The sequence below is a fragment of the Barbus barbus genome (assembly GCF_936440315.1).
Source record: "Barbus barbus genome assembly, chromosome: 44".
Classification (NCBI taxonomy): Eukaryota; Metazoa; Chordata; class Actinopteri; order Cypriniformes; family Cyprinidae; genus Barbus; species Barbus barbus.
In genome coordinates this window covers 12965342-13037430 of record NC_136722.1, presented here as the reverse complement: position 1 = coordinate 13037430, position 72089 = coordinate 12965342, and the positions used below count along the sequence as shown (strand labels likewise).

Sequence of the window (72089 nt, the reverse complement as noted above, 5' to 3'; positions counted from 1 at the left end):
TTCTGACAAACATTTGCATTCACTCTGCCATGAAGGTGTATTAGAGGCCCAACTCCTGCTGCACAAAACATCCCCCAAACCATGACACTTCCTCCTCCACTTTTCACTGACTTCTTTACACACTCTGGGTTCAGTCTTTCTCCAGTTTGACACCGAACATAATGTTTCCCATCTGACCCAAATTAAACTTACTTTCATTATTAAAGTGAACTTTGGACCAAACATGATCCTCAGCAAAGGTGAACTTAGCCTTTTAATTATTTTTGTTGATGAGAGGTTTGATCACTGCAGAGTGCAATTCCAATTTCCCCATTGAGAGTCTCCACATTATCCTGTCTTCCCGTGCATTTGTCTTATGTGGACGACCAGCCATTTTGGGGGACTTGAATGAAAAGTGTCATTGTAAAGCTGCAATATTCTAGAAATCACAGATTTTAAACGACCATCTTCTCGTGCATGTCATGATCTGCTGGAGCAGAGAACGAGGAGACGAGGAATACTTCAACAAATAGTCTTTTAAGGAGACAATAGCTGGAACACAGGGAACGTTGGAGACACGGATCACACAAAAAGACATATAACAGCTGACACCAGACTAGGGGAAAAACAGGGCTTATAAACAGAGGAGTAATAGGATAATTAGTAACACACACCTGGAACTAATGATGACACTAAACGAGGACAGGAACAGGAAGACCAAATAAGGGCATGAGGAAACATGAGGGAGAAAAAACCCATGGACACATGGACACAAGTCTGTCATCACACCCCCCTCCGGAAGGCGCATCCTCACCATATAACATCCAATGGGGGGGGGGGGGAGACAGACACAGGACAGGGACACAGGCTGTGTCCAAATTCAGGGTCTGCATCCTCCTTAGGATCCTTCCTACCCGGTTGAAGGAGGAGGGATCCTCCGACGTCCGCAAAACCCGGAAGTCGGTGTTTGTGAATTTGGACAGCCTACCCTTCTTTCAGTTCCCTCCCTTACCCGTTGCTCATATCCTGTCGCCTAGCAACCGTGACAGCGCCAAGCAAGAAAATGGACAAACAAAGAGTTATTCTCCTCATTTTAATTATTTTGGAAGAAATAAAGCAATTAAATAAATTAAATACTTTCTTTGCTCGTTGTCGGAGAGTTTTTTATATCAGACTACAAGACAGTCACATCCAGGTAAGCCATTATAGCCTATTTTTATTTGTTTTTAAGTATTCTACTAATTTCTCCTACAAATTCATTGAGCCGAAGCATAAACTTTAGCTTGTTTTGTCAGAGAAACTCCTCTCCCACTCCGCTACCGCTCGCTTCGTCCGCCATTACGCTCTGCCGAAAAGAATTATGGGATAGGTAGGACGGGAAAGGATCCACCACACCCATCCTTCCAATTCGGGGAAAAGGAGGACGTATTTGTGGGCCGCATTTGAAGGATCCTACGAATTTGGACAGCCTTCGTCGCGGCGCTGTGACGTAACATCCTTCAAATGAGAACTCCGAAGGATGCAGACCCTGAATTTGGACACAGCCACAGACACAGGACAGGGACACAGAGACAGGACAGACGGCCTCCAGGGCGGCGCCCGTTCCGGGACCCACGGTGGAGCAGGGCCATGGCTGATCAGGGAGCTTGGGCGGCCATGGTTAGTTTATGAAGGTCCAATATTTGTGAGGACAAAATTACCAATTTAGGTTACATGTATGAAATTCTCAAACTGAAAAAAAAAAGACTCTTCTTTTGGGGTCCGGTTATGTTGATAGTCTCAATAATTGTTTGAGACATGTGAGTCTCGATGCGTCAAAAAAATTGATTCCTTTTATATTTACAGATATGTCTCACTAAAGTTAGATTCAACAAAGAATATTCAGAGGAAAAGAAAGAAGGCATTTTTAGAGGGAATGTAGGACGCCTTTGAAGTCTATTCCACAGTGTTGACAGGCTCCCACTGCAGGATAATGAAGGGAAAAGGGTTGAAGGAGAAAAGAGAAACTCTACAGGGAGAAAATGGCTCAAATATGATACATTCAATTTGGCAAGTTTGCATGTTTTGAATCTCACTCATTCCATCCCGTCTTACTCCCCATGGAGATAAATTACCTATTTACTATAATTAGCTGTTGTACATAGATTAGTTAAAATCCCTGATAATCCCAATGGTTTCTGAAGCAGTCACCTCGTGTTAAATGATTTTGCAGTGATTCAGCAGGTTTGTGCAGGTTGTTTTCAAAGTGAGCATAGCAGGTGGAAGGTAGAGGCCTGCTTATCTTTATCAAAGAAACCAAACATCTCTGAAATCCTTTTGTCAAGCATCACTGAAGGTTGTGTGCTTTCATGCCTGGCTGTCTCCTTAATGCAAGAGAATGAGATTCTGTCATTTTTATGTTGTTTTTCTCCTGGCAGTTTTTCAGCGCTTTCTGTGCAAATCTGCAGGCACCTCAAAGGAATGCAAATACTTCAAAAGATTTGATCTCTAACAGTTGATTTATTGTTTTAGAGCATTGTTTGTGAAGACGATTTGTATTATTGCAATTCCCAACAACATATACACACTGAATTTCTTTAGGCCTCTTCAGATGAGATTAGTTTTTCCTAAGAAGGGTACGTTTCTTTTGCAGATGTACTTTGTGATTCTAATAATGTCCAAATTCAACTTAACTGTTTTTTCTCAGATTCTATTAATATAATTCAGACCCTCCGGAAAACCTAATGCTTTAGAATGTCTGTCATTGTAGGTTTTTATATATTTTTTTATTTTTATTTTTTTTACAGTGCATCTCCATCTATCTTTGCATTTGTAGAATTTGTACAATATCATTATCAAATTATATATACAAAAGATTATATAATTTTCATTTTATTTTATAAGAAATATATTATATATTTTATCACACACACATATATACTGTATGTATATACAGTGCTGTGAAAAGGGGTTTGCCCCCTTGTTTTTTTGTTTGTTTTTTTTGCATATTTGTCACACTTAAAAGATTCAGATCATCAAACTAATTTTAATATTACACAAAGATAATGCAAGTAAATACAAAATGCAGTTTTTAAATGATGATTTCATTTATTAAGGGAAAAAAGCTGTCCAAACCTACCTGGCCCTACGTGAAAAATGAATTGCCCTCTCCTGTTAAATCATGAAAGAACTGTGATTAACCACATTATTTTAGAAAGTTGAGTTAAGTTTCTCTAGCCACACACAGGCCTGATTACTGCCAGACCTGTTGAATCAAGAAGTCACTTAAATAGTGCCTGTCTTACAAAGTGAAGCATGCATAAAGAGCAAAGAACAGATGAGAAACAAAATAGTTGACATGTATCAGTCTGGAAAGGAATATAAAGCCATTTCTAAAGCTTTGGGACTCCAGCGAACCACGGTCAGATCTATTATCCACAAATGGAGAAAACATTTAACAGTGGTGAACCTTCCCAGGAGTGGCTGGCCTACCTAAATTACTCCATAAGCGCAACGATGACTTATCCACGAGGTCATAAAAGAACCCAGAACAACATCTAAAGAACTGCAGGCCTCACTTGTCTCAATTAAGGTCATTGTTCTTGATTCAACAATAAGAAAGAGACTGGGCAAAAACGGCATCCATGGTAGATTTCCAAGGCAAAAGCCATTGCTGACCAAAAGAACACAAAGGCTCATCTCACATTTGCAAAAAAATATCTTGATTATCCCCAAGACTTCTGGGCAAATATTCTGTGGACTGATGCGACAAAAGTTTAACTTTTTGGAAGGTGTGAGTCCCGTTACATCTGGTGTAAAACCAACACAGCATTTCATAAAAAGAACATCACATCAACAGTCAAACATGGTGGTGGTATTGTGATGGTCTGGGGCTGCTTTACAGCTTCAGGACCTGGACGACTTGCCATAATTTATGGAACCATGAATTCTGGACTCTATCATAAAATCCTGAAGGAGATTGTACGGCCGTCAGTTTGTGACCTCAAGCTCAAGCGCACTTGGGTTATGCAGCAGGACAATCATACCAAACACACCAGCAAGTCCACCTCTGAATAGCTCAAGAAAAACTAAATCAAGGTTTTTGAGTGGCCAAATCAAAGTCCGGACTTCAATACGATTGAAATGCTGTGGCATGACCTTAAACAGTCCACTCATGCTCGAAAACCCTCCAATGTGGCTGAATAAACCAATTCTACAAACAAGAGTGAGCCAAAATTCCTCCACAGAGATGTGAAGGACTCATTGCAAGTTATCATAAACGCTTGATTGCAGTTGTTACTGCAAAGAGTGGCACAACCAGTTATTAGATTTAGGGGGCAATTACTTTTTTCCTTAAATAAATGAAATTATTATTTCAAAACTGCAAATAGCTGGTTGTGCCACCCTTTCCAGCCACTCCTGGGAAGGTTCAACGCTGTTACAAGTTTTCTCCATTTGTGGAATATGGCTCTGACCGTGGTTCGCTGGAGTCCCAAAGCCTTAGAAATGACTTTATAACCCTTTCCAGACTGATACATGTCAACTATTTTGTTTCTCATCTGTTCTTGAATTTATTTTGATCTTTATGCATGCTTCACTTTGTCAGACAGGTTCTATTTAAGTGACTTCTTGATTCAACAGGTCTGGCAGTAATCAGGCCTGTGTGTGGCTAGAGAAACTTAACTCAGCTTTCTAAAATAATGTGGTTAATAATAGTTCTTTCATGATTTAACAGGAGGGTGCAATTAATTTTTTTTCACGCAGGGCCAGGTAGTTTTGGACAGCTTTTTTCCCTTAATAGATTAAATAATCATTTAAAAACTGCATTTTGTATTTACTTGCTGTATATCTTTATGTAATATAAAAATTTGTTTGATAATCTGAATCTTTTAAGTGTGGCAAATATGCAAAAAGTAAAAAAATAAAAATAAAAAAAAACATGAAGGGGGCAAAAACCTTTTCACAGCACTGTATATGTGAGTGTGTGTGTGTGTGTGTGTGTGTATAGTTTATACCTTGCCATTCTCTTTTTTAATCTGAATTTTAAATTAAAAAAAATGTGATTTAAGTTACATAAAAAAAATTCTAAATTGTTGAATTGCAAAAAAATTCACAAGTCCTTTTTTTTATCCCGTGGCAGAAACAAGATTCTATAGTAATTATCGGTACATAGTCGTAAATGTCCTTTATTAAACAAGTGTGACTTTGACATTGTTTACAGAACAAATTCCGTTCAATAAGAGCTTTCGTTTCATTTTCTTTTTTTGTTCTTTTTCTTTTTTTGCTCTTCTCATCTCTTGCTGTCTCTTCAGTTGATTAAAACCACCGAAAGCAGAATCACCTCTGCAGTGCTCTGCCCTAAAGCCTTCATAGCATTAAACAGGCTCAGTCAGGAAATTTCATTCCTAATTAAATTACTCCAACGGACTATTCATCAGTCCAGGTGTGTGTGAAGAGATTTATGAAATCCTTGCGTCAGTCTGAATGGCCTCATCACCCATGATTCATATAGGGAGATGATTCATCATCCTGCACATATGTGCTTCGGTTGGGGTGTAACTGGATGTAACAGTGGCTTTTGAATTCAAGCTCTCCCACCTCAAAATAAAGATTCAGACTACAAAAATAACATGCAAAGCAGCTTGAATTACATTTTTAACATAAGAATTCATGTGGCTGCATTAACAAAAACAAAAGCTTCTCATTTCTGCTTTAAAGTGTGAACCAGATTATAAATCTAATATTACTGCAATGAAAAAATTATTCCCTTTAGTATATTTTGACACAGTCATTAAGTACCAATTATGAGGAGCACCCTCAAACACTGACGATTTAAGATGAGAATTATGTACAGATTTATAGCCGGCTACACCCTCGAGGGGCCGATTTACATTAGAAAGGAGCACAAAAGATTTCATTTAGATGAGTGATAGCCTCATAATGTTCCCTGAGGACTAAACACTATTCACTCAGTCTCTCTCTTGTGTTTACTATGTATCACATACAGCTGAGTGTGTAGTTTGCAGACACAAGCAATATTTAGTGCATTTTTCTACTTTGTGTTTATGGAGCAAATCTGTCACAAACTGTCAATTACCACAGACAATATAGTTTAAACTTGTTCTTTAATAAAAAAAAATGCAATTAGAGACTCTTACAGTGGAAATTTACCAGCCCGGTTTGGCGTAAGTTTTAATAATAAAATACATTTTAATTAAGTATATTATGCTTAAATTTACATAATACTTAAAATATTAATATAATATCTTGAAAATATTATTTAAATAATATAGAATACAAACAGACACAAGTTAAATATTAATATGTTGAAAATATATTTTTTAAATATTCATTTAGAAAATTAGGGAAAATTCATTTAGAGATATTATGTGTTTAAAGTGCCCCTATTATGGGTTATGAAAGGTTCATATTTTGGTTTTGGGAATCCCCAACAACATGTTGACATGCATGCAAGGTCAAGAAACACTTTCATTTTGTGATAATATGCATTTATTTTTACCTTATTTGCTCAAGACTCCCAAACAATTCACTTAACAATTCAAGATCTGCTCATGATCCCAAACATACAAGCTCATCTGAAACACAGTGTACACAGGTGTACATTATAGTACACATCACACAAGTAATGTAATGGCTTTGGCTTTCATCGCTTCTTCTGGGACAGGCTCATTAATCTTCATTAATGATGTAACACATGATGGCAGCAGCAAAATTAACACAGAAGTCTACAGAAATATTTTGTCTGACAATTTACAGAAAGATGCAACCAAACTGATTGGGAGATCTTTCATCATGCAGCAAGATAATGACCCAAAACATAGTGCCAAAACAACAAAGGAGTTCATCAGGGGCAAGAAGTGGAAGGTTTTAGACTGGCCAAGTCAATCTCCACACTTAAACCCTGTAGAGTATGCATTGTACCTGCTAAAGAAGAGACTGAAGGGAGTAACCCCCCAAAACTGAAAGAGGCTGCGGTGAAAGCCTGGAAAAGCATCACAAAAGAAAAATGCAAAAGTTTGGTGATGTCACTGGGTCACAGGCTTGATGCAGTTATTGAAAGTAAAGGATTTGCAACTAAATATGAAGTATTTTTCACATTAATCTGTGTTAATTCTATCTGTTCCAATAGTTTTGGTAACATGAAAAATGTGTGGGTTCAAACAAAAGGTGCTATCTTCTAAGTTGAGTATCAGATCCAGATGAAAATGCCTGTAAATAAAAGCTGAAATGTTAATCTCTCATCTCATATTCATCTTTTGATGTCAAACCCAAATGTTTTCAGTCTACAGCAAAAATAAAGGAATTGGCCTTACTGTTCCAATACTTTTGGAGGGCACTGTATATATTACACTTTAAAAATACACACCAGTTAAATATTAATATAATGTTTAAAATATTGTTTAAATAATATTTAGCATTAGGACAAAATGCATTTAGAGATTCCTAAAATGGAAATCAGCCCATGGAACAAAATATATAATTATGTAAATATTAATATAATGTTATATATTACACTAAAAATATTATATTAATTTTTATATAAAAATGCATAATAATAATATATAAAACTATATAATAATAAATATTATACAATGTTCAACATATTATTTAATTATTTATTTATTTATTTATTTTTTCATTAAAAAAAACTGTCAAAAGTACATTTGAGAGCCAGAGATGACAGAGCAAGAATTTACTTCCACCATTTCCCACACAAAGTCTATAGCAGAATAGTCATTTGGACTACAACACATGTCAAGGAAACAAAATTATATTCTATTACACTGAACAGACTTGCTTAGCTTCTCTGAAAGACATCCTGATGCAATCCGCCTGGTCTCCATCAAAGCCTTGCTCTGTGCTCATTGCACGGCTCTGGGTGCAGTTATCGTCCAGTGTGAGGGGGGCTCCAGATCCAGACGACAGTGGAATCCAGTTTCCAGGTGTTGTTGAAGCAGGATATCCATGAGTGCGGAACAGGAGAGGGGCTGCAGTCTGTGATCACCCAGCCCCAGCTGCAGACATACACACACTCACGCACGCACACAGGCATCCGCAGCGTGGAGAGGAGCATACATTGACAGAGAAGAAGGCTGGCATTTTGGAAGAAGAAAGTGAGATATAGCTGATAACAAACACTTGTCAGGCAGGTAATGTTTGCTTTCTGTACTGCAGCACTGAGGGGTTTGAATGAGGATGACATGTGTTTAGTGTGTTTGGATGTTCCTCTGATCACCCACAGTAGTCTTTTATGTATTTCTGTTCCTAATATTGAATTAAAATCAGAATATATTGTAGCATGTTTGGTTATTGTTTTGTTGGGCAGATTGTCTGCGTTGCTGGAATATGTGTGTGTGCAGGTGTTTGCACCTTCCAAGGGTGGCTGATGGAAGAATAAGTAGAAACACTGAATTCATAAAATGTATTTGTATTTTTTGCGCTATATATTTCAGTACAAAAACCTGCAACTTTTTGATTTTTTTTCTCCTATTTATGTATTTTTATTTTATATATATATATATATAACTCACACTATATATATAACTCACACAAGGCCATCCTTTTCTATTTCAATTATGGTTTGCACCTTGTACACCTGATGCAGATAACATCATCATTATTGGCTGATAAAAGTGACAGTTTAAATTTTTTCAGGAATCTGGTCTGAAGTGGGTGGAACAATGCTGTACAGTCCCAGTAAAGTACGGCAGATTGCAATAGTCTGCTGCATTCTAGAGGGAATTTCTTTGTGCAAATTGAGATCAGCTCTAATTGTTGTGGGCATGTTTGCATTATTACTTGATTTGCATAATTCATTTAGTGAATGTTTCCTTTGCTGCGGGTGTTTCTGAGGTTGCTCTCTGATCCTGTTGTCACGTGATGTTGGACAGGTGTTGTTCTGTATCAGTCTGTTAGCACATGGTGCATCATGCAGCAAGATCTGAAAACTGACCTCTTCCATTCTGAGCAGTATAGCAAGATGACATAAAATGAGGAGAATTTCATAAAATGAGGTGAAATTAAATGTTAGGCCATCATGTGTTGACAGTGTCATTGTAATTCACATTATCACTTTTCTTTTGATCCAGCATCTCCCACCTCCTTTTCTCTCACACTCCTGCTACACCGGCTTCCATTTGTTACCATGGCAACCCTTTCATCCCACCCCTTCTCTCCATCTCCCAACCCATCCATCAAAAGACAGTCTTCAATTCCTCATTTGCCCCCTCTTTCCCTGTCTCTCCCCCGCAATAATGGCCCCTACCAGGATAGCAGTGTTTACTTTAATGTCTCTGAATAATTCATAGCGTTTCTCAGCAGCTCATAGACAAAAGAGCTGTTAAAATAATTTTATGGGTATTCAAATAGTAGTTTTACTTGCACTGCATATTCTACATATCTCTTCTCAGCGTGAAATGTTTTTAAAGTGATACAGTGTATTGTGTTGACTGCAGTAAGGAACATGGCTTGTGGAATGCAGTATCAGTTGCATCTGGTAAGTTTTACAGTATGATCATCATGTGACTATCTTGTGTCTGTTTTCTACACTGAACTACATATAACACAGGAAGAAGCGTTTACAGCAGGTGGCTACAGGTGTGGGTGCATTGCAGTACAAGTTGGTGCTATCAATGAAATTATATTATCATGTTTTTATGATTTAGCAAGTTTTATGCTATAAATGCATCTATCTATCTATCTATCTATCTATCTATCTATCTATCTATCTACACGTGTGTGTGTGTGTGTGTGTGTATAGATAGATTTTTACCAAAAAAATGGCCCACCACAATATTTTTGACCATTTTAATTTAATGTATATATATTTACATGTATACATGTCAAATTTGAAGGAAAACGTAAGCTTGAAACTAAATAAATTTTCTATATCAAAAAAATGTTTTTCACTAAGCTTCACTGTTTATATATATTTCTAAAACATATATTTACCATATATTTGGAATGTATTTTGACCACAAATATATAACATAAAAAATGCAACTCTGGATGCCTTTGTTTACCAGTCTTATTTTATGAAACACTGCACACAAGCACACTGAAATAATGCGGTGTGGTGATGCTGGGTGGGGGGAGACGCCACCGCTACTTTCAGGTCACACCATCCACCCTTTCTTCTTATCAGCCAGACCTTGACCTTGAATCTAATTAACCTGAATCTTATTGCTCTGCACCACACTAAAAGCACCATATGCCCTCCAAGATCAACAGGACACAGACAGCCAGCTGTAATCGTCTGCTTTTATGTATCAGTCAATCACAGGGAGATAAACAACAGGATTTGTGTGTTTATAGAAGCAGGCCATGATTAACTTTTAGTGGGAATTGTGAAAATCAATGTTTGTTTGTTCCCATAACTATGGCTCAAGGTAAAGTTTGCAGCGTTGAGGAACAAAGAAACTGCAGTGCTCCCTCCTCCCTCTTAATGTCGGAGGAAAGCAGAACTGTGGCTGATTTGAGTCCATCTGCTTGCAGTATAAAACATTTCATCCATGTAATGAAAGTCCAGTTTGCACAAAACAAGGGGTAATGTTAGTGCAAATACTGCAGCGTGTCTCTAATAATCAAAGCATCATGAAGCGCGAGAGGGAAATCTCCAGAGCTTTCCACCTGAATTTGCAGCAGCAACAATCAGTCAATTCTCATAAATATTCCAGCCACGTTTCACGCCTCTGAGGAACCAATACACAGCAGAACGGGTTATATTTCATACAACAAGCATAAACCAGAATAGCTTTAATGCGTTTTCAAGTCAGGTGTTCTGCAGCTATGTTCTTTTAAATCATTGAAAATATTTGCATTTTAAAGTAGATTTTGGATCTGCATGTGACAAGATTGATAATCGTTTGATTTGTTATGCTTTGATGTAATTTTTCGAACTCCAATTACTCTGTAATTTCATATTCTAGTAATTTAAAGCAAAGGCAATAACAGAATTTAATGAGGTCATTCACATCAGAGACGTAACATCTCTACAGCTCTGTTGTTTCTTATTACCCCGGTCGTTTCATATTGAGAAACAGATCACTGAAACTGAAATTCAAGCAGATCAGATTTTGTGTATTTGTATTCATAGGCGTCTTGCTGAAAATGAACAAGTGTTCTGTCTGTCTGCCAGCAAGAATCTGAGACGGAGACTAGTATTCATGAGGATGTTGTCACATGTCTTCACTTTCTGCTGAGCATTCAGCTGTGAGGTTGACTTTAGTTGTGTGGGGAGGCCATTTATTTGTGCTTAATCGGGGATGAAATCCCATTTTAGCCCCATGAGACCTAGCATTTGGAATATTTTTGTGTTTTGGCCTATTATTTCTGTATGTAGCGAACGTTTATTGACTTTCATTAGTGCAACATATGAGCTTAGAACTTTTTTTAATGTCTTGTACCCTGCAACATGTTACAATAAAAATTATGTTGTTTTGAATTATCAGTTATCAGTTTATGGAACCATTTGTTTTATTTAACAACGATGCATTTAATCAAACGTAACAGTAAAGAAATTTATAATGTTACAAAAAATATCTGTTTAAATGCTGTTACTTATATTTTTCTCTTCATCAAAGAATCCTGAAAAAACAAATGTACGATGGTTTCCACAAAGACGTTAAGCAGCACAATTAATTAAAGAGTTAGAAATTGATTTTTTTGAGCACCAAATCAATGATTTCTGAAGGATCATGTGACACTAAAAACTGGAGTAATGACGCTGAAAATTTTACTTTCTCATCATAGGACAAAACATTACAATTTAAACATATTTAAAAGAAAACAGTTATTTAAAATTGTAATATTATTTTTATCAATTAAAAAATCTATTTTTTTGCAGTGTATTTGACCAAATAAATGCAGACTTGGTGAACATAAAAGTCTTTTTAAAAAGTCTTACCAACCCCAAACTTTTAAATAATAGTATAAAAAATACACTTCATTGTGCATCTTGTTTATTGGTGCAAATAAGTTTCAGGAGTTGAATTGCAATTCAAAAGGCATTCTTAATCCACATCTGAATGTCGCACAGCCTTGAATCTCTGATATACTGTCATCTCTCGCGCACCCCCACTGCCAAAGGTATAAAAACTGTTTTACTGTGATACTCTGAATAATATGAGGTGTTCTTGATGCACAACACAGACAACTTGCTTTGTTTTTTTATCCATTGTTCTCATCCTGTGTTTTTCATTTGCGGTCTTTTACCGTAGAGACAGTGTGTACTTTACCCTTGGCTGTGGTGAGAGAATGCTGAATTTAGCTGCGCACCGCAGCTGCTTTGAAGAGGCTTCACAAACACACGTTTGAAGAGGTTTCGTCTGTAATGTGCAGCAGTTAGACGGACTCTTTTGTCTGTGTTTGGTGGAGGGGGTTCGATAGGCAAAGCTCTGCTGCACTTTGAAGGCACCAGGAAATGTAAGTGTGCCTGAAGACAAGAAAGAGGGGGGAGAAAAAAAAGAGTAGACTTGTAATAGAAAGTGTTTTATGAAAATGCCAGAGGACTAGGTTTTAATCTTATGTCAGGATTACTCTGCTGTTTGGATTTAAATATCATAGAATATAAAGATTGGTTTGGACTTTTGAGCAGCAATGGTTTAAAGGGATAGTTCTCCCGAAAAATGAAATTCTGTCGTCATTTACTCACTTTCATGTCATTCCAAACCTGTATGACTTACTTTCTTCTGTAGAGCATAAAAGATGATGTTTTGAAGAATGTTCTGGTCGCTCTTGTCAAAAAGGGCACAAAGTATAATTCAAGAGAGCCTTGTGTGGGAAACAAATCAGTGGTGTTTTAGAATTATTTGTATGCTATTATAACATAACAAAAAAATTAACTATCTTGTATTTTGTATATTTTCAGTTTTCATTTTAATTGTAGTTCACATTTAAGTAATTTTGTTCTGTGCATTTGTTATTTTTTAATAATTCTAATTAGCTTTCATTTATATCCATTTCAGATTTTTAGAAATCATTTCAGTACTTATTTTAATAAATTATTTTATTTAAAATAACAGCTTATAGTATTTCAGCTAGTTGTCAATGCAGTAAGATTTCTCATTTTCATTTAAGCTTTTCATCCGATATTTATTTTGTTGCTTTATTTCAGATTTTTTTCAGTTAAGTAAACTATTTTTAATAGTTTTAGTTTTAGTTAAGAAACAAACCACTGGATCAAAACAAAATGCAAGTCATTGATCACTAATGATCTTCAGTGAGCAATGAATTTTTACAAGTTTACAATTTAAGAACAAATCGTTCTGACATTTATTGTGAACTAGATCAAATGATGTATTAAAAAGATCCGGAAGAAACAGTTATACAGGTATTGAAAAAATGATAGTGAGTATAGAGATAGCGTGTAGACGATTCCTTTTAATATTCAGCATAGCAACAAACAAATTGCTTGCATTTAAAATCTGTAAACCATTGAATGGGAATGGCACACATGCAGACAGCAATTTATTATAAACATGTTTGTAATTCAAGTGAAAATGATACATTCTTTAGATATAGTGGTTCCCTCAAGGTTTTATTTTAGGATGCCACTGTAATGCATATCTGTGTACATTATACATGAGCATGCATTGATCTTATCCTTTTATTGCAGTGAAATGGAACACATTTCCCGGAACAAGTCTAGGATCAGTTTTCTGCAGTTATCTTGTATTTCAGGCTGTCTGACATTTCAAACATCTAGATGCTGATTATTCTCTTGCTCTTAGTCTAACTTTAGATGCCTGTCTGTATCTCTTCTTCTTGCAGAAACCGGGTACATTGATCCAGTGATTATTGAAAAATACAACACCCCTGGATTTGTGGGTTGCCTGTCCAGAGTGCAGTTCAACAGCATTGCTCCTCTGAAAGCCGCTCTCAGGTCCCACGGTTCTGTGCCCGTCTCTCACCAGGGTAAACTGGTGGAATCCAACTGCGGAGCTTCACCCCTCACCATCCCACCCATGTCTGCTGCAACCGACCCGTGGCACCTAGACGCAGGTCAGCACATTTAAACAACCAAGAGGTCTTGAAATGCACTGAAATCTCTCAGTCCTGCATTATTTCTCAGGAGAAGTGTAAAAGACATTTCATTTCCAATGCTAGTTATTGATTGCAGCACATGCAAAGTGAAGCATTGACCTGACCGACAAGATCTGTCCTCTATAGACCTCTTTATAGAAACCCACCTAAATGTGTCTTAACTGCCACACTTATTGTATTGCTTTCAGAGTGATTTAAACATGAAATTTAAATACTGAACGAAAGTTCAATACAGTAGTAGCACATTTTAGAATTGACTTTTTAGACCAGTCACCACAATCATAACTTAATAAATAGGCCTTGAGCCCTGCTATTCTGTTAAAAGGTCAGTGGCCAGTTAGTGAACAAAATGGTTTCTTTGAAGACCAATATGCTTCACTCAGCTGTAAGTACCTTTGTGCATCATATTAAACCATTATATGTTTGTGTATCTGACAAACATGTTGAGAAGAATCGTTTAGTCACATCAGCTCCTTAAAAAATTAATCTGCTTGTAAATGTAATTAATTTTGGCATAGAGAACTTGATTAATTTTCTTCTCAGAATTGGACACGTTAGACTGTTCAGTGTTTTTACATTTATTCATTTTCAGTCTTAGGGTTATTATAGTTAACTGAAACAAAAACTACAAAGAAAAAAATTCTGAAAAAGTTAAAAACTGAAATAGTATTTTCTTGTAAAACATACTTCAATAACTTGATATGAATATTGACAAGAGCATACTACAAAATTATTGCAACTAAACTTGAAATGAAAACAATAATACCTGATAATTATTATGATTATTATGATCATCTAAAGGTGCTGATTTCCCCTTCAATGAGGAAAGAGTGATACCGGATGGAGTTAATAGGAATTCAGCTATAATAGGAGGTGAGATGGAAATATACTCTTATTTAATTCAGATGAATTATTTCTTACTTCTTTTAAAGGAATATTTCATCCAAAAAGGAACATTTGCAGAAAATTAATTCACCCTTAGGCCTTCCAAGATGAAGTTTGTTTCAGAACATATTTGGATAAATTTAGCATTACATCACTTGCTCACCAATGTATCCTCTGCAGTGAATGGGTGCCGTCAGAATGAACATCACATAAGTCCACGTGTAATCCACATGACTCCAGTCCATCAATTAGGATTTCTTTATTGCAAACACACAGCTTTTCACAAGATTTTATTGATGGACTGGAGTAGTGTGGATTACTTGTGCATTTTTGTGTTGTTTTTATCAGCTGTTTAAACTCTTGACGGCACCCATTCACTGCAAAGGATCCATTGGTGAGCAAGTCATGCATGCTTAATTTTCCCAAATCTGAAGAAACAAACTCATCTACATCTTGAATACATTTTCAGCAAATTTTCTTTTCAAACTATTCCTTTAACTGTCGGTGGCAAATGTATTTTCCTTGCAGGTATCATTGCAGTGGTGATCTTCACTATTCTGTGCACGCTGGTGTTTCTGATCCGGTACATGTTCCGCCATAAAGGCACCTACCACACCAACGAGGCCAAGGGGGGAGAGTCATCAGAGTCAGCAGACACAGCCATTATCGGCACCGACGCCAATTTCACAGAGACCATCGACGAAAGCAAGAAAGAATGGTTCATCTAATGGGGGTGTACAGACTCTTTCAGAATCTTTTTTTGAGTATCAGAACTAATGTTTTGGGATCAAGCTCATCACCAGTTTGAGAAACTGTCCTGTACATAGTGACTGGCTTGTCTCTTTCTATTGTGTTTTGCCAGAAGTCTTTTAAGTGTGTAATCTCTGGATCACATTATTAAATCATTTCACCATGTGTTCTTTATTTTTAACAGAAACATGATTATTTGCCAAAATCCTCTTTTATGTAAGTTTAATCATTTTCTTCACGTGCTTAATCTTACAAAAAGTCCTTGTGTGGAAAATGTTTTAGACAGACTGTAAATGTTAAATGCTCTATATGAATATTTTTATTTAATTCATTGCACAAACAACAAAGATATACGTTTAAGATGACATCAGATTGTATATCATCAGCGAGGGGAAGAAAAACAAGGCATGCACCAAGAATTATGTCAAATCGACACTGTTTGTAGCCTTCTGCACCGCTATGCTCATTTATTTCTTGTGGAAGCCTTCAGTTTATTGTTGCTTGCCAAACACCTCTCAGTCTTAAGCATTTGTTTTACTGAAGGCATGTATCATGGCATAAAGATGTTATTTTGAGAGATCATTTTGTCTGTGATTCATTTATGCAGGCTGTGGTAAACCGTTGGCATAGTGGCATCTATTTGGCAAATGAAAACCCAAACATGTATCATCAGCGTTTGTCATTGCAGATGAAGAAGGTGGGACCACTGACACCCAATTTAATGACTTAATTCAAGGTGCCTTTAGGATTCAGCCTGCCGTCTGTGGAGAATTTACGTTGGTTAAATAGATAAAAGGAGAATCCCAACAAGTCAAATGGCTGTTTGTATGTATTTGATATATTTGACTGAGAAGTAGACCCAATGTTTATGTGAGTTTAGAAGTGTTCGGAACAGCAGTGTCATATAAATTCTTGGCACTGTGCATTTTGTCAAATTACTTTAGATATTTTTTAAGTATTATTTAGTTTTTTGAATAAAATGTCAAATAAAATGTAATTTACACACAGATTATCCATTCTCTCAGAGGCTGGTTCACAGAAGGATTTTAGACAACTGATGTTGGTCAATGTAATGTATTTATTTGTTATAAATATCTAGGTTTAGAATTATGACATCCATCATGTATTGGAGTAATTCTGAGTCTCTGATCTGAATAGTTTATAATTCTCTCATAGAGAAATCAAGCTCAATTTGATCATTGTTTCATCAGCTCTCTTATTTATGTGGTTTTGCAAAAAGTAGATATGCATCTTCTTATAATTTTATTTTTGAAAGGTGTATGGATAATGATATGCTTGGAAGAGTTTGTGTTCACAATCACATCTCAGACTATAACCATGTTAATTTAGTTCAATATTTCTCAAATTGACATTTTGGACAGTATAATGATGGATTCATGAGAATGTATTCTAATATCAATTTCTTCACCCCTCATTTACATTGAAAATATAAACATTGTTTTGTATTATTGTAAGGTTAATCAGTTAGGATTCACAATGAAATATATGAATATATTTTTATGAGGATATTTTGTAGATGACCTAGCCTTTCATTGTGTCCCATCTATCTGTGTATTAGAGGAAGGATTTTCAAAGTGTTCTCAAGATCTGTGAAGAAAAAAAGATGTACTTGAACGTTCCTTGTATGGAGACAGAAAGCTTTGATCATTTTAATTGTCATAATATGACCCCTTTTCATTTACCTTTTACAGTATTATTCTTTAGACATGTTGAATTTATGTTTTGTGAAGGTGATTTTTGTTTCTTTTTATGACAAGAGGTTACAAAATAATAAAAAGTTTTTTATTATTTATTGAACACAGCTCAGTTCTGCTGCCTCCCATATGGCAAATATATAGGCCTTTTTATTAAATGTAAATATAGATTTTTTTTATCACAGCAATTCAAGGCTTTGACATTTTTTATTGTTTATGAGTAAATATACCAGTGAAAGTGTAAACAATATATTTACTCATCTGTATCTCATATTATGATTGCAATCTGCTCGTGTATTCAACTTGTTTAACGGCAGCATGACCACTGTATGTGAAATTGTACATACTGTACTTTAAACTATTGTGCAATATCACAATTGTATTTACTCCTGTGGGCATATTTTTTACCTTTTGTTATGATGTTGACAAGTCAGGAATGAATAGTACAATACTTTTTATATTTAGAGCAACTCAGTTCTCGACTGGCTGTTTAACGTAAAATATTTGTACTGACCTCTTTTCATCCATCTCATTACTGTGTGAGGCCTGATTGCAAAATAAGAGAATTCCTCATTAATGTGGCTATTCTTATGGGAAAGGAATAAAAAGAAGTACCTAACAATTGTTTGTTGTGTAGTTTGTTTTTTTCAGTGTCAACAACATCCACATTAGATGGGACTTCAGGTGTTACTGTATATCAAATTATATGAATATATTATTGAGTTGAGTATATGATTATTGAGTTGTCTTTCAGTCCCTGTAAAGTTAGATTATTAGACATCTCTGTATCTGCAGACAACTAAAATGTTTCATACAATGTATAGCCTACTTCGTAACACAAGGATACTACTCATGTGCTATGACACTAAAGACAGATGTTGGATGTGGATACTGCATGGCATACAAATAAAACTGAAGTCCATAATCTGTAAACTAGAGGTCTCTTATGTTGACACGTTGTGATGACTCGTATGAAGAGGAATTTAGTCAGCTGCTGTGCAAGCATCTCAAAAGCTGGAAGTGGGAGACCGGAGTTTGGGGGCCCGCTCGGTAGTGACTCAGGTGGACAGAGAAGATACGTTAAGTTGGATTGTTTGTCAACTCAGAAGTCAGCCCATGTCAGGTGGGAGTGAGGGGGGTGGGAAGGACGAAAGGGAATGGGAACAGATAAAGAGTAAGAAGGGGAAGAGAAATCGTAAAATAAATTGATAGTGATATGGATAGAAGCGTTAAGAGTAGAAAAGTGGATAAACGGCAAAATGAGGAAGAGTTTAAAATGCTCTTTAAAGTGAGGGATGATAGTGGGGGTTTTGGAACTATTAACCCACTGAAGATCTCAAGTGCTATAAAACGTGAGGTTGGAGATGTTAGTTTGTTAACAACAAACTAAAGCCTGTAAAGTGAAGCATTTGAGCGGTAAGAGTGTAGAGGGTTTCATCCCTGGATCTAAAGGAGCAAAAGGAGTTTTATATATAATGCGCATTACGAAATTTCAGAGGAAGAATTAAAAACCAATCTGAAAGGAGGGAAGGTTGTTAAAGCTACTCGCATGGGAAAGAATCAAAGAGGAGAAGGTAGAGAAAGCTCTGCGGTATTGTTGACATTCATGGAAGAAGATTTGCCAGAGAAAGTCATGCTAGGCTATCTGTGTTTCAGAGTCAGGAAGTATGAAAGACCTCCTCTGAGATGTTATAAGTGTCAGAGGTTTGGGCATATAGCAGCAGTATGTAGAGGTAAACGCAGATGTGGAAATTGTAGTGAAGATCATGACATTAAAGAGTGTAAAAGCCAGATTAAATGCTGTAATTGTGGGGGAAACCATGTGGCTGCATATAAACGGTGTTCCTTTCATGAAAAGGCTAAATTAGTGCAGAAAGTAAGAGATGAGAACAGGGTTTCATATGCAGAAGCAGTGAGAAGGATTGAGGGAGTAAGTGGGAGTGATCAAGCTACAGGACCGCCCGGTGAAGCATCAACAGGTGATCAAAAGTCCCAGATGATTATATAATGATCAAAAAGAAGGCATTTCTGGCCTTCTTTTCAGAAGCAGTGTGGAGAATTAAAGAGTTGGCAAAGAATAAATCAGATGTTGCAAGGGAGGTGATTGCAGTAGCAGATGTTGTATAAATTCATGCATGAAGGATTGTCAGGGAGTCAGCAGGTTTTTATCAGGCAGGGGACAGAAGAGGTAGCTGAGGAATATGAGTCAACTGAGGATGAGATGGATTGTTAAATATATATGTTTTATGTTCTGCAATGGAATGCTAGAAGTCTAGTAGCCAATGGGCAGGAATTTAAGAGATTTATTGATGCATTTGTTGAAAAACCTGACGTGATTTGTGTCCAGGAGTCATGGCTTAAACCTTGTTTAGATTTTGTTATACCAGGATATGAAAGTCTTAGAGCAGACCGAGTAAATAGGGTTGGAGGTGGATGTGTCACTTTTATTAAAAATGGTTTACAATATATAGAGATCAGCATAGAGCTTGAATGTGTGGTTGTTATAATATGATCAGAGCAGGGAAGGATTTTTATAGTTAATTATTATAATCCAGGGTTGACAGACTATAACGCCAGATTGTGCCCTGGTGGAACGAGGTGTGTACTAGCTGTTCGAGCTAGAAATAAAGCATATCGAAGATTGAGGAAAAATCCAATTGAAGAACAAGTAATTGTATATAAGAAATTAAGGGCAAAAGCTACAAGAGTTATAAAAGAGACAAAGAGAGAGAGTTGGCGCACATTTTTGTAGTTCTTTAGGAATGGAAACAAATGTTAGGAAACTCTGGTCATTAATTCATAAAATGTCAGGAGTGTATAAATCAATTCAAGTACCAGTTTTACAGATTGAGGGGCAAGAAGCAGTTAATAGTAAGGATAAAGGAGAGATGTTGGTTAAAATATTTAAGGAAGTACATAGTTCGAAGAATTTAAGTTCGGCTAGTAAAAAGAAACGAGAGGAGAAATTGAAGAATGAGAAATTTAAATTAGAGTATAATAAAGATAATACAAGTGCAGTGAATGCTTTTTTTTTCTGTGGGAGAATTTAGGCAAGCTATCCAAAAGGGAAAAGATACGGCACCTGGTATAGAGATGGGATAGGTTTTCAGATACTTCGCAACTTAGATGATCCAGTATTAGACAAATTGTTGAAGCTAATATTATATGGGAGTGTGGTATATTGCCAAGGGAATGGAAACATGCAATAATTATGCCGATATTGAAGCCTGGTAAAAATGCAGGAGAACCTAGCTCCTACCGCCCAATTGCTCTTACGCCAGTGTTATGTAAAACGATGGAACGAATGGTTACTGATAGATTAGTTTATATTTTGGAGAAGCAGGAGTACTTTACTACTTATCAAAGCGGTTTTAGAATTGGTAGATCCACAATGGATTCTGTTTTAGTATTGGATTTAGATATTAAAAGAGCTTTAGCTAATAAAGAAGCAGTTGTGGGAGTCTTTCTAGATATTGAAAAAGCTTATGACATGGTATGGAAGGAGGGGCTAGTGATTAAGCTGTATGATGCAGGGATTAGAGGTAGGATGTTACATTGGATAAATAATTTTATGATGGACCGTACTATCCAAGTAAAAGTAGACGGATTTCTTTCCAGTGAGGAAAAGGTGGTAAATGGAACCCCCCTGGGTAGTGTAATCAGTCCAGTACTGTTTAATGTGATGATAAATTATATATTTGGTAAACTGGAAGGGAGTTTTGGTTTGTCATTATTTGCTGATGATGGGACAATATAGAAAAGAGGGCGAAATTTGAGATATATCTATAAACAGCTTTAGAAGGCAATTAACACAGTAGATAATTGGGCAGAGAAATGGGGTTTTAAAGTATCAGTCTCAAAATCTAAATATGTAGTATTTGGTTTTAAAAGGGAAAAACCAGAACAGGGAATAAAGATATATAATACACCCATTGAAAGGGTTAAATCAGTTAAATTCTTGGGAGTTTGGTTTGAAGAGAGAATGTCATGAAGGGTATACAGATCAATTAGTTAATAGATGTGAGAACGTTATTAATATTTTAAGATGCCTAGTTGGAAGAGACTGGGGTGGGGATAGAAAAGCATTAATGATGATTTACAGGGGAATCATCAGATCCAACATTGACTATGGATGTATGGCATATGGGTCGGCAGCGCCATCTGTTTGAAAGAAATTGGAGGTTATTCAAGCTAAGGCTTTAAGAATTTGGAGTGGGGCAATGAGAACAACACCTATCAATGCACTTTTAGTTGAAATGGAGGAGGCTACTTTAGCGTTAAGGAGGACTAAGCTGTCCCTGAACTATTGGTCTAAGCTCCGAAGTCTTAATTGCAAAAATCCGTCCAGAAGTTTATTAGAGGAACACTGGGAGTTTCAGAGAATCAGAATCAGAATCAGAATCAGAATGAGCTTTATTGGCCAAGTATGTTTGCACATACAAGGAATTTGTTGTAGTGACAGAAGCTCCACAGCGCAACAGAAAGACAGCAACAGGACAGGACACAGACAATAAAAGAATAATATACAAATATTCACATGTATGTACAAAGCAGCAAAAACACAATATATAATATAGACAATAATGTGTGTACAGGTCAAGTATGTGCAAATTAGAAATGAGAAAATAAAAATAAAATTAGTGAGTGTGGTGAATGGATAATGTATTATAGTTGTGTGTTCCACGTGTAGTGTCAAGTGTTCATGAGATGGATTGCCTGAGGGATGAAACTGTTTCTGTGTCTGGTCGTTCTGGTGCTCAGAGCTCTGTAGCGTCGACCAGACGGTAACAGTTCAAAGAGGGAGTGTGCTGGATGTGAGGGGTCCAGAGTGATTTTACCAGCCCTTTTGCTCTGGATGAGTACAGTTCTTGGAGAGTGGGGAGGGTTGTACCAATGATTCGCTCAGCAGTCCGGACTACCCTCCGTAGTCTTCTGAGGTCAGATTTGGTAGCTGAGCTGAACCAGACAGTTACTGAAGTGCAGAGTAGGGATGGAAGGGATAGAAAGGGGAGCATGAAAGACTACATAATAGGACCAGCAGTGTGTTGGTCTCCAGTCCCATGGTTTCTGCCAGAGACTATACAGTTGATTTTTCAGTGCTATATCAAGTTAAGGAAGATAATGGCGATCCTGTAGCCATGGTTTGAAGTTAAAAGGAAATTGGTCAGACAGTGTGCAGATATATACTGATGGCTCTATGAATCCACTCGATGGAAAAGCAGCAATAAGGATAAATATCCCTCAGTTATGTATCAAACAAGTTTTTCGATTGCCGGATAATATGTCAGTGTTTTCTACGGAATTAGTAGCAATTTTGTGGGCCCTTGGGTGGGTGGAGGGTTCAAGGACCTGGAAGAAATGTTTTATGTTCAGATTCCACTGCAGCACTAATGGCAATTAAGGGCAGGAAGAGTGAGACCAGACCAGATTTAATAGTTGAAATTTTGATTGCACTAAATCGGTGATAAAGTTGGGAGCATGACGCTAGCAACGCCAAGGTCATGGGTTCGATTCCCAGGGAAAAGCAAGAGCTGATCAAATGTAAAAACTGTAACTTGAATGCAATGTAAGTCGCTTTGGATAAAGGCGTCTGCTAAATGAATAAATGTAAATGTAAATGTAAATATAGTGGGATTTTTGTGGGTTCCAGCACATGTAGGGATTCAGGGGAACGAGGAGGCTGATGAGATGGTAAAAAAAGCTACACACAAGAGTGAAGTTGATTTGAAAGTAATATGGAAGAGTTGAGTGCAGGAGTATTATACAGCAAAAAATAAAGCAAATATGGCAGAAAGAATGGGAAAAAGGAAATAAAGGCAGACATTAGATTCTCAATTCAGCCTACATTAATGCACACATCATTTACAAGATTAGAGAGGAGGGATAGTATGGTAATCACTAGATTAAGACTGGGGCATTGTGCACTGAATTATTATCATCCAGACGGCAGATGTTTGTGTGGAGAAACCGTGAAGCATGTAGTAATGGATTGTGAAATTCTTCGTTCTGCAAGAAACCGCATGTTTTCTGATCTGATGGAAGCTGGAGTCTCATCTTTATCTTTACAATCGATTCTTGAAAATAAGAAATATGACGCAACAAATTTTGTTATAAATTTTTTACTCCACACTGGATTTAATCTATAAAATGGAGTTATTCAGATGAACTGAGGAGGGCAGCAATACGCATTTGTAGCGTCTAAGCTGCCGCAAATCACACAAGAAGAAGAAGAAGCATCTCAAACATAATAGACATAATAAAGCTGCGTTCACACTTTGGCGTTAAAATATGCGATCTGTATCCGGATGTTGTCCACTTATGGGACACAAACCTGCCTGGTAAGATTAGTCTAAATGTTTTTGGAAGGATATGTCAGTTAGAACATGTAATTACAGAAAGAAGAAGCGATTTATGTGAATAGGTTACCGTTTTACTTCAAACTGCATTGGCTACGACGATGTCAGTTATTGTTTAGCTTATTATTTTTCCTTATCGTGTCGGTTTATTAGGTCACAGTCGTTCCGTTTGGTGTCAGTTACAGTGGAGATCAGTTAAGTGCAGTTGCTGAAAACAATAGCTAGACGTGTTCATATTTCATATTTCAGAGCCTCAGTTGATGATTGAGGTAGAATTTTTATGAAGGTTTTGTTAGTGTTTTGCTGAACTGTTCAAAAGATTGTGTTCAATGTTTATGGGGTGTTTTTCCGCAAGGAGGCGTTACATTGATTAGAAATGACATTTAAAATGTTACCAAAAATGTATTTCAAATAAATATTATTCTTTTGAACATTCATCAAAGAATGCTGTAAAAAGTGTCACGGTCTACTAAAAAATATTAAGGAGCACAATTCCTTACTAATAATGTTTATTGATCAACAAATCAGCATATTAGAATGATTTCTGAAGGATGTGACACTGCAGATAGTAGTCGGCTATGGATGCCATCACAGAAATATATTTAGCTAAAGTAAGTTATACTAAAAACATATTTCGAATTGAAATATTTCACAATCTTAGTTTTTTTTTTTTTACTTTTTTCTCTCAGCCTTGGTGAACAAATCAACCTTCAAACATAAAATCTAATGACATCAATCAAACTTTTGGTAGCGTAAATGTTTTATTATTTAATAATTCTTTAAATATATTGAATTCAATTAGTATTAGTTTAATTAGTGTCCAGGTGTGTTTGATTAGGGTTGAAGCAAAACTCTGCAGGGCTGCGGCTCTCCAGGGCTGACATTCGCCAGCCCTGGTCTAAATAGTTCACAGATGTAGCAGAGAGATCAAATTTAAAGATAATTATTTTTTTCTCTTGCAGATTCCTTGCTGAAGTGGCTGGACTGACTCTACAGCAGTCCTCAAAATCAACCTGAAGGTTCAACCAAAGATTCAGCAAGTGCATAATGCCACGATCAAAGGAAATTCCAGAAGATGTAAAAGAAAACATAATTTTTTACCATAAGTCTGGTAAGGGTTACAAAGCTATTTCTAAAATTATGGGACTGCATCGATCCACTGTCAGAGCTATAATTTCCAAATGGAAAACACTTGGAACAGTAATGAATCTTCCCAGGAGTGGTCGACCCACAAAAATTTCACCACGGACACAGCGGAAAATCATCCAGGAAGTCACAAAGAAACCCGAAATAACGTCCAAAGAACTGCAGGCTTCTCTTGCTTCAGCTAAAATCAAAGTTCATGACTCTACAATCAGACGGAGACTGGGCCAAATTAGGAAACGCGAGGTTGTGTCAAAGCGAAAAACACTGCAGAAAAAGAAAATAAATGCTTGTGCCTTTTTTGAAAATAATCTACAGGAAGATTCCCAAGTTTATGAGGAAAATCTTTTAAAAACAGAAGTGGCAGAAGTGGAGGTTTTTATTTAATAAGAGTCCCATCATGTCCGGTGTATAACAAACAGGCCTGCAACAGTCTACAGACAAAAAATAATAATTGTATCTGTATTTACTTCTGGTGACTTTTTTTACATTTTGTTGTGTCATGTATGAGCACAGTACCTTAATCCAGGCCTGACTAAAAAATAAGAAGAATACTCCTATTTTACTGTTTCTATGCAAAGGCAATAAAAACATTCCTGCAAATAATTGTCGTGTAATTTGTTTGAAATTCAGCTACATTAGTGTTTTGACTTCAAATGGATTATTACTAGGTGGGAATTTGAGTTTTTATTTAGCCTTTTCTGTGAGCCATTTGTCTAGCTCAGGGCTCCTCAAATCTTACCCTGGAGGTCCAATCTGCTGCAGAGTTTAGCTCCAACCCTGATCAAACTCCCCTACCTGTGATTTTCTAATGATCTTGAAGACTCTGATTAGCATGCTCAGGTGTGTTTGATTAGGGTTAGAGCTAAACTCTGCAGGAATGGTCCAGATTTGAGGATCCTTGGTCTAGTTTGACAATGAGAGACCCTGGAGTCAAAAAGGGTTGAGAATCACTGCACTAGAGTCCTGGCGTTAGTGAACCCCGGGTGTCGCTGTATCTCTGTGAACACTAGAGGTCGCTGTGTCTCTCTGCGCTGGGGCGTATGACGCTTCACTCGCTCTACGGAATCCATATCCCAATAATCTCCAGCTGCTGCAGAGAGCAAACACCTCTTACAGGGCAACATTAAAAACAGGTAAGATTAAATACGTGTCAACCACTGGGGTTTCAAGATGGTGTATGCCTAGCAGGGGATATTTGACCGAACAAGTGGCCATTTTACACAATACATCAAAAGCTTCGCCACGCTAGAGGAGTTTGTGAATAATATGTTGTTTGTTGTATGTCAGTCGTTTACTTCGCATTAATATCCCTTAGCGTCACTTAACGAAGACCTGAGGCTAACCAGCGTCTTAAAAACATTAATTGTTTTATTTATTTATATATATATATATATATATATAGTGGTTTAAGGCAAATGTAGAGAAATGTGGCTCACTTTTACCTTAAATTTACCCCTCTGGAAACATGAGAAAAGCCTACGAAATGCCTAAAGCGTTAACTTTTTTTTTTTTTAACCTTATTTTTTCTTTGGTTGAAATTTTCACTTTAGTAGATAAAATGGTGAACAGACAATTGTATTTTAGTTTGCTGTGAATGTGCCACAGTTATCCCACATTAATGAATGTGGGCTATTAGGTCAGAAAGTCTAGCCTTGAACTAAAGGTCAAAGGTGACTAGGTACAAGCAGTTTAACGTCTGTTTTCAGTATAATACCCATAGTTTTTAAGTAAAAGTAAGTGTCCTCTTCAGCTGCTTGTATCTACGCGAACCAGGTGGTTTGAAACCTGCTTTATTATTTGCTTTCTTGCAGATACTTTGTGTTTGAGCTCTGCTGTAACCCTGGATCATCCTGTGAAGATTCAGCAAATGCATAATGCCACGATCAAATGAACTTCCTGAAGAGTTCAAAGAGAAGGTCATTTTCTACCATAAGGCAGGTAAAGGATACAAATCCATTTCGAAGATTATGGGACTTCACCAATCCACAATCAGATCCATAATCCGCAAGTGGAAAACGCTCGGAACAGTGATGAATCTTCCTAGGAGTGGTCGACCACCTAAAATCTCTCCACGGGCGCAACGTAAAATCATCCAGGAAGTCGCAAAAAATCCTGAAATAACATCTAAAGAGCTGCAGGCTATTCTTGCTCTATCTAAAGTCAAAGTTCATGAATCCACGATCAAGAAGAGACTGGACTTAATCAGGCATCGTGAGAGAGTTACAAGGCGAAAATCACTGCAGAAAAAGAAAATAAATGCTCATCTCTTGTTAGAGAAGAAGCTACAGGAAGACACTGAAGTTTTTGAGGAAAATCTTGTAAAGACAGAAGTGGCAGAAGTGGAAGTTTTTGTTTAAAAAGGATCCCATTGCGTCAGAAACAGGCTTGCGACACTCCACAGTAAAAACAAGTTGCCAACAGTGTGACTCCTCTTATACGCTTTATTTTGTACTTGTATTTAATTCTGGCACTATATATAACATTTTTATGTATATATAATATATAATTTTGTTCACTCACTAAAGTTTTTTGTGCAATAAGATATTTATGCAGTAATATTTCATAATATTCATCTCATTGTATGAGGCCTGACAGCAAAATAAAAGTTCATCAATGTATTGCTATTATAAACAAGTAATAAAGAAAACATGCATATATATTCATCAAATCAATTACTTGGGTTATGACTGGATTGGGGCATAAAATGGAACATCTGTAGAAAAGTGTAAATGCATTTATTTGTTTTTTGTTTATTTTCTATACTACAAGTCATGCTTCAAGTTGAAGTGGAAACATTATTGGAGTGCAAAATGTACCAGTGTTGTGAAAATGTATTTGCCTTGCCTCTGAATTCTACTGTATCAGTATTTCATACAATATAAAACAAAAGCAGCCTGAGTAAACACACATTATATATTTTAATTATTTTTTTTTTTACTGAAGTAAACATCTATTACCCATGTGGAAAAATGAATTTAAATGTAAAATTTAGTTGTGCTATGTTTAGCAGCAATAACAACTGCTTTAGTTCAGACAGAACTTTAATTTGCTTTCTTTGAGCCATTCCAGAGGTGGATTTTCTTATACCCATTGGAACATTGTCTTGCTAAATAACCTAGTTGCACTTGAGCTTCAACTTACAGACTGAAGACCGGACATTCTCCTTTAGGATTTTCTGAGAGAGAACAAAAATCATGTTTTACTCCCAATTATTGCACGTTGCCAAGGCTAAAGTATCACAACAGCAGCGCACTGCCACCACCATGCTTATCTGAGAGTGGGAGTTCAGTATTTGGTTTACACCAGATCTAACAGGACCCCTATCTTCCAAACAGTTTCACGTTCGACTCATCCGTCCACAAAAAAATTCTCCCAAAAGGTTTGAGGATCATGAAGGCAAAATTCAGACAAGCACTGATGTTTTTGGGGGAGGTAGCAGTGATTTTCACCTTGCGATGCCATGGATTTTACGTGGATGCCATTTTTTGCATCGTGAAGTCATGATCTTTAGTGATGCAAGGAGAGGCCTGCAGTTCCTTCAGTGTTATCCTTGCGTTTTTGTGGCGGATGAGTCATCGCTGTGGTGCTGGAGGAATTTGCCCGAGTTTTTCCATTTGGAGATAAATGCTCTGACTGTACTGTACATACATGCATGTTTTGGCTAGTATTGCTACCATTTATTACACTAAGAAATATTTCCCTGCGTTTATAAATGGTATTTGAGGCCAGAATACTCTTCTATCTTTCTGGTGTTCAATTGGATATTTTTCTCCTTGCAACATAAGACAAAGTACTCTACCAGTTCCATATAATCAAATTCAAAATTTTGATCTCTCTTGAGATGGATTTTACATTGCAGCTGCCTAAATGTCTTTAAATTATTGCACTGACTGGACCGCTGTAAAATACTGTCTTTTCTAATCCGTTTAGAACAAAATATTGCCACTTTGTGGCGAATACTTGCAACAACATATGGAAAGCCCATTGTTTCTGAGAAATGTTGGCAGGTTGGTTATTGATAACATATTTTCTAAATAACTCAATACATCATATAATTATATACTGCACTATTCTGCCCTATAAATTCCAGATTTGGTAGTATGTCACTCACAAGATCTAAAGTGAGTAAGGTTGCAGATTCAGATTTTACTTGGAGGCATGTAGAGAATAAATGAATAAGAAAAGTATTAATTGATAAGTCTTATGTGAATATGGGCGCTGAAGTTGGCGAACGCTAGGGGTCGATGTGGCTAAAACACTTCATTTGCACTGAGCAGTGTTGCCAAGGACTACTTTAACACGTTTTTCATGTACGCGGGTTTAAGCGACACTGCAATGTGAATTTTACCAGGGGACTCTGGCCAAAAAAAAAAGCGTGTTTTACCCCCCGGAACGCGATCTTTACTGGGGGACCCTTTCGAAACGCCATTGGACTAGTTTAGGGCTAGTTTTGCAATTGGGCGGGTTTTGTTATGAAAACCTGGCAACCCTGGCTCTAAGGATTTTCAGTCAGCAGCAGCATAACTTCAGCTCTGGACGTTGCAGAAGATCATAGCACAGGTAAGACTAAATATAAGTATTTATCAATTAGACACTTCGTTTTGGTGTGACATAACTAAGAGGGATATTTGTCCATTTACCGAGAAGGCAAATGTTGTGGGATTTCTTCAGTAGTTAGCCAGTAACGTTAGTAGCTTAAATCTGTGGGTGCAGAATAATAGATGTGTTATTTTAGTTATCTTAAAATGCCACTCGTTTATTTGGCATTAAGTTATATGTCTTAATATTTCTGTTCAAGGTCTCTTCAGAAGGGTAACTTAACTGAAGCTAACCAGCTGTTAGCTTGCATTGCTAATGTAGCCTATTGATGTTGTTTACAAATTAATTATCTTGAAATTATCACACGTTGAATTGTAAATCTTTGGGTTGACAGGAAGTCGATTTTGTCGAATTCATTTAAACGATTCAGTTTAATTATATGCACGTTTTAGTTAATCAACAATGAATAAATTATGTATTTTATGTGAAACTAATGGAAGCTTATATGCAGTGAAAATATTTAGTTTCAGTTGTGGTAATGTAATGTTTGCCAAATGCTTCAACACTGAGTATGTTCGACTTGAGAACTTTGAATTATGATTGTGTATTAAATGTGCTATATATTCTAAATTAGGGGTGCCCAACCCTGTTACTGGAGAACTACCTTCCTGCAGAGTTCAGCTCCAACCCTGATCAAACACAGCTGTCTGTAATTATCAAGTGTTCCTTCAGATCCTGATTAGTTGGTTCAGTTGTTTGATCAGGGTTGGAGCTGAACTCTGCAGGAAGGTAGTTCTCCAGGAACAGGGTTTGGCACTAAGACCAAGGGCCTGTACCATGAAGCCAGATTAGCTGGCTAGCCAGGTAAGTTTCAGTTTAGTTTCCAGCAATCCTGGGTTTTAGGTACCATGAAAGTGTCTTGGCTTTTAGCTGCGTTCATTGCCATAGTAACTTACACTCCACAGCTAACCTGCTCCAGGGCAGGTTATGTTCTGGGTTAGAGATCTCAAACTTAAATTGGACCAATCAGATGTGAGCACATGTCTGACACAAAAAAGTCACTCCCCCAGTTTCTCTTGATCCAAATTAAAGGTCACTAGTACAAAAAAAAAATTGTCTGGCCAAAACCAAACATTTTATTTTATTTATATGATTTATATTATTATTAATCCATTACACACAAGCAATTTTAGTTTAACGGTTATTATAAATTATTTATTTTAAATTAATATTAATATATACAGATTGTATATAATATAAATAAGCTGTAGAATCAATAGATAACGCTTTAAAATATTTTATTTGCTTTTTCATAGATGCCTTGCTGAAGTGGTTGGACACCCTAGATCAGCCTTCAGCTCCACCTGAAGACAGCAGGCACTACTTATATTGAATCTTATTTTGATCCTTGGCCATTAAATAGACACAAAGTTGCCAGCACAAAAGCACAAAGTAAATGCATAATGGTACGGTCAGGTGAAATTTCAGAAGATATCAAAGAAAAGATCATTTCTTACCATAAGTCTGGTAAGGGTTACAAATCCATTGCAAAGATTATGGGACTTCACAAATCCACAATCGGATCTATAATCTGCAAATGGAAAACACTTGGAACAGTGAGGAATCTTCCCAGGAGTGGTCGACCGCCGAAAATTTCTACAAAGGCCAAACGTAAAATCATCAAGGAAGTCACGAAGAAACCTGAAATAACACCCAAAGAACTGCAAGCTTGTCTTGCCCTAGCTAAAGTCAAAGTTTCTGAAGTTACAATCAGAAGAACACTGGGGAAATTGGGCTATGTGAGAGAGTATGAAACTGAAAACCAATGCAGAAAAGAATAAGTTTTTTGATGAGAATGTTTTAGTCACAAGTGTTTATGTAAATTTTTAAAACCAAAGTGGAATTTTCTATGTAAAATGAAAAGGCATCATAAGTCAAATTCTTGTGTTCTGTACTATACAGTATTTTTCTTACATAGAAAAAATGTTCATCAATATTATTCCGATGGAAATAAAATATATGTAATAAATTGTGTGTCATGTATTTACTTTGGGTTATGATATGACTTTTTTCCATTAAAATGTCTTCATATTGCTGCATTTACAATAAATTATTAAACAAATAAACCTTGTTGATATTGCGTAAGTATTCGATATGTGCAACATAAAAATTTCAGACTCTTTATAGTACTTAACAGACATTATCTATAATGTAGTAGACTATCCAAATACTTTTATTTAGTAACATTAGGGTAATGTGAAGAAGTGGGTGAACTCTAGATATTGGGAAAATTACAGTATTTTAACAAAATGCATTAAATGACTATAGACACTGGGTGTACTGGGGCTTGAAAAAGCTCTGTATTATCAAAGTTCACTTTATTAAAAAAAAAAAGTTTCACAAAAGCCAAGCAATACAAGACACACTCATGAAATGAATAAATTGCCAGCTATCGATGTAAAGGAGGTATTTAGAAAATAAATAACAGAAATCAGTTTAAAATATATGAATGATGGTGAAAAATTTGACAAATTCTAGGTTGAGACAGTTTGACTAGGGCACTCACGTTAGTGAACCACGGATGTCGCTGTATCTCTCAGTGAACACTAGAGGTCGCTGTATTTCTCTGAGCTGTGGCGTATGACGCTTCACTCGCTCTAATACGGAATCCCCAATCATCATCATCTCCAGTCACACAGACAGCGTTGGGCCGCAAGCTCGTACAGTTCGACGTTAGAAACGGACACAGGTAAGAATGAATGTCTTTTATATACCTGTCAGCCACCCCGGTTAGGCTGGAAAATAGACGGAGATATTTGTCTTTTATGGAGAAAGAAGGCAAACGTTTTTGTGCTGTTACAAACGACTTAATAAATAACGTTAGGTGGCCATTTTACATCAATATCTCAAAAGCTTCGCCGTTTTAGAGCAGTAGGTTCATGGCAAGTCTTGTTTGTCTTTATTTTTAGGTTATATTTTAATGTCAGTTGTTTATTTGGCCGTAATATGGCTTTTAATTGTTCTCCTCAGCGGCAGTTTACCAGGGTACCTGAAGCTAGCGAACTGCTACCTAGCATTGCTAATGTATTGATACTGTTTAGACAAATTCTACGTTAAAATAGGCATGACATTAACACACGTTGTATATTTAAGATGTTAACATGCTCTTCTTGATCAAGTCTATTATGGAGACCTAAAGCTGATGCCGACTGAAGAATGAACAGACATTTGCACACAGTCACATGAATTCTGCTGTCTCAGATGCCTACCTAGACAACATTGTTGGGCCAAAATGCTGTTTTCTAGATAGGCAGCTCAGGAGTTTTTTAGAGACTGCCATACCCAGAATTGGTTTTATTGTGATGTTTCGTAAACCTCATGTGCCAGTGTATGGTATGTTTCCTTCTGAAATTAGAAAGATTTTCCATGAGGATGGTTTATGTATCATGCTAATTTTGGCAAAGGCGTCATCAGATGTCAAAAAAAGATCAGTAGATGCAGTACATGAATTGTTTTTCAACCGAAACTGTCGTGATAGTCTTGTAGATGTGAGTTTTTTGTACTAAACAAAAAAGAATTGCTTTTGTCACGTATAATCTATGCTATGTTCAAAGTTATGATGAATAAGCTGACAGGTACAGAAAAGTATTCAGTGTCTAATGCCTGTCTGAGTCAAGTGGCTTCATTAACGTTTGTCTTGAATCAGTCATAGTATAAGCTTGATTCAACCCACAATTTATGGGCCAAAAGTGAAAATTCGGTCGTTGATTACTCCCTCTCATGTCTTTCCATACTTGAATGACTTTTCTTTTTCTTCTGTGGAGCTCAAAAGAAGTGGGGGGGGGATTAGATGGGTAAAGGGTAAGATGGGGGGGGGGGGTTCCATATAATGGAAGCTAATAGTAATCAAAACTGTTTGGTTACCAACATTTTTCAAAATATCTCCTTTTGTGTTCCACAGAAGAAAGGAAGTGATTCTGTGTGATTTGCTTTTACCTTAGATGGTTTAAAGTGCTTTTGGGTTGTACTCGAACTGTAATTGTTGGGATTTTGACAACTTACAGATCACATGTTTGATTTCATGGAAATATCCCACTGATGAATGTGGGTCAGAAAGTCTAGCGTTGTTTTAGCTGAACTAATAAGATTATATGTGACCAGACTCAAGCAGTTTGACACTCACAAACTGTTTTCCCACAATGATCAGGTAAAGCACTTGAGTGTCACTGCCTTAAATGCACTGAAAATTATGGGTAATGAATGACCCACTTACAGAGGCTAATAGACAAGCTTGGACCCAGCATGTATTGTAAAGCTGTTTGTAGATGTGTGTTTTTGAGCAAGGGAGCATTAAAAGTCCTCTTCAACCGCCTGCATCTTTGATATGCGTCACCATAAGCTGGGCTGATCCTGGCGGTGTGACGCCACTCCAACTTGTTTATTTCCCCTGCTGTAAAACCTCTCACTCTCTGGGTCAGTGATTTAGCAGGGCTGGGTCAGTTGTGGGACTTTGCTTTTCTTGATTTACAATTTATCAGAACTTTGAGCATTTACATCTAAACATGACTTAATGTCTATCTGAATCCTCACAGCTGTATTTTATCACTCAGAGATGTTTTTAATGAACTTAGTCTCGTACATATATTGGTCAATGGAGTTAGTTCTGCTGGCTATAGAAACAGCTGTCTGTAAACAAGAAGCCTTTGCATTTCCCACATCATTTTCTCTATTAATAACCCAGCTAAACCCAATCCTGCTGGTCACATGTTTTGATGCACCAGCGCTCTTGCTTCTCTGACATGTGGCATCTCGAACATCACAACACGTAAACAATGACCAGCAAGATTCATATCTTCTGCACCACAACACACAGCAGTCAGACACGCAGCTAAATATAACACTGACCCAACACTTGTCACTTCACATGAGCTCTGGAATGATGCTTAGTTTCCCATGAGTCTCCTATTAGGTTTGCTTTTTCTCCTAAAGGGTAAGGTCATGGATTTTCAACCAGCATTGTATTGTTACAGTTTCTCAGCATCAGTAGTAAATGAACAATGTGTATTATGTTTCCATGTAACCTACACCAAGATATGCTCATTTGTTTGTCAGCTAACGTCATTTTACGTCATCCAACAGATTTTTAACAGCTCCAGGGAAGACTACAGATTGTACTTCCACATTTTTATATCCCCGCTCAAGGATAGTCTGATGTGTATTAAGGGCGTTTAAGTTTTTCTATCTTTTTTTGCCACAGAGTTTTCTCTAGTCTTGTAACACCAATTAAAAAAACTTTTAAACTTAAACTATTATTTAAAGCTCATCTTGCCAGCGATGAATTACCTCTTTAAATATGAAAACAAGTACTTAAGTTCCTTTTTATCTTTTTTTTTTTTTCCTCTTGGTTCTTGCTTTTGTATTTAGCAAAAGGATAAGCTAGTTCTGCCCTGTTTAACACCTGTAAATGCTGCTTGCAATACTGCATGTCAATTCATAACTTCATGCATAACCTGTTGTTATTATTATATCTATCGTAATGAAAATAATATTCCCTGTTTTATGGTTATTTTCATGTTGCACCCTTTTAAAATGGCAGTAAGTGTGGTTATTTAATTTCAAACCTGATTTGTTTGCTCTTCCAGATACCGTGCTGAAGTGTTTGGACTGTGCTGTAACCCTAGATCAGCCTGCAGCACCATCTGTGAAGTGTAGCGGTACTCTGATCCTCTCTGAATGCTCTCCAGCATGGTGGACTACATGTGAAGCAGCAGTGTTCTGGAACAGAACGGGGAGAAAAGAGGATTTATCTGACACGAGCAGACCGGCACAGAGACAATGTCATCCAACAGGGGCCAGAACACCCACGGGCTCAAACAGATTGGGCTGGACCAGATTTGGGATGACCTGAGATCAGGAATACAGCAGGTCTATACACGCCAGAGCATGGCTAAGGCACGCTACATGGAACTCTATACGTATCTTACCAGGCACTGCGGAATGAATGGGGATTAATGGGGGCAGCAGCTGTGGCCTGCACACTGAAAGGCTTTGTCTTTTTAGGTGTTACCATGTGTGTGGATTTTGCGCTTGTAATGAGAATAAGACCTTGGCTTATGAGGAAAACGCTTTGAATGGTTTGGGTTGCTGTAGTATACATTGCATTGCTTGTTTCATTGATGGTTTTATATTTCTATGAATGATAATTATGTGCTATTCGAAAGTACATCAACTTTTTCTCACTCATTGTGTAAGTTCTGAAGCTGGGATTTATAAATTCAACTCGTGCCTGAAAGTTTGCTTGATTCAATTTCATGGTCGAAATCCAGTCATTTCAATGGGAGACGGTGCAGTCGGGACTTTCGTATAAATGGTGAGAATTTCCTTGTGAAGATTTTGCTTGATCGCGCGAATTAATCTTATTGATCAACAGAAAGCTGCTTGGTTTGAAAGCAACTTCTGTGTGCGCTGTGTTTAAATACATCACTACACTATTGACAATAGACAATCTTTTTTGCATTATGTGGGGTGATAATTATTTGTTCTTTAATATTACAGAACATTAAATCATTGAGTGGAATATGCTATTTTAAGTGCGTTATACGGGTGCATCTCAGAAAATTAGAATATGGTGAATTTTTTTCTTGTAACTTATTTAAAAAAGTGAATTTTTATTCATTACATGTAAAGTAAAACACTTAAAGTTGTTGTTTTTTTATTTTGATGATTAGAGCTTACAGCTAATGAAAGTCAAAAATCAGTTTCTCAAAATATTAGAATATTTACATTTGAGTTTCAATAAATGACCATCTCTACAGTATAAATTCTGGGTATCTCTTGTTCTTTGAAACCACAATAATGGGGAAGACTGCTGACTTGGCGATGGTCCAGAAGACGATCATTGACACCCTCCACAAAGAGGGTAAGTCACAGAGGGTCATTACTGAAAGGGATGGCTGTTCAAGGAGTGCTGTGTCAAAGCATATTAAATGCAAAGTTGACTGGAAGGAAGAATTTGGGTAGGAAAAGGTGCACAAGCAACAGGGATGACTGCAAGCTTGAGAATACTGTCAATCAAAGCCGATTCGAACACATGTGAGAGCTTCACAAGAAGTGGACTGAAGCTGGAGTCAGTGCATCAAGAGTCACCACGCTCAGACATCTTCAGGAAAAGGGCTACCAAGCCACTTCTGAAACAGAGACATCATCAGAAGCATCTTACCTGGGCTGTGGAGAAAAAGAACTGGACTGTTGCTCAGTGCTCCAAAGTTCTATTTTCAGATTAAAGTAAATTTTGCTTTTCATTTGGAAATCAAGGTCTGGAGGTAGACTGAAGAGGCACAGAATCGAAGCTGCTTGAAGTCCAGTGTGAAGTTTCTGAAGTCAGTGATGACTTGGGGTGCCGTGACATCTGCTGGTGTTGGTCCATTGTGTTTTATCAAGTCCGAAGTCAATGCAGCCGTCTACCAGGAGATTTTAGAGCACTTTATGCTTCCATCTGCTGACAAGCTTTATGGAGATGCTGATTTCCTTTTCCAGCAGGACTTTAGCACCTGCCCACAGTGCCAAAACCACTTCCAGGTGCTTTGATGACCATGATATTACTGTGCTTGATTGGCCAGCCAACATGCCTGATCTGAACCCCATATGGAATCTATGGGATATTTTCAAGAGAAAGATGCGAAACAGTCGATACAACAATCCAGACGAGCTGAAGGCTCAATAGTGCCTCAGCAGTGACACAGGCTGATCGCTCCCATGCCTCACCTCACTGATGCTGGAATTTGTGCTAAAGGAGCCCCGACCAAGTTTTGAGTGCATAAATGAACATACTTTAAAAAACTTGAACTTTTCTGTTTTGCAAATCCTTTTTTTGATTGATCTTAGGAAATATAATATTTTGAGAAACTGATTTTTGACTTTCATTAGCTGTAAGCTCTAATCATAAAAATTAAAATTAAAAAACTTTAGAAGTGTTTTACTTTACATGTAATGAATCTAAAATATATGAAATGTTCACTTTTTGAAATGTTACAAGAAAAAAAGAACTTTTTCACCATATTCAAATTTTCTGAGATGCACCTGTATAGCAATTTATTTTTATTTTTTTTAATTGATTGCATATTATAGCTTTAGCTGGCCTGTTCATTAAGAAAAAAAAACCGAACAAATAAACCATTAAATCAGTTAAAATTAGGTCTCAATTAACTAAAAATTTTAATCAAATAAATTGCATGTATGGCAATTAATACTGATTTAATACTGATTCAGTGCAAGTGCCCAGGATTTGTGTCAGATAAACATAATCCAGAAAAAATTTATTATTTATTCAAAATTACTTTGCCGACAAATGGTCAATTTTTAGCATAAATGTTTACTTGACGAGAAAACCCCCCAAATTAAGATCATTCAGAGACTTTAGAAGTCAGTCCATTTTTTACTTTTTAATATCAATATGAAATAATTACATTATTTGTTGAGTAAATTGTGAATTACAAAACAATGTAAAATGAAAGTGCATGGTGTTATTAATTTTATTTGGCCCTTTTATAATCTCAGGCATCTCTCCCAGCCCATGTGTGTTCTGCTTTATAGCTCATCAAAGCAGTTTTTGTCTGGGAAATGAAACCTTTGACAAGGACCTTTGTCTGCATTCAGATTTGCAGTTTTGCATTTCACCCACTTGTGCCACATCATACACAGGGGCGTAATTGCTCAGAGTTTCGTCTGCCACCCACAGCTGTCATTCTCCTCTGCATTTCCAGTAATGCGTTTTCTTTGTCTGCGTGTGGCCCTGTGTGTAACCAAGGAACTTTCTGCTGTTGTTGCAGGTTTCTTTAGCGCTGATCACTGAATCTCAGCATGTAGTTTGTAGTGTCAGAGTACTGTCATTGCAACACAGTGGAGCTCACAGTTAGTGGTAAAGGTGTCATACTTGGCTCTCAGAAAAACTAATACACTAAAAAACAGAAATAGTTCTGGTAATCACAGTTCATGTGGTCACGACCTTTAAGCTACTGCATTGAGACATAACAGCTTGCAATAAACACACACCCATGTAGCGGGCATGTAATATTGTTAACTAACTTCCGTCTTGAGATATGTAAGAGCTTCTCTAGATGGCTTCTTGCATGTCAGAGTAGATCACTGTATTAAAACAGAACAGAAGTTTTCACAAGGGCTGTTGAAGGTACTGCTTCGTCTTGTTTAATATTGAGGAGCTGACTTTGGGATTTGAAGTTGGACGTTCTTGGAAAAAACAAGTACAAGTTTCTTTAAAGATTTGTTCTGTTTTCCCATAATTTTTTTCTTGTAGGATGTAGTGTGTCAGAACTGTCCACAAACTGTTATGGAAAAAGTTTTGTCTTCACTGTAGTAAAATAGATTGGAACTTCGTCTGAATTACATCAATGCTTAGCAAAGAAATGTGCACAGTCCACATAGGAGTTTGCATTCACGCTTTTCATATTAGATTCTGATGTGTTCAAGAACTCTCATAGGAGTAAATCCTCCTACGTGCCTATCTGACGCTATTAATCCACAGTATGCTTATTCATTTTTGTACTCTGATACAGCTACAAAGACAAAGCTACTTGGCATCTAAATCTGAAAGCATCATCATTATAGAATGGCATCCCATCAGTGTAAAAATGTGCCAATATGTCTGTTTTGTGTGCTGCCTGTCATCTTTTACTCATTTACAATCTTAAGACTTTAACCTACTGTTCAGACATGTGTATAACTACTGTACCAGCGTGCACCAATCCAACCAGGCCAGGGGTGCTGGCATCCCCCCCTCCAAACCCTCCAAGAAAACGACCACACCTGGCGGGGCACAGTTTGTCGGACTAGAACTCTACAAAAGACTGAAAGAGTTTCTGAGGAGCTACCTGACAAACCTTCTCAAGGTAAAATTCTACGGTGTGCTTATTGTTCAGGGTGCCATGATGCATTGGTGATCATATTGTTCTGGTGATTTTAAATTAGTATTTAAAGCAGACTGTTTGTTTGCACTGGCCATAACAGAAAAGGAAAAATTATATTAAATATTAAATAAATTATTAGCTATTGATATGGTTTGCTGTACTTGAATATTGAAAATTTTAATGAGGTAGCTTGATTTTTATTTTCTTCGCTAAAATGGGTAACGGTGTGAGTTGTTGTCACTTCTCCAGACCTCACTTCTCCTGTTTCTCTCCTCCATCTGTCTGTGTCTGGCAGGATGGAGAGGACCTGATGGATGAGAGCGTTCTGAAGTTCTACACGCAGCAGTGGGAGGACTATCGCTTCTCCAGTAAAGTGTTAAATGGGATCTGTGCTTACCTCAACAGACACTGGGTGCGCCGAGAGTGTGATGAGGGACGGAAAGGAATTTACGAAATCTACTCGGTACGAGAAACGGCACACGCCCCTGCCTGACTCATAGATTCCTGTTTTACATTTCCACGCATTGTGTTTGTAAAACGTGTATTAATGGCTATACTGTATTGTAGTTTAACTATATTTATTGCTCATAATAGCCACTGCACACCTGAGACCACTCATCAGCTGTATCTGGTGTGTGAATTAACACTAGCCCCAGGCCTTTTTGAGGGAGTTGATGACAACTGTTTCTTGACCAATGGGCTTGGTGCATTGGCACTAAATCATTAGTTGAGCATTAGTTGATCTTTTAAATTGGATTGGTTTACTGTGATGTATTCTGTTGATGAAACTATAATTAAATAATTTACTTAATTGTTTAATAATTATGATGATTATTTATAATTATAATTTGTTGTTAGTTTTATAGATGTTTTATTATTGTTGTTTTTTGTTGTTGGAATATTATTTAGATTTGTTTTATAGTAATGGTGGTAATTATTCATCATCATAAAAACAAATCTTATTACTTAATGAATATAGTCTTTTATCATATTGCAATTCTAAAAAAAAAAAAAAAAAAAAAAGGTAGTTTTATTAAAGCCTCATTGTCTTGTCTCATCACATAAAAACAGTAATCTAATAATTTCTAATAATGTTTCTCCTTCACAGCTTGCTTTGGTCACTTGGAGAGAGTGTTTATTTAGACCTCTAAACAAGCAGGCAAGTTATTTATTGGCAATTTATAACATTCCATTTGTAAGATATGTTTTTTTCATTTTCATCAGACATTAAATACCCTGTCTTTTCTTTTGTATAGGTGACAAATGCTGTGTTAAAACTCATTGAGAAGGAGAGAAATGGCGAGACTATTAACACCAGATTCATCAGTGGAGTGGTGCAGTCCTACGGTGAGTGTGGCAGTCCTACGGTGAGTGTGGTAGCCTTACATTTACATCTCTTTTATGCTGGCCTCTCAAAAACTAGCATAATTCATTATATTGTTAATTCCATCTGAGCCAGCTGTTGTCACTTAAGGATATTTTCAAATCTTGTCTGAGTTTGGGTTAAATAAACAGTGCTGTCTGGACCTTTGAAGCATCATGTTGTGATTTGGTTTGTCTTTTCCAGTTGAATTGGGCTTGAATGAGGATGATGCATTTGTGAAGGGGCCGACATTATCAGTTTACAAGGAGTACTTTGAGACGCAGTTTTTGGCTGACACAGAGCGCTTCTATACACGGGAAAGCACAGAGTTCCTCCAGCAAAACCCTGTTACTGAATACATGAAAAAGGTAAACTAGAGTTCAGATTCAAGTCTGACATTATAAGATAAATTGCATTGCATTTTATGGGAAATTTGGTTTTATTACATTAAGTGTACATTTCTTATTATGAGTGCAGGCAGAGGCACGGTTGCTGGAGGAGCAGCGGAGGGTGCAGGTGTATCTCCATGAGAGCACACAAGACGAGCTGGCTCGCAAGTGTGAGCAGGTCCTCATCGAGAAACACCTGGAGATCTTCCACACAGAGTTCCAGAACCTTCTAGACGCTGATAAGAATGAAGGTCAGTCAGTGCTGCAATGTCACCTTCATTCAGGCAATATCTAAGATTTCAAACACACATAACACACTCAGTTTGACAGGTAATACATGTTCTGTATAATTACAGATCTCGGTCGGATGTACAACCTTGTTTCCCGGATCACGGACGGATTGGGTGAGCTCAAGAAACTCTTGGAGTCCCACATTCATAATCAAGGGCTGGCTGCCATCGAGAAGTGTGGAGATTCAGCACTCAATGTGAGTCCTGGTGTTACAACATAAAGCCACAGTGACTGTGTGGACACAATATTTTCGGGCTGTAGCAGCTGCTGTGGAGAGGAGTTCAAAATAAGCCCTCACTTCAATTTATAACAGGTCTATTCTTTCCATGACAATATGACAATAGTTATTTGTCTAACTGGGGTTTTGCCTAAATTCTCTTTCATCTGACTATACACATTATTGTGTTTCAAAGACAGGACTCAACTTCGCTTTATGCTATTCAGTATTCAGTAGAAATCCAAGTACCCCTTTGTCAAAGCCAAACCAGAAATATTTAACTCTATTAATACTGGATATCTTTTTTTTCATCTTTGTGCATGTTTTCCTGTATCTCTGTTCGATTCAGTTCCTGTAACATCTTAATTTGATCACAGCTTGATCTGCCACTGCTTGTTTTCCAGGATCCCAAAATCTATGTGCAAACAATCTTGGATGTTCACAAGAAATACAATGCTCTCGTCATGTCTGCATTCAATAATGATGCTGGGTTTGTGGCAGCACTCGATAAGGTTTGTGATCTATATTAAAGGTCAGTTTTGTTGGTTTTGAGCTATAGTGTATATTTATAGCGCTGGTGTAACTTTCACTCTGCCTCTCTCCAGGCCTGTGGAAGATTCATTAATAATAATGCGGTAACGAGGATGGCGCAGTCCTCCAGCAAATCTCCTGAGCTTCTGGCCAGATACTGCGACTCCTTACTGAAGAAGAGGTGAATTGTCTTATTCATATTCCCATCCTTGATCTGTTTACATGTGAATCTGACAATGAAATCTAGTGAATGTCTGGAACATTTTTACAAACACATCAGTTTGTTTTAGGATTTGAGGCTTGAATCTTTGAATGCAATAAAAAGAAGCTGCTTTAGGATTTAAAGGGCACCTATTATGCCCATTTTTACAAGATGTAATATTGGTCTTGGGTGTCCCCAGAATGCGTTTGTGAAGTTTCAGCTCAAAATACCCCACAGATCATTTAATATAACGTGAATATAATTTAATTATAACATGGAAAATGTGATTTTTGAAGGAGTCTAAAAAAAAGAGCTGTTTTAGTGTGTGTCACTTTAAATGCAAATGAGCAGCATATTCCCGCCCCGTCTTCAGAGGAGGGCATAGCATATACATTTCTGCTTTGCATACCTACAGCAATAAACAGCCGGTAGAAGCAACATGACTGAGAGCGAGAGAACCGGTGTTCAGCCATGCATGTATGAACCGGAGTCAGACACAGATGAAGGAGAGACTCTGGCAGAAGAAACACCTAAAGAATGAACCCGGACGTCTTGGAATGGTTATTTTATATATTTATGTACTTGTAGAGTTTCCACAGCTCATTTGCAATGACAGATGAGCAACACGCATACACAAATACTTTGAAAACGTTCACTATGCGCTTTAATAAAACGACGCACACACAAACGGAAACTATGGTAATGCTGGGCTGTCAGTCAGCGGCCACGGGCTGGGCCTGAGCAGTGTGACGTCACACTGCTCAGATAATCAGTGTGATTCTAATGAGACTGATTTGGCTTAATAGGGATTGGGTGGATTTGTATCATTGTAGGATGGTTGTGTTCACACACTGCCAACACACATTTATTTCCAAACACCATGTAAAAGTGGATTTTGCATAATAGGTGCCCTTTAAAAGAAACTTGTGAATGAAAACTGCATTAGCAAGACTCTGTAAAATTCCACCAAAAAATAATCCATTGCATGAGCTCAAAAGATGAAATTTGACATTATAAATGTCTAGGAAAGCTTGTGTTTGCTTTTAATGTTTAGCAAGTGTTTAGGAATCTTCATAACACAGATGATTTAATGGAGTGTGTGTTTCATTTAGTTCAAAGAATCCAGAGGAGGCTGAGCTAGAAGATACTCTCAACCAAGTGGTGAGTTTCACTGTACTCCACTGAGATTAAAGGTCAGATGTTAAAAGTTCCTTCACGTGTTAGGGAACTATTACTTGAATTCATAACACTTTTAACAGTTCATGTTTGCTCCATTTATTAAAGGGTTAGTTCACCCAAAAATGAAAATTCGGTCATTAATTACTCACCCTCATGTCGTTCCACCCCGAAAGACCTTCGTTCATCTTCAGAACACAAGTTACGTTCAGCATGCGCGCCCTGTCTACTCAGCATAAACAATGCTGATTACGTTCTGGAGTACTCTCCAAAATGGCGGAAGACGGTTACTCGGGTAGAAGAATTGTTGAGTATATTGTTATTATTGTTTTCTTTGCACACAAAAAGTATTCTCGTAGCTTTGTAAAATTACAGTTGAACCCCTGATGTCACATGGACTATTTTACCGATGTCCTTGCTACGTTTCTGTGCGTTGATCGTGGTAATATCCTTGCTGTCTATGGGGTCAGAGAGCTCTTGGATGCCATCAAAAATATCTTAATTTGTTTTCTGAAAATGAACGGTCTTACGGGTTTGGAACAATATGAGGGAGAGTAATTAATGACAGAATTTTCACACAGATTTTTTTGGGGTGAACTATCCCTCTAATGTTTTGTTGTTAACTACTGCCATATCAAGTCAGTTTTTTTTTCCCCAGATTCTGTTTTTTCCCCCAAATTTTGTTTTCCATATGCAGTGGGGAAAAAAATTATTTGATCCCCTGCTGATTTTGTACGTTTGCCCACTGGCAAAGAAATAAGTCTACAATTTTAATGGTAGGTTTATTTGAACAGTGAGAGACAGAATAACAACAACAACAAAAAACAGAAAACGCATTTCAAAAAAGTTATAAATTGATTTTTATTTTAATGTCAAATAAGTATTTGATCCCCTAACAATCAGCAAGATTTCTGGCTCCCAGGTGTCTTTTATACAGGTATGGAGCTGAGATTAGGAGCACTCTCTTAAAGGGAGCAAATGAAAGAAACGCAAAATAACTGTCAATCTCCCTCGGTCTGGGGCTCCATGCAAGATGTCACCTCGTGGCGTTTCAATGATCATGAGAACGGTGAGGAATCAGCCCTGAACTACACAGGAGGATCTTGTCAATGATCTCAAGGCAACTGGGACCATAGTCCCCAAGAAAACAATTGGTAACACACTACGCCGTGAAGGACTGAAATACTGAAGCGCCCGCAAGGTCCCCTGCTCAAGAAATCACATGTACAGGTCCATCTGAAGTTTGCCAATGATTCAGAGGAGAACTGGGTGAAAGTGTTGTGGTCAGATGAGACCAAAATCCAGCTCTTTGGCATCAATTCAACTCGCCATGTTTGGAGGAGGAGGAATGCTGCCTATGACCCCAAGAACACCATCCCCACTGTCAAACATGGAGGTGGAAACATTGTGCTTTGGGGGTGTTTTTCTACTAAGGGTACAGGACAACTGCTCCGCATCAAAGGGACGATGGACAGGGCCATGTACTGTCAGGGCCAGGGTATTGAAAATGGGTCGTGGATGGGTATTCCAGCATGACAATGATCCAAAACACACGGCCAAGGCAACAAAGGAGTGGCTCAAGAAGAAGCACATTAAGGTCCTGGAGTGGCCTAGCCAGTCTCCAGACCTTGATCCCATAGAAAATCAGTGGTTACAAGAAACGTCTGACCTCTGTGATTGCCAACAAGGGTTTTGCCACCAAGTACTAAATCATGTTTTGAGAAGGGGTCAAATTTATATTATGCATATATTAAAATGCAAATCAATTTATAACTTTTTTGAAATGTGTTTTTCTGGATTTTTTGTTATTCTGTCTCTCACTGTTCAAATAAACCTACGATTAAAATTATAGACTAATGATCATTTCTTTGCCAGTGGGCAAACGTACAAAATCAGCAGGGGATCAAATAATGTTTTTCCCCCACTGTATACATGTACGTCTCAAAAAATTTGAATATCATGAAAAAGGTCAATATTTTGTCACTCATTTCAAAAGTAAAACCCATATATTATATAGATTCATTACACATAGTGAAATATTTCAAGCCTTTCTTTCTTGAAATTTTGATGATTATGGCTTGCAGATAATGAAAACCCAACATTCGATGTCTCAGAAAATTAGGATATTACATAAGATCAATAAAAAAAGATATTTTAAACAGAAATGTCAGGCTTCTGAAAAGTATGTTCATTTCTATGCACTCAATACTTGGTTGGGCCTCCTTTTGCATGAATTACTGCATCAATGCGGCGTGGCATGGAGGCAATCAGCCTGTGGCACTGCTCAGGTGTAATGGAAGCCCAGGTTGCTTTGATAGCGGCCTTCAGGTCATCTGCATTGTTGGGTCTGGTGTCTCTCATCTTCCTCTTGACAATACCCCAGATTCTCTATGGGGTTCAGGTCAGGCGAGTTTGCTGGCCAATCAAGCACAGTAACACCATGGTCATTGAACCAGCTTTTGGTACCTTTGTCGGTGTAGGGAGGTGCCAAGTCCTGCTGGAAAATGAAAACAGCATCTCCATAAAGCTTGTCAGCAGAAGGAAGCATGAAGCATGAAAATTTCCTGGTAGATGGCTGCGTTGACTGTGGACTTCAGAAAACACAGTGGACCAACACCAGCAGATGACATGGCAGCCCAAATCATCTCTGACTGTGGAAACTTCACACTGGACTTCAAGCAACATGGATTCTGTGCCTCTCCACTCTTCCTCCAGACTCTGGGACCTTGATTTCCAAATGAAATGCAAAATTTACTTTCATCTGAAAAGAGGACTTTGGACCACTGAGCAACAGTCCAGTTCTTTTTCTCCACAGCCCAGGTAAGACGCTTCTGACATTGTTTCTGTTTCTGAAGTGGCTTGGTAGCCCTTTTCCTGAAGACGTCTGAGCGTGGTGACTCTTGATGCACTGACTCCAGCTTCAGTCCACTCCTTGTGAAGCTCTCACAAGTGTTTGAATCCGCTTTGCTTGACAGTATTCTCAAGCTTGCGGTCATCCCTGTTGCTTGTGCACCTTTTCCTACCCAAATTCTTCCTTCCAGTCAACTTTGCATTTAATATGCTTTGATACAGCACTCTGTAAACAGCCACACCTTTCAGTAATGACCCTCTGTGACTTACCCTCTTTGTGGAGGGCATCAGTGTTCGTCTTCTGGATCATTGCCAAGTCAGCAGTCTTTGTGGTGGCTTTTGCCGGTGCTCTGAGGAATCATTCTCAATGTCTTGGGGTTTTGATGACAGAAGAGAATTTATTATCATTTAGACAATAAGGCCGAGACAGCTCTGCAAAGCAAATCTCCAGAATCTTTTTCTGCATTCTCTTTTATACAGTTTTTTTTCTCTCTAGGCGTGTTCAATACATTGTATACATGTTTGTCATGGGACCACGATGTAGTCAGGAGGTCTTAATTTTATGTTCTGTGAAAATAAGGGCCCCATTATATATTTTGACTAAAGGAAAAACAGGACATGTCTGCACTTCTCATACAAATTTCTATACACGCAGGCAAATACACATGATTATAATAGTAGAATATGTTGATATATATAAATGGCTATATTCACATTGATTACTCAAATAATTTATATTTAGATTAATAAAACACTTTGTCATCTTCCCCATTATTGTGGTTTCAAAGAACAAGAGATACCTGGAATTTATACTGTAGGGATGTCATTAATTGAAACCTATTTTTTTTTAATTGACTACATATTATAGCTTTAGCTGGCCTGTTCATTAAGAAAAAAAGAACGAACAAATAAACAATTAAACCAGTTAAAATTAGGTCTCAATTAACTAAACATTTTAATCAAATAAATTGCATGTATGGCAATTAATTAAATAAACCGGTCAACTGATTTAAGACTGATTCAGGGTTCACAATATTCAAATTGTTTGAGCTGTACCTGTATATTTTCCACATATCAAATAGACCACAGAAAATCAAAGTTGTTGATTTTAAATAAATAAATATATATTATACATTATTATTTCTAATTATATATGTCTTTATATGAAGAACTTTGATTTTCTGTGCTCTTTTTGATGACACTTTTATCAAATTAAATGCTTGTGAAGTGACTCGGAGCAGCTCTGGAGATGAAGTTCATGTGTAGTGTCTTCATATGAAGTGAAAAGATAGCTTGCTTGAGACAAGCAGCGCATACAGACTACACAGAACAGTCTTTTTAGTGATTAATAATCACAGACACTAGTCCTAATTTCTTTAATTTTGATTTAGTAATTGAGAACTTAACAAATTCTGTGTTAAGACCAGTTCACACCGCATCAGCAGACACTGACAAATGGCAACAGACAAATTGGTCGGGTTTTGCCAGATCAGTGTGTTACCCTGTTAGCGTTTGGTTGATGCTTGTTTTCATTAATTGGCATTTGTCAAATCTTGGAATGCCTGAGAAGTGACGTACTGTAATCTGGTGACTGTCAGCGTTGGTCTGTGTCTGTCGGTGAAGTGTGAATTTGTCCTTCAGTCAGTTTAATTTTTTGTTTTACTGACTTCTGTGATTCCGTTTGTTTCTCCGCATCAAAGAAATTGTAGGGCCCTAGTTAATCTGACTAATACTGGAGTTATGCTTGGTGTACTTACTGTGCATTATAGGATTTATAATCCGTATATGGATTTCTATCCGTAGCTCAAAGTATGCAACATTAGTGTTGGTTCAGCGTGCCGTGCGCCATCCGGTTGTCATCTTGGAAATTATATGGTAACACTTTAATTTGTGTCCTTGTTACACGTTACATGTACTTACTATTATAATAACAATAAGTTATGCATAATTGCATGCAAGTAACCTTAAAACAAATCCTAATCCTGACCCTAAGTACATGTAGTTAATTAATATTACTCAGTACTTAAATGTATAATTACACTGTAACAAGGACACCTTAAAGTGTAACCGAATATCCAAATCTGACCTCAGAAGATACGGAGGGTAGTCCGGACTGCTGAGCGAATCATTGGTACAACCCTCCCCACTCTCCAAGAACTGTACTTATCCAGAGTGAGCAAAAGGGCTGGTAAAATCACTCTGGACCCCTCACATCCAGCACACTCCCTCTTTGAACTGTTACCGTCTGGTCGACGCTACAGAGCTCTGAGCACCAGAACGACCAGACACAGGAACAGTTTCTTCCCTCAGGCAATCCATCTCATGATCTTGAACTCTTAACAATAAACATGAAACACACAACACTATCATACTTTTTGTTTTATTTTACACACATACTTATTACGTTTCAAATTTGCACCTAACATACCTGTACATACTGAATTGTCTATTTTGTATATTGTGTTTGTGCTATTTGGCACATTGTCCATTTTGGTATATTTGTACATTATTTATTTTATTTTTATCTGTGTCCTGTCCTGTTGTATCATTCTGTTGCACTGTGGAGCTACTGTCACTAAAACAAATTCCTCGTATGTGCAAGCATACCTGGCAATAAAGCTCATTCTGATTCTGATATAGTTATTTGACATTTCCATTCTTGTATCATCCAATTTCTTTTTTTACATTTTGCATAATCCAAATTGTGCAAAAAAGATTGTGGTTGATTATTGCTTTCATTTACTTTTTGTTATGAAAGGCACATGCCATATTCTATCCAGCCTGTGCACTTTATGGATACCGTAAATTACTAAAAGTCAGTCAGTTCATGTCGTGTCAATGTGTGACTGATAATAAGATTCTACAACATCCTTCATCGTCAGATGGTGGTTTTCAAGTATATTGAGGATAAAGACGTGTTCCAGAAGTTCTATGCCAAGATGCTGGCCAAAAGACTGGTGCACCAGAACAGTGCCAGCGACGACGCCGAGGCCAGCATGATCTCCAAACTGAAGGTCTGTGCGCTTGTTTAGTGAAAATGGCTCACTTTACTGCTCTTCTTTTATTTTTAATAGATGCTTAACACCGTTTTTTTTTCTTCTGCTTCTGTCCTCCCTCAGCAAGCATGTGGTTTTGAGTACACCTCCAAACTACAGCGCATGTTCCAGGACATCGGTGTCAGCAAAGACTTGAATGAGCAATTCAAAAAGCACCTTTCCAACTCTGAGCCTTTGGACTGTAAGAGCTCCACACTCCTCCTGTTGGTCGTGTTTAGAGTGTTTTTATAATATAGCATGCATGCGGTCATTACCGATGAATAAAATCTGGCTCCATCTGTCTCGCAGTGGATTTCAGTATCCAGGTTCTGAGCTCTGGCTCGTGGCCGTTCCAACAGTCTTGCACGTTCGCTTTACCATCTGAGGTGAGATACTCAGACGCTTAACCCTGTAATTTTCCAAGCCCTTCACACCCTTCCACGAGCCGAGAATGTGTGATTACACTTCCAGTTGATGATTGTTTTCCAACGCCTTTGTTTTTCACAGTTGGAGCGGAGTTACCAAAGATTTACAGCTTTTTATGGAAGTAGACACAGCGGGCGGAAGTTGACATGGCTTTACCACCTATCCAAAGGGGAGCTGGTCACCAACTGCTTCAAGAACAGATACACTCTGCAGGTTTGTCTCTTCATGGCTGCATCATGTCAGTGGTAATTCATAGAAGGTAAGGCTATAGGACTCAAGTGTCAGCATGTGTTTGTGTGTCGTGTCCCTGCAGGCTTCCACCTTCCAGATGGCCATCCTGCTCCAGTTCAACACAGAGAACAGCTACAACGTCCAGCAACTGGCCGACAGCACACAGATCAAAACAGTGAGTGCCGTTCCATTGCTTTATAACCCCATCTCATTCACATAAATCAACCAGTAAACTTTGTTCTCCATTTTATATGAAATTCATACTTAGAATAAAAAGAAACAGAAACAGCTATCACATTTATGTGAAGTCCCACTGGTTAAAAATCCCTTAAAGTATTTATATGAGAAGTATTCATGATCTAACCCTTTAGGCTCTGCTGGAAGTCCTTTAGCTAATTTGGTGTTCCCGGTCAAGAATACCCATTGTTTTAAATATTGTGTGTCAATCTCTCATCATGCTATATGTGACCCTGGAGCACAAAACCAGTCATAAGTAGCACGGGTATATTTGTAGCAATAGCCAACAATACATTGTATGGGTCAAAATTATCGGTTTTTCTTTTATGCCAAAAATCATAAGGATATTAAGTAAAGATCATGTTCCATCAAGATATTTTGTAAATTTCCTACTGTAAATATCAACTTAATTTTTGATTAGTAATATGCATTGCTAAGAACTTCATTTGGACAACTTTAAAGGCGATTTTCTCAGTATTTAGATTTTCCAATAGTTGTATCTCGGCCAAAATATTGTCCAATCCAAACAAACCATACATCAATAGAAAGCTTATTTATTCAGTTTTCAGATGAGGTATAACTCTCAAACTTATTTTCTTTCAGTTCGCACAGGTTTTGTATTTCCTTTTGGAACTGACTGATCCTAGGCCACATTGATTTGAGCTTATGCTCAGTTTTTCAAAAAGGAAATACAAAACCTGTGCTAAATGTAAAAGTAGTAGATACAGAGATTGAATCCAACATTTGTTAATAATACAGCATAAATGTATAAACTATATGTGCTAATAATAAGTAAGTTTTATATTTATAAGCTATACATTTATTGTCCTCATTTGTAGGTCGCTTTGGATAAAAGTGTCTGCTAAATGTAAACGTAAATTATTAAAAGGAAAGTAATTTATGACCAGGAACACCACAAGTGTAACGAGGTGGGAAAATAAACCCACTTAAAAAAGTACAAAAAATAAACACTTATGAATAAAGTCAGTTTTAGTCCAATGCGATAACATTAACTAGCATTTTCAGAAAAAAATAAAATCCTCAGCGTGAGGTTTAACATCAGATTAAATATAGATTATTTTTGGTCCACTTGAATTATCCAAAACATGCTGATGTAAGTATCAGTCTGAATATTACTTTAACACGTTGCTAAAATGACTTTTTACAGTGTTTTGTTTTTTAATAAAATTCAACTTTTAAATTGTTTTTTTCAGGATATTTTGGTTCAGGTCTTGCAAATCCTGTTGAAATCAAAGTTGCTGGTAAGCGTTGAGAACTAGTTACTTATAGGACCCTATAAATGTCTTTCAACATCAGTGCTATTTATATTATATTTGCTCTGTGTGTTAAATTCTCACATTGGAAGTAATTTGATTACATTCTTGATTCAAAATCATGAGCGTGAATCACCAAATTAGACTTGATTAAATTTCCATATTTGCTCTGTGTGTGCTTACAGTTTCCATGCGATTCCCTTAATTGTTCACATTTCTGTTTAAACATGTTTTTGCGAATAATTTTATATTAATAATGCAATTATAAAATCTAAAGATGCAGACATTCCTTGTTTTTATATATATATAGTTTCCTTTTTGTAGGTCTTGGAGGATGAGAATGCAAACATTGATGAAATGGATTTCAAGCCTGATACATTAATCAAACTTTTCCTGGGCTACAAGAAGTAAATGCATTTCTTACTGCTTCATCTGCACAGTATACACTAACAATCAACACAGAAAACATTTTGAATATTGTTAGATATGTATTTTTGTCATCTACACTGGTCTTTGTCTCTGTGTGCAGTAAGAAGTTACGGGTGAATATCAATGTGCCAATGAAGACAGAGCAGAAACAAGAGCAGGAGACGACACACAAGAACATTGAGGAAGACAGGAAGCTCCTCATACAGGTATTAAAAATAAACTATAGCAGTCCCTTGAAGTTGAAATAAAATATCATTTTGAATCTACCTGTTTTGTTGTGTTGTGTGCAGGCAGCTATCGTGAGAATCATGAAGATGAGGAAAGTTTTAAAGCACCAGCAGCTTTTGGCAGAAGTGCTGAACCAACTTTCCTCACGATTCAAACCTCGTGTTCCTGTCATCAAGGTTACAGAACTGCAGCTCTCTGCAATTGAATACTTATGAAGCATTCATTTGAAATATTGAAATTATTATTTTTTTCCCCTCTCTCTTTTTCCAGAAATGCATTGACATTTTGATAGAGAAGGAATACCTGGAACGTGTGGATGGGGAAAAAGACACTTACAGTTACTTGGCATAACAATGTCCTTTGAAGTTTGACGATATTTGTCTCAAGTTTTGAGGAAAATCAACACAGAGGATCCTCTCATAAAGATCTCAAGTCATTGTTGCCGAGTTGGACAATGTGACACTGGACTTTTCCCTTTAAACCCAGACTGCTAAAGCGGCCAGTCTTTGTCTTTAAGCCCTTAAGCTGCTCAGGATTGCCATTTACTTTTTAATGTGTAAATACTGGACATTGAACTATACTCATAGTGGGACCCAGAGTCAGGGTTGCATGCTATTGCCTATAATGATGAAAATACAAAACGCTGATTTAAATTAATTGTAATTGAGTTTTGAAAAACTGACAGATTAAAAAAAAAAAAAGGCTGTCGGTTGCAGACAGAAATACCTATAACTACGAGGAGACGTTTCAGCAGCACGCTGAGCATAATCATGTCTGACTGGCTGTTTAGAGTTGCATTATTACCAGCCACGAGAACACCATTTGTATAGTGCAGTTCATTTTATAAATGTCATGAATAAACTTAATTTTTCTTTATGCTTTCTAGGTTCTCTTATATACTTGCTATGAATTTCTATCTTAAACAGTACAGCAGACAATTATTTTCAATGTTTATTTTATCACGTTTAACAAGTCCCTGTAAACAATTGAACAGCACCTTGTAATCGGAGGCATGGAGATGGAGTGGTCAAAAACCCTCAGGAAAGAAAGTAGAAACAAGAAGTTCAGAGGAGAAATAAAAAGATCAAGCTCCTAAGTAACTCCCTAATATTCACTAAACAAATCACAGCAAATGATAGCCATCAATAAATTATAAAACTTGTTTACATGCATAAAATAAATAGGGACATCTGGAGTCAAGCCTGGTATTATTGCTTTGATTTTACAGTATCCCACATTCAGAAAAAAGTGATTGTTTTCACTTAACCAGGGACAAAAACAGCACCTTAATCCAATCTCTTTACATTTAGTGACATCTAAAGTTCATAGCTGCAACTGTCTGGATAAACAGTACAAAATGTACAGTGAGGAATGAAGAGTTACCTGATTCCACTCCATTTGAAACCTTTGTTCATGCATACAACAATTCGAGTACACCATTCAATATTTTAGGAAATCTAATTCAAGAAACCATTCAGTGTTCTTTAAACGTGTCAAGGCACCGCAATAATATGATACTGAGTCTACCCTCCTTACATAAATCACCAAGTTGTTTTAACAGCAAGTGTGCATTGACACACTTGAAAATGCATTTAATACCTCTGCAACATGGTTCTGGAGAGATTAACATGCAAAGCAGTGGCTTTGGTTTCCACAATGAACAAACGTTAAAACGGTGGGGACTGCACGGTATATCTTTTTGCATTACAAACTTACAGCCGGTTTAAACGTGAAATTTGGTCCAAGGTATAGAGGAAACTCTAAATTTAAACCAAAAAAAAAAAATACAATCCAGATACAAAACAATGGCCCATTATAAAATGGCTCTGTACTAAAACCTAAACTGTAAACATGACAGAATGTTCAAGTTACTATAGAAAGTATATCCCAGAGTAAGCCTGTTGGTCGAGTTAAAAGAAAAATATCACCGTTAAAAACTTTTCAAATAGATGCCCCTGTCCTATAAAACTGTATTGGAAATGCATGTGGAGAGAGAATTCCTGAAGAGTGTAAGGCATTTGTTAAAGGAGGTAGATGGCTTTATGGAATTTCCATTTCACGTTCAATACCTACGTATTTCAGAGCGTCGGCTTGACTGTATCTAAAAGAGATGTGTAAACATCAGGTTAGATGATTCAAAAGCCCTTCTCAAAGAAAGAAAACACCTCTACATATTTTTTTTTTACCTGTAGTCAAAGAACAGTTCCTCTCCAGTCTGTATGGCTCTCTTAGCAAATATGCCAATCCTGTGATCCCCATTAACCATCATCACTGTGAGGACAGACAGGAAGAGATCATGACATCACATTTTACACACAAAATCCTTTTAGTACAAGATTCTGAGTGACTTACCCTTTGCATAGCAGTTGGGGTTCACAGAGTGGTTAGCAAACCTGATCTTGTTTCCTTTCCTAGTTGCATCAACAACAAAATCTGTGGGTGAAAGGTGGGAGGTTGTCAGCTAGTGAGGGGGCATGTGAACAACGAACTTTTGCGAGAAAGAGGTTATTACCATTGTTAAGATTGAACAGGAAGCTGCACATGTATTTGTCATACACTTTGCCTCTGCGGTCTGCCTCATCCTGGGAGATGATCTAGCAGGTAAAAATAGAAACACATCACATAAAAAGGTATCATCACGGTATCATTATGAAGCCTTGACGCGTTTTTTTTTTGTTTTTTTAACATCTCACCTCCCCACAGTACTCGGAGATGAACTCATTTTTCTGAACAGGCTCTTTGATGAAAATTCCCCATCCGGCCACATCAGACGGAGCCAGTAGCAAGTGCTTTAAAAAAAAAATAAATAAAAAAAAAAAATTAAGAAATGACATAAATAACCAAGACTATTAATGTTTTGTTTATATATGAGGAAAACTTCATGCATCTTCATTAGGGTTGGGTATCGAGAACCGGTCCGTGCATTTCCACTGAAGATTTGTTCCGAGCCTAAACGTGCTTCTCTGTCACATTTACCAACCAATATACACAAAAATACATCAGTATATCATCATAAACATAGCCGTTTTTGTCTTAAGTGAACATAAATAGATGTGAAAGAAAATGCACATGTAGAAAGTATTTTTAGATCCGTCCACAGGAGTTCGGTGTTAAAGAGACTGTAGCCTATTAAACATGCTGCCTGTCATTAATGTTAATCAAAGAATAAAAGAAAATCATTCACTGATCTTGACTGAACATCGTTCACAACTTTAATGACAATTAATGTATATAATATTAAGAAATAAAGAATAATATAAAGAAAACTAGTGTTTTTAAACTTTTGATTTCAATTTCTGTACCCGAAATTGGTTCAGTTGTATTTATTTCTGCTATTGCTAATTGATTAGTTTGTTCCTATCTTATTACTGACCGTTTAAAATGTATTTGTCTACTTGTTTTTTCTGTATTTTTGTTAAAACCATAGGCAAATGTTCCTAAGTGTAAAAGGCTTAAGTGTTCTGTAAGTTGCTTGCTCATGTTATTCAGCTGCAACAAACCCTAACCCAACAGAACACTTTGTAAAAAGACAGAATAAGTATGTTTGACATCTAAATGTTTCACTTAAAAACGATTTATCAGATTTTTTTTTTGTTATTGGAATCGAACTAGGAATCGATAAGAATCGGAAACCCAACCCTAATCTTCATACTGATGTGTGTCAGATTAAAATGTACCTTCTTTGCTCCTCTCTGAATACTACAGTTCTTGCAGGAGACATTTTTACTGTCCCAGTGTTCAGCTGCCCCACAGGTGAGGCACAGGTCAGGGTCACACTCTCGTACAGCCAGGTAACAGGGACACTGCTTGGTGTTACACTGAGCCTTACAGCGGCAGCCTGGAAACCGGTTCTGACCTGTACAGATAGAAACGTCCAGTTCAAAAACAACTCCTGCATCCAGACCTAACCATTTCAAATCAATCACGGCTGTTATAAAAGAAAACACTTCATATGAATGGAATAACATCACCTTGGTTATAAAAGTTACATATTAACTACATTCAGTCCCAACCATTAAATGCAAGAGTTCTGCTGAAAAACTCTTCTACAAAAATAACAAAATACAGTATAGGTCAAAATGAAATGCTTTTTATTGCCATTGCGTTTAGGGAATAAGAAGTGATTACTCCATCTTCCTATTTTCAAGAAACCTCAGATTATTTAACTTTTTTGGTGTAAACTGGGCATCACATTGATTTTGCATGCCTGAGCTGCCTGATTGGTGTTGGTCTGTGTGTGTCTCTATATACACTAGGGATGTCAACGATTTATCGGCAATCAATCAATTGTCAACAAGAGATGCAATCAATTAAAGCTATCGATGGTCGATTAAGCAATTTCATTTTGGGGTGCGTGCTGCTCATGTGCAAAACACGTGCAAGTGACTATGACAGGGCTGGATCTTTTGCGAAAATAATTCACTAAAGTACAAATTGATCTGAACTTTAAAAGTACATTAATATGGAAACCATGCAAAGTCCTTCAACAAGGAAAGCAATAAAAATTGAAGAAATAAGTCTTGTTTTCCAAGATAATGGTTTCATATAGAGCTCCGCGCTTTGACAGGGCTGTGGTACATGAGCAGGACAGAGCCTATACACAGTGAGGAAAACATTTATTTGATCCCCTGCTGATTTTGTACATTTGCCCCACTGACAATTTTAATGGTAGGTTTATTTGAACAGTAAGAGACAGAACAACAAAAATTTCCATTTCGCATTTCCAAAAAGTTATCATTTATTTGCATTTTAATGAGTCAAATAAGTATTTGACCCCTTCGCAAAACATGACTTAGTACTTGGTGGCAAAACCCTTGTTGGTAATCACAGAGGTCAGACGTTTCTTGTAGTTGGCCACCAGGTTTGCACACATCTCAGGAGGGATTTCGTCCCACTCCTCTTTGCAGATCCTCCAAAACATTAAGGTTTCGAGGCTAACGTTTGGCAACTCGAACCTTCAGCTTCCTCCACAGACTTTCTATGGACCTTAATGTGCTTCTTCTCGAACCACTCCTTTGTTGCCTTGGCCGTGTGTTTTGGGTCATTGCCAAGCTGGAATACCCATCCACGACCCGTTTTCAATGCCCTGGCCCTGACGGTACATGGCCCTGTCCATCGTCCCTTTGATGCGGAGCAGTTGACCTCCATGTTTGACAGTGGGGATGGCGTTCTTGGGGTCATAGGCAGCATTCCTCCTCTTCCAAACACGGTGAGTTGAGTTGATGCCAAAGAGCTGGATTTTGGTCTCACCTGACCACAACACTTTCACCCAGTTCTCTTCTGAATCATTTGCAAACTTCAGACGGGTCTGTACATGTGCTTTCTTGAGTAGTGGGACCTTGCGGGCGCTGCAGTATTTCAGTCCTTCATGGCGTAGTGTGTTACCAATTGTTTTCTTGGTGACTATGGTCCCAGCTGCCTTGAGATCATTGACAAGATCCTCCCGTGTAGTTCAGGGCTGATTCCTCACCGTTCTCATGATCATTGAAACTCCACGAGGTGAGATCTTGCATGGAGCCCCAGACCGAGGGAGATTGACAGTTATTTTGTGTTTCTTCCATTTGCGAATAATCGCACCAACTGTTGTCACCTTCTAACCAAGCTGCTTGGCGATGGTCTTGTATCCCAGTCCAGCCTTGTGTAGGTCTACAATCTTGTCCCTGACATCCTTGGACAGCTCTTTGGTCTTGGCCATGGTGGAGAGTTAGGAATCTGATTGATTGATTGCTTCTGTGGACCGGTTGTCTTTTATACAGGTAACAAGCTAAGATTAGGAGCACTCCCTTTAAGAGAGTGCTCCTAATCTCAGCTCCTTACCTGTATAAAAGATACCTGGGAGCCAGAAATCTTGCTGATTGACAGGGGATCAAATACTTATTTGACTCATTAAAATGCAAATCAATTCATAACTTTTTTTAAATGCATTTTTCTGGAATTTTTTTTGTTATTCTGTCCCTCACTGTTCAAATAAACCTACCATTAAAATTATAGATTGATCATTTCTTTGTCAGTGGGCAAACATACAAAATCAACAGGGGATCAATTTCTTTTCCCCACTATATGTACATTTACATTTATCTGACGCTTTTATCCAAAGCGACTTAGAATTGCTATATATGTCAGAGGTCGCATGCCTCTGGAGCAACTAGGGGTTAAGTGTCTTGCTCAGGGACACATTGGTGTCTCACAGTGGATTCGAACCCGGGTCTCTCACACCAAAGGCATGTGTCTTATCCACTGCGCCATCACCACCCGCATGTATATATGTATGTGTGTGTGTATATAATTCCTACTTTGTTAATTAATTCCTGTGACTTGTTAATTTGTGGCCATGGTCTATGTTTCCTTAATTGCTCTCCAAGATAAGCTACAATTTAGCTAAAATGAGAGAACGAATTAATGAGTGGGAACGAATTCTTAATTCATGGCCCCCCTCCCAATGTTTACCACAGTAAGAGATGCCAAAACAGGGATTAAAAATGAATGACAAGAAAATAAACCTGTGAAATTTGCAGGTGAGACAGTGAAGATTTGGGACAAGAAACAATATTATTAAATTCATGGAAGTTCATGACCAACCCGCAAAGAAGAAGACAAAGCAGTGTATAGGCTTGAACAGCATGAATCCAAAAGCATGATCATTGGTCATGATGTAACATTTGCCTGCTTATCAAATATTTCTCTTATAAACTAAGCTTTGTATCTCACTTGTGTCATAATACTCACAAACATTTTTCATGTGAGCAACAGTGTTGCTGTAGCACCGCTGGTGGAAGCGGTTCACTGACCGCGCGGCACAACCCCACACGCTCAGGTTTGGTATCATTTTATTTTAAATGGCAATATTGTCAGCTGCAAACATTGTGACTGTGTTTTAAAATACAACAATGAGCACCATGAAACCATTTTAAAATGCGCATTCGGTCTCAGTGACAGGATGTGAAACAGCCAACAAAGTAAAATGATCCCAAATATAACCATGGCGCGGCGCTCCCTTCATTTTATCAAATGATCATAAATCACATCTATTAATTTTACAATCCTGCTACTAGCCTTTTATTTACACTAAAAAGCCCTTTCATTCAGGTAAGGAAGCTGGCATTTGAGTGGCATTTGCACATCTTGTAATGCCGGTTACTATATGCCACTGCAATAGATGCATTTTGCAGTATTAAGGTTAACAATTAATCGATTAATTGATCGTTAATTTAAACGACGATCGATCATGGGAATGATCGAAAATTTACATCCCTAATATACACTCACATTCCGAGCTACACTGGCAGAACTTCTCACAGAAGTTTTGGGCAGTGACACAAGGGCAAGAACTGTCACACGGCTGGCGCGGGTGGTCACATGGCTGGTAATTGTACACATGATTGGAGGAGCCATCTGCAAGCAGAAATTTCACATAAAATGAACATTTATAGTTGCATTTTACTTAACTTTCACAATAGTGAAATATATTGCCATCTAAAAGTATGAGCTAGAATCTAACTTGAAAGACACAAACCTTTCTTTAATTGAATTTTCCGACAATGAGTGGCCCACAATCTAGAAGAACCCAAGAAAGCACAACAGTGTAATATTGAAATGCACCAATTATAATTGTTCGATTATTTTAATTCTAAATGATTATATCACTGAAAGTGACAAAAAAGGTAGCCAGACTCTTAAAAATATCACTTTTAACACACACCTGTGTTTCCTCTTCTTCTTCCTTTGAGGAGTGTTTTCATCCACCGCAGGTGCACGTGCAATGATGCTAGATTCTTTTACCCTGAATTCATAAACCTGCCAAAGCCCAAAACAGGAAAAACTCCTCAAACATGAATTCATTTCACTGTTTGTGGTAACTTGCAATTACCAGATCCTCAAAAATAATTCCACAGCAGTTATGCATTGTTGTCTAGCGTTAAACAGTATTAATGAACTGCAATATGTAATGTGATTGCATAAACCCATCTTCTCAGGTGTGTGTACCTGTCTGCAGGTCTTTGTGCCAATGAGTCTGGCGATAGCACAGAAGTTGTCATAGTAAGTGCCGATGAGCACTCTGAAGAGAGAGGCCTCAGCGCCGCTCCAGTCCACATTCTCAGGAGGCTCTGAGCTCAACTTCAGCTTCACTGGAGTCTGACAGCGGGAGTTCCCCTCTGTACAAAAAAATTTAAATAAACAAATTATTATTAAATGAAAATAAAATCTAAAACAGCAGGAAAACTGAAATAAGCGAATACATTTTCATGGCTCCAAAAGACTAATATACAATCAACTGTGGCATTATTATATGACGTTTTTTATTAATATGATGTTCATGGTTGACAGCACCCAATCAAATATTACACTGAAATGATACATTTTCATAGACCCTCAATCTCTACCTGAAGAGCTGGTGGTCTCATCCTTTTTGTCGTCATCATCTTTATCATTACAGTCAGTTCCATCTGCCCCTCCTTCTCGGTCGCTGTCTGTGTCTTTAGTATCATTGTTAACTGTTGGGGTGCCGGGTCTGCTGTTCGGGAGTCTTCCTCTGCGTCTGCCCACTGTGCGCTTAGAAGGGGTCTTGGCACGCTCAGCAACCACACCTGCTGGGTATTCCCTAACCATGCCATCCTGAAGAGATACATATGCCAGGGTTAATCATAGAGTGAAAGTAAGAATTAAGCAGCACTTCAAATGTGTAAAACCTGTGATGCAAACACTTTCACACAGAAATCATGACTGCATTTGCAGTTTTGTGCCATCTCATCCCACACAAGCCTTCAGGGTTAACAATATATCTTTCATTTTAGAAGGAGCGCAGAAATGCACTTGCCTGAACCATATACATGTAGCAATAAATGCCACATGGTTTGCTGTCCACCAGATTCTCCATATTCTTACGCTTGTACGTGTTTGGAGTTGCATGGAAAGCTGTAAATCAAAAGAGGAATGCATTTACAGAAATGCAATCTTAAAAGGTTGATTTTTATTGTTTAAGGACAGCATTCTGAGGAATAATTGCTTACGGTGAAGGAAACAGTCGTATTTGAAGCAACGCCTGCAGAAGAGTGTATGGAAGGAGTGCAGACTCTGCTCTCTTTGAACGGATTTAGCATTTGGTCCATCTATGTTGGGGGTGCATTCAGGAGGAAGAGCCCCTGGAAGCTGCTGCTCAGTGAGTTCTTTATATCTGCAAAAAGACAACATTTCTCAAAACATAAATCACCACCCATCAAATTTCAATGCAAATGGAAGCTTCACATTACTTTCCATTCAAGTTTATCAGAACCACTGAAAGTTTTTGTTCAGAGGAGTTGTTTTCTAACATACTTTTCTTTGAGTTCTTCGGTTGAACCTTTATCAGGAAACATTGATGAAATGGCTTCAAAGATTTTATCAGAGGGAAACTTCTTTGATGTGTCATTGTTGTGATCTGTTGCATACAATAAGAAAGCACAGAAACTGTATAAGACTAAATAAGGGACTGTAAAACACATGCAGCATGTAATAAAATGCAGCACTAAAGGGCATGTGATTTGTTAAAAAAAAAAAAAAAAAAAACTATTACACTGGACAAAAAAAAAAACATCTGATGTCCCAAAATACATATATACATATACACTGCAGTCCTGACATGACACTGTTGATGCACACTGCTGTAAATCTTTGGAACTTGATTTAAAAAATAAAAATAATAATAAAAAAAGTAATATTTTAACTGCTCACAATCTGTATCAAAGCTAGATGTGTTTTTACGTACTTTACACAAAGAAATCATTTAATTTCTCTTACTCTCAGAATTCAGCTGGTCCTTGTGAGAGTCTTCAGCGTCATCTTTTCCATCACAGAGGTCCATCTTCTCAAACTTGCAATCATGCGGATCCTCCTCTTCATCATCTTCCTCATTGTCACTGTACTGATTGAGTGCGTTCACTAGCTCCACAAAGATCTCATCATTTATGAAGCCACACTCTAAACACAAAACAAAACACAGGAAAAGAAATCAATACACTGCAGTCTATAGGGCTTTTTGCAGCTGCGGATATGTTAGCTTAAACAGGAATCAATTTTTAAAGGATATTTCACCCAAAAAATGAAAACTGTCATTATTTGTAATACCAAGCCTGTGTGCGCTTATATTAAGTAGAGTATGAAAAAGAATACATTTTAAATCGTCTCCCAATTTGTATTTCTTTAAAAGATCAACTAGTAGGGCTGGGTATCATTCAAAAAAAAATTGATATCGATACCGGTTCCTGAACGATACCTTTTTCTATACCAATTTTATTCAATCAATTTTTACAAGATTACATTATCTAAAAAAAAAAAAAAAACAACTTTGGTTTTATTTTTCAGCTTGTTGAGGTTTATACAGATTCGAAGACTCATCTCCTGAGCCACTGCACCAAGGAACAAAATGTAATCACTCAATAAATCAGTGCAAATAGTTTTAATAAAGCTAAAAGTCTTCAGTTTACACATCTGTTTAGGGTTGGGTATCGAGTTCGATACTTTTTAGGCACCGACCGAATTGCCTCGATACTACCGAGTATCGAAAAACGTCTTGTCGTTCGGTACCAAATTTCGATACCTAAGGGGTTAATCTCATCACCGTCAGTGAGCCAATAATCCTTTAGCACTAGGTGTGTTTGACTAGAAGCGGCGCGGCGCTGATTGATCAGTGTATGACCTCCGCAAAAGCGTTTCGAAAGCGCACGGAGCAGTCCGCTCTTTAAATCGCGCTGTTTGTTTATTATACACAGACTGAAGCTCGCGGTCATTTCAGCGTCTGCCGCCTCTCTAAATGAGGACATGAACAACATCTCCAGACCTGCTCTGAGAGTCACTTCATGAGCATTTTACCGTTTGATTCGAGTAAAACTAGCGTCATATCATATACACACAGAACTGTAAAGGTATTCCAGACAACCCGTCAAAATAAAAGTTCGGTTTAATTCGGAAGACACTGCTGCAGAAATATATTAATATTGTTCAGCAGACAGCACCGCTAATACTAGGCTACTATTAAAATTATTAAAACTTTTTTTTTTTTTTAGTAATGATCACACAACAGTTATTCCATGTTTTAATTTTAATAGTAACCCCCCTTTGTTTGCCAAAATAAATAAACTTTGATTTTCAATAATTTAAAGAGAAATTAAATTAATGTTTTATGTCTTCATTTGAAAACCAGATACAGAACACAGAATTTCTGAGGAAAAATAAAACATTTCATAAGGCTATTTTAAGAATAAATTTAAATAAACTAAGTTGTTATTATGCATTCAAATAATTAGACATACTACACCAGAATTTAATAACAATAAAATATATGGTGAAAGAAAATAAAACACTCACTTATGAAAGTGGATGAAGATTTTACATTTCTTGAAGTCTTTAACAACCTAGAAATGATGATTCTGTCTGAGCTTTGTGTTTTAAAATGAACACGCACTAATGTAAACGTAGCCTAACAGATGTGTAAACTGAAAACTATTTGAACTTTATTAAAATTATTTATTTATTTATTTATTGTGTTGGATATATTTTGTTCCTTTGTGCAGTGGCTCAGGAGATGAGACTTTGAGTCTGTATAAATATCAACAAGCTAAAAAAAATAGTTTTTTGAGATAATGTAATCTTATTAAAACTGATTTCATAAAACTGGTATCGAAAAAAGAATCGTTCAGGAACCGGTATCGAACTCAAGGTATCGGTAAAATTTTTGAACGATACCCAGCCCTACATCTGTTAGGCTACATTTACACTAGTGCGTGTTTGTTTTAAAACTCATAGCTCAGACAGAATCATCATTTCTATTCATTTTCCACTGATTTACTGATGAGCATGAGCAGCTTCCAGCGCTGTCTGTCTGTGTTCTCTCTTCCACGATCGTTGTTCTGACTCCGAGTTATTAAAGGTGCCATAGAATGCATTTGATACAGCATTTTAAATTGTTCTCTGATATCTACACAGAAGGTATGTGGCTTAGGTAAGGGCAAAAAATCTCCAGAAACGATTTTACATGTCCATTTACAACCCTAGGATTTCTCCCTAGAATGAAACGGTCTGTTATTGGCTTATTTGGCAGGGTCATAAATAATAATGAGCTCTGCTCTGATTGGCTGTTTCACAGTACGGCTCATCAGCAAGAAGGAAGCACAGGGAGGAAAATATATATTTAAATACTTTCTCTCGCAGTTATATCGTCGGGTAATTATACTGTATATAAAACGCGGGCATCAGGGAGCCGTTATTAATACGCGAGGCATTGAAACTGCTTTTGAACGATCCATCGATCGCGTTATAGTTCACTTTCAAGAGACGCGATCACACAAACTATGTTTACATTATGGAGCAACAGTACTTACCACACATTTCACAAGATCAGATGCTTGTCAGTGGTGCTCAGGATCTGTAAGTCATTCGCCATCATCCTCATCTCTCCTTACTGAGAGTGAAATCTTATGTACTGTAACAGGCTACCGCTAGCAAGGAGCTAACCATGTCCCTTTAGTGGCTCGCGTTATTTGCTTTCTGTGCCTTTCTGAATACAGACACCAACCCATCCCTGCACTTCACACCCCCTGCACGGCCTGGAACATAACATTTATTGTGTTATTTTCGCTGTTGTCCGCGCTTGTTTATTTACAATACCTGCAGAGCTTCTGATGCTTCGGCCGGCTTAGAACAAGTGCGGGTTTATGCAAATGTTGGGGGCGTAGTGATCGCGACTGTTGCGTCACAGTCGGTGTTATGTTCTGATTCGCGTGTTTTTCAGTGGTCTTTTTTAATCACGAGATTTACATATGAAGGAGAAAACTATGGTGTTTGAGGCTCACTGTATGTCATTTCCATGTACAGAACTGTTATTATTTAAATATGCCAGGGTAAAGACAGTTTTTCATTCTATGGCACCTTTAACATATTTCAGCAACATTACATGGCCAAAACACACATTAGACAGCAATCTGAAGTTATTACAAACATTGGTGGTTTAAAGTGAGTTTTGAGTGAAAACGAAATATAAATCTTATTTATTGTCTGATGTAGCATGATGCTACAGTGTGCATGAATGGTCATGTAACACGCGCTTTCGGTAGTGAACGGACATCTGCATATGATACAGCCGTGATACTTTCACGGTACAGCCTCACGTGTGTGCCACATCTCTGGGTGTAACCAATGTAAACTAGTAGGTGTGTTCGACTTGACACGGCTCTGCGCAGGACTGAGAGAGCTATAGAAAGCAGACTGCTCCGTACGCTTTCGAATTGCTCTCGCGGATGTCAAACACTGATCGATCTTCACCGCGCCGCTTCTATTTGAACACACCTAGTGCTGCAGGCTTATTGGCTCACTGACGCTGATGAGATTAACCGCTTAGGTATCGAAATTTTGTACCGAACTATGGTCTCGAGGCAACCTACCAACTAGATCAAATCTTATAAATCAGGGGAAAAAAAATCATTCCTGACCTCTATCTCCGTGAACTTTTCCATCATAATTTTTAATAAGCTCTTCAATGAAGGTGCCATCTTGATCAAGGATTTCATCACCCATGTAAGGGATGTTGTGCAATACGGTCTCATCTTCAACCTAAAACAGAATACAAGATTAAAAGTGTGTTTTTTGACTTTTGCAAATATATATAAGAAATTTGGTTTTACCATGAAGTTTTGCTGGAGTGGAGACCAAGAGTACATGACGGGCACAGAGGCCACAGCATTCAGTGTTTTGAGAGGAATGACTTGTCTGGAGAACTCTGAGAAACCACTGTCAACAGTGCACTGCAAAATATTTCAGTTGTGTCAGATATCTATACTAAGATATTTACAGTCATGGCCAAAAATATCAGCACCCTTAGTAAATATGATCAAAGAAGGCTGTGAAAATGAATCTGCATTGTTAATCCTTTTGATCTTTTATTTTAAAAATTCTCAAAAATCTAACCTTTCATTGGATGTATGGGGGAAATATCATTATGGAATAAATGTTTTTCTCAAATACACATTGGCCACAATTAACGGCACCCTTTTATTCAATTATTTTTGAAACCTCCATTTGCCAGTTTAACAGCTCTACATTTTCTCCTATAATGCCTGATGAGGTTAGAGAACACCTGACAAGAGATCAGAGACCATTCCTTCATCCAGAATCACTCCAGACCCTTTAGATTCCCAGCTCCGTGTTGGTGCTTCTTCTCTTCAGTTCACCTCACTCATTTTCTACAGGGTTCAGGTCAGAGGACTGGAATGGCCATAGCAGAAGCTTGGTTTTGTGCTCAGTGACCCATTTTTGTGTTGTTTTTGAGGTTTGTGTTTGGATTATTGTATGTTTAGAAGATCCAAACATGGCCCATTATAAGACTTCTAACAGAGTCAGTCACTTATTGATTTTTTATCTGTTGGTATTTGAATTTTTCTTGAAACCCTCCCAAACAACATGTGGTGATGTAGGTGCTGTTTGACATTTTTTAAAGGTTTTCTGACCCCAAGACTCAACTATTTTCTGCAATTCTCCAGCTGTGGTCCTTGGAGAGTCTTTAGCCACTCAAATTCTCCTCCTCACCGTGCATTAGGACGATATAGACACACGTCCTCTTTCAGGCAGTTTCGTAACATTTTATGTTGATTGGAAATTCTTAATTATTGCCCTAGCTCTTTTCTTAAAGCCACTTCACTAATTTGTGAAGCTCAATTATCTTTTGCTGCACATCAGAAATATATTCTTTGGTTTTTCTCATTGTGATGGATGATTAAGGGAATTTGGGCTTTGTTTTCCCTCCTATTGTGGAGGTATATAGGAAGGATTTGTTTTCCCTCCTATATCGTGGAAACTTAGTTTCCTGTAGAGCTGCTTTGCAACGATTTGTATCGTAAAAAGCGCTATACAAATAAACTTGAACTATTTATATTTCTGTGAAACAGGAAGCCATGGCTTCACAGCTTTCTTTGTTCATATTTACCAGGGGTGCCGATATTTTTGGCCATGACTTTATGATGAGCATTTACTCTAAATGCCATAAGCACCAAAAACACTGCATTTAATAATAAAACACTAATACACATTTCCAAAAAGCAAACAGAAATGGGATAAAAATAATCAATCAAATTGAGGAAAGTTACAAAAGCATGGATGGCATTAAACATGTGCTTTAAGAGAATCTGAATCTGAATCTAACCTCTCTAGTCCCTCGCAAGGAGCTCACAGGTGTCATAATATGAACAGGCTGTATCCGTCTCAGTTTCCATTCCTGGTTCAATATGTCTGTACGCTCCAATATCTTCTGTCTGTTGGAGCTGAACATGCTCTGTACATTAAGAAAACACATTTCAATGTGAGACAATCCTATAGACAGGCAGGCAACATGGTTGTTCTCATGACTCTTTTTATCATTTGTGGAAACAGTGTTATACATAACAGTGCATCTGCACTGTCCTTATCACGTGACACCTAGAGACTGACCAACACCAAACTCTATACGAGCAGCTTAATGTCTGCTGTATTAGCCCATGGATCACCTTGACCTCGTCTGCCCTCCTGAAACGTTTGAGCTGCCGCAGTCGCATGTACTCAGACTTCACCCTCCGCCTCCAGCAAACAGGACCCTTCTCCGATTTCCTCCCGGTCAATCCCATGGCTTCCCTATACACATACAGTATATGGCTTTAGATTTCATTACAGACCATAGAAACATACAGTATGGAGGTTAAGAGGTTTTGTTTTTTTTCCCTCCTTTTTTCCTTTTGGATAAAACAAAAAGTGTGTCTGTGTGTGTCTGTCTGTCTATATATCAGGGCTCGACATTAAAGCTTGTCCGGGACAAGTGAATGTTTTGGACGGGCAAGTGAAAGAGAAATTTACTTGCCCAATTGGACAAGTAACTTCAAAAAGTCAATATCAAAAACAATAATAACTGCCTTTATTTATGATATAGCCTTTGTAATAGGGGTGCGCGATATATATCGTTTGCGATAATTTTGTAATTGTTGTTTTAACAAGTATATTGCAAGAATCAAACAAAACTCACCTACAGAGTGCACACATACATTACGTAAAGTCGTCTAGGTTAGACTAGCACTCGTGCAAGTGTGTTCTTTCACTGCATGATTCAGTATTACAATGCATGCAGAATGATCAGAAAATTGAAGATATGGGGGCAGAAAATTTGATATAATATATTATATAATTTCATATAGTTGAACAATAATCACACGAAGATCGAGCTGCGTTTTTTTTTTGCTCATGATTACAAGTGTGATTTTATAACAGTTCAATAAACCGGAAGTTAACATTAAGAGACTTACGTTTTAAACACCATATTTCCTGTTTTTGCTGTCTCACCAACAAAAATAACTCCAAACACAGACACAACACTGTTTTGCATCTCTGAGCAACATAACGGAGTTTTGTGCCTGAATGAATCACCCGTTTAAATGATTCGGGTTCAATCACAATGACTCACTTCTTAACAGTGACTTGATGCCACCTACTGGAGGTTTTAATTTCCCATTTACAGTATTTTTTAATTTTTAAAATAACTTCAAATATCAGTATTCAACGTTATGAATCAAAACATTATTTATGCATTTGTAACTGCAGAATAAAGCATTCCATGTCCCTCAGAGCTGCATTAACAGTGGGTAAATTTATCTATTCCACTTCAGATGCAGCTTCTGCGTTTCCTCTGCATTGCAAAGAGGAATTTTGTTAATACTGATTTCATTTGTTTGGTAACAGCCCAAATATCTTATTATACTAAATGACTGATTAAATTGAACTATTTTAAAAAAAAATAAAGTTTGAAAATTCATGTATAAAAAAGTAAATGTTAGCATTTTATGTTTAAGTTTAATATAAAATAATTGTATTGTTATTAATACTCCCTTTTTATTTAAAAATATAATAGTATTATCACACTTTAGTATTTTTTCATTATTTATTTAAAAAGAAAAGTCTAACTAAAACTAAATGTGTTTTGTATAACTACAATAATTAATTATATTTATAACTCAATTAAAAAGAAAAAAAAAAAAAAAAGTTTCTCTCCAGGCAAGTAACTTTTATACTCTGACAAATTTACTTGTCCGAAGGACAACCACAGGAGAATGCTTAATGTCAAGCCCTATATATATATATATATACACACACACACACGTTAAATCATACAGTTTTCCTATGCATTAAGTGACTGATTAATTCTCTTGCCAGATGACAAAGTAATTATGTAAGGTCTACTTATAGGGTTTCTGCAGGTTTTATGAAGGTAAACTTGAGACTTTTTAAGACCTTTTAACATTGAAGTACCTTTTACTGTACACACTGATTATACTGACTGCAAAAAAAAGTGATTCTTCCAGAGTATTTTTGTCTTGTTTTTCAGTGCAGATTTTAAATGAAGATTTCTCAAATTCTTTCAAGCAGAAATGATATAGGCCTAAAATATGCTGAACCAAAACATTTATAGTTCTGTACTCTAACCATATATCAGTAGTATTATTAGTGACTCCTAATTTAATTCTCCTCATTTTATAAACTTAACTGAAAAATTCCTGAGAGCCCCTTTAAGCCTTCTGAGCTATGAAAGAGCAACAATACTTTCCTCTGGGAACCACTAGTGTAAAAGCTAACTCAATTGCTGCAGAGATTATCTAACATGATGCGCCTACGTATGCTGAATATGTAATCGAGCAGCTGAGACGGTGCAAGACAGTGACAAAGTGTCACTTGTAAGTTCACAGGTTTCCCCTCCTACAAGTTCTCCCAGTCATCTCAGCAACACCACAAACTCACACACTCAATCTAAATGTAGTAACATGAGAAAACTGAACAATTAAGAGGCAGAGGAAAATTAATTTCCTTTGATCCACGAATAAACGTTATTTGACCCAAATATGAAGTTCTGCAACTGCATTAAGAACAGTTTTATTCCCAAATCTGGGATTTGTTACCCCTGGTGTAAATATGACAGGTGTATGAGCTCATTGGCGCCCCTGCTGGTCTAACACGCACATTAACGACTGAAAAAAAACCTTATAACACGTTTACTCGCACAACTTCACAAAATCAGCAAGTCTTGACATGACAATTAAGAAATAAACACTGAAGAACTAATAACAGGCTGACAACTGAGATGCTAAAAAAATTCAACAAAAAATGAAAACTGTCAACATTTACTCAATCTCATGGTTCTCTAAACCTGACTTTTTTCTTCTGACACTTAGGAAGATGTTAAGCAGAATGTCAGTCCCTATTCACTTACAATGCATCTTTTTCTAATACAATGAAAGTTAATGGTGACTGAGACTCATTTCTTTCATCCCCTTTGTTTCCTTTCACGGAAGAAAGTAAGTCAGAGGTTTGGAGCAACATGAGGGCTTGTAAATGACAGATTTATCGTTCTTTGTTGAATTATTCTTTAAACTTCGTTATGGTTTAACAGTAGGGTAGAATATGAACCATATGACTAGTAAACGGTCTATAATCTAACATGACTGCTGTCTTTACAGTGTATCAATTTAAAGTTAGTCGCCAAATGGCTAGCTGGGCTGTCTTAGCAGAAAGTAAATGTGGTTTCACTAAAACACTCAGACAACTGTCTCTTTAGTGTCTTCTTCTAGTGCCTACCTGAAGGAGCAGACCTGTCCACATCCAAACAAACGACTTTTCTGTCAGTGCCGTCCCTAAGTGAAGATGATCGGTTAAGTGAGCTAGCTAACTGAGCTAGCTCGCGGTAGAGGGTCCTTTCACCTCCGCGCGTCCGCGTTACCGGCGAGCCTCGATAAACAAAAGACAGGCGCTTAATTCGTCTTTAGTTCTACAAATATCTGTTCGGCCAGTCGTCTTTCTCTCTCCTAACTGCGACAGACTGTAAGCGAATTGAAATAAATTTTAAATGTATGTAAATTTGTAATATTTCCGTTTCTGGAAGTATTCAAACCCGCTCAGTCTGTCGTTTATACTCAGAATTCGCCGCCCACCTCGCGCACTGCAGAATCAACGAGCGCCAAACAAACCATGTTCGAGCTGCTCAATGTTGCGATTTTTGATTGGATAGATCCTATCGGTGACTGGGCGAATCGGATGCGTGACTGCAGTGGGGGACATGAGAAGTAGTTCTCTTTGTTCTTGATTTTGAACGAATACAGTTTTGTAAAACCGGCGCGCAGTATGCTATTAGTAGTCTTTGGGTTTCTATCATTGCCGTGAATTATGTCAGAGAAGAGCAGCAGTTGTTAATGTGTTAGCGATACAGTATAATGCAAAGATTTAAGCTCTTATTACTTTCTTTTAGTACAGACAGAAGGAAAAACATGCTGCAGTTGTGGTAATTACTGGGAGAAAACGCTTCCACTCGGCCAGTAAGTCGATACAGTCGACATGTCATTCTATTTTCGCATTGAACTGAGGGACTTCCTGTGGACTGTTTGGACTTGGGTCACTCGGTTTATTAAGTACCACCCACTTAATGCCATCTGCGTACAATAGTGCTGGTCAATCCGAATCATTTCCGCGAGTCGGTTCTTTCGAAGAGTTCGAAAAATGATTCAGAGACTCCTACGTCATCACGCAGCATGGCAAATGTATCTAAAACGTCCCAAAAAGCCATAGTCACATATTTGCTGCTTTAAAAGAAAACGCTATAAATCTATTGATCAAACCATCACGTATTTCCCGCATGTTTACTGTTAAACGAACACTAATAAAGTAGCCTACCTTTAGCCTCATTTTATAAATAATCGGATCAATCTAAATGTACTATCATCAGCCCTTTATTAGTTCATTATTAATAAGGCTCATTATTAGTTCTGTTTGGAAGTTATTGGCTCAGATTCAATCCGGATCGTGAACAAATGGAACCGATTCAGTGAAGCCTAAACACCATTCAG

At 37.4% G+C, this 72089-nt stretch overlaps 3 protein-coding genes across 7 annotated transcripts in view; 2 read left to right on the top strand and 1 right to left on the bottom strand.

The window, feature by feature from the left end:
• Positions 1–17797, top strand: part of LOC306862955 (contactin-associated protein-like 2) — a gene marked incomplete at its 5' end in the record, with an annotated part of 449762 nt that extends 431965 nt beyond the window's left edge. The window contains 3 exons of the mRNA XM_079406069.1: positions 13750–13980; positions 14824–14895; positions 15436–17797. Coding sequence (XP_079262195.1) covers positions 13750–13980; positions 14824–14895; positions 15436–15635 — 503 coding nt within the window. The 3' untranslated portion in view covers positions 15636–17797. The remainder of the gene's footprint in view (positions 1–13749; positions 13981–14823; positions 14896–15435) is intronic.
• Positions 17798–32063: 14266 nt separating this feature from the next.
• Positions 32064–54101, top strand: cul1b (cullin 1b). Of its 4 annotated transcripts, none has more exons than XR_013783630.1 (22): positions 32064–32162; positions 35056–35388; positions 39141–39318; positions 39632–39799; positions 40445–40495; positions 40593–40683; positions 40904–41067; positions 41177–41339; positions 41445–41575; positions 42001–42108; positions 42202–42308; positions 43442–43490; positions 49238–49369; positions 49475–49592; positions 49700–49776; positions 49898–50029; positions 50102–50222; positions 51499–51546; positions 51869–51965; positions 52088–52193; positions 52278–52391; positions 52486–54101. XR_013783630.1 is itself a non-coding variant. In XM_079406072.1 (22 exons), the coding sequence occupies exons 2-22, from the start codon at positions 35249–35251 to the stop codon at positions 52564–52566; spliced, it is 2334 nt and encodes a 777-aa protein (XP_079262198.1). In that variant the 5' UTR covers positions 32064–32162; positions 35056–35248; the 3' UTR covers positions 52567–54094. The 4 variants fall into 4 exon arrangements, 1 of the variants encoding a protein (XP_079262198.1); XR_013783631.1 differs by having other exon boundaries at positions 51883–51965; positions 52486–54100; XR_013783632.1 differs by having other exon boundaries at positions 50130–50222; positions 52486–54098.
• On the bottom strand, positions 53161–71198 carry LOC306862956 (histone-lysine N-methyltransferase EZH2-like). Of its 2 annotated transcripts, XM_079406070.1 has the most exons (21): positions 70828–71198; positions 67722–67845; positions 67382–67510; positions 65868–65987; positions 65676–65796; positions 61990–62169; positions 61528–61630; positions 61224–61387; positions 61031–61128; positions 60597–60828; positions 60199–60368; positions 59915–60009; positions 59729–59769; positions 59482–59607; positions 55893–56071; positions 54909–55004; positions 54728–54809; positions 54568–54648; positions 54402–54486; positions 54289–54316; positions 53161–54215 (listed from the first exon to the last, which is right to left on the bottom strand). In XM_079406070.1, exons 2-21 carry the CDS (start codon positions 67836–67838, stop codon positions 54126–54128), a joined length of 2337 nt encoding a protein of 778 aa, XP_079262196.1. In that variant the 5' UTR covers positions 67839–67845; positions 70828–71198; the 3' UTR covers positions 53161–54125. The 2 variants fall into 2 exon arrangements, with proteins under 2 accessions (XP_079262196.1, XP_079262197.1); XM_079406071.1 differs by having other exon boundaries at positions 54117–54316.
• Positions 71199–72089: the final 891 nt, after the last annotated feature.

Bases quoted from the DNA above. Each gene is read 5' to 3' on its own strand.
- cul1b (XM_079406072.1), top strand. From the start codon at position 35,249: ATGTCATCCAACAGGGGCCAGAACACCCACGGGCTCAAACAGATTGGG. The intron at 35,389-39,140 runs GTATCTTACCAG...CCTACTGTTCAG, and splicing joins CGCTACATGGAACTCTATAC to ACATGTGTATAACTACTGTA. The intron at 50,030-50,129 runs GTTTGTCTCTTC...GTGTCCCTGCAG, and splicing joins AGAACAGATACACTCTGCAG to GCTTCCACCTTCCAGATGGC.
- LOC306862956 (XM_079406070.1), bottom strand. From the start codon at position 67,838: ATGGGATTGACCGGGAGGAAATCGGAGAAGGGTCCTGTTTGCTGGAGG. The intron at 61,388-61,527 runs GTATGTTAGAAA...GTCTTTTTGCAG, and splicing joins ACCGAAGAACTCAAAGAAAA to ATATAAAGAACTCACTGAGC. The intron at 55,005-55,892 runs GTACATTTTAAT...TTTTTTTTAAAG, and splicing joins TTCAGAGAGGAGCAAAGAAG to CACTTGCTACTGGCTCCGTC.